The 72,089-nt window shown below is 33.5% G+C and overlaps 7 protein-coding genes across 14 annotated transcripts in view; 4 read left to right on the top strand and 3 right to left on the bottom strand.

Annotated features, from left to right (window-relative positions):
* Window positions 1-5,126, bottom strand: part of LOC105679272 (extracellular matrix-binding protein ebh-like) — a 7,965-nt gene extending 2,839 nt beyond the window's left edge. The window contains exons 1-3 of one of the 7 annotated variants that reach the window (XR_010890544.1): window positions 4,635-5,124; window positions 640-3,472; window positions 1-398 (exon numbers count right to left, since the gene is read on the bottom strand). The exon at window positions 1-398 is cut by the window's left edge and continues 58 nt beyond it. Coding sequence is in view for 6 of the 7 variants with exons in the window: in XM_067356390.1 (XP_067212491.1) it covers window positions 1-174; window positions 640-786 (321 nt within the window). In the remaining variant the exon portion in view is untranslated. Of the gene's footprint in view, window positions 399-639 lie in introns of all 7 variants that reach the window. The other 6 variants (XM_067356392.1, XM_067356393.1, XM_067356390.1 and 3 more) reach the window with 6 other exon arrangements.
* A 6,032-nt stretch (window positions 5,127-11,158) lies between these two features.
* Window positions 11,159-14,238, top strand: LOC137000264 (uncharacterized). The gene is made up of 2 exons (XM_067356387.1): window positions 11,159-12,668; window positions 12,776-14,238. The coding sequence occupies exons 1-2, from the start codon at window positions 11,621-11,623 to the stop codon at window positions 13,330-13,332; spliced, it is 1,605 nt and encodes a 534-aa protein (XP_067212488.1). The 5' UTR covers window positions 11,159-11,620; the 3' UTR covers window positions 13,333-14,238.
* LOC137000180 (uncharacterized) lies at window positions 13,938-18,944 on the bottom strand. Its single transcript, XM_067356135.1, has one exon. It carries the CDS (start codon window positions 18,942-18,944, stop codon window positions 13,938-13,940), a length of 5,007 nt encoding a protein of 1,668 aa, XP_067212236.1.
* A 12,401-nt stretch (window positions 18,945-31,345) lies between these two features.
* LOC137000179 (uncharacterized) lies at window positions 31,346-36,595 on the bottom strand. Its single transcript, XM_067356134.1, has one exon. The coding sequence runs from the start codon at window positions 36,593-36,595 to the stop codon at window positions 31,346-31,348; it is 5,250 nt and encodes a 1,749-aa protein (XP_067212235.1).
* A 4,668-nt stretch (window positions 36,596-41,263) lies between these two features.
* Window positions 41,264-45,041, top strand: LOC137000263 (proline-rich protein 27-like). Of its 2 annotated transcripts, XM_067356386.1 has the most exons (4): window positions 41,264-43,002; window positions 43,069-43,450; window positions 43,634-43,760; window positions 43,835-45,041. In XM_067356386.1, the coding sequence occupies exons 1-4, from the start codon at window positions 42,931-42,933 to the stop codon at window positions 43,842-43,844; spliced, it is 591 nt and encodes a 196-aa protein (XP_067212487.1). In that variant the 5' UTR covers window positions 41,264-42,930; the 3' UTR covers window positions 43,845-45,041. The 2 variants fall into 2 exon arrangements, with proteins under 2 accessions (XP_067212487.1, XP_067212486.1); XM_067356385.1 differs by having other exon boundaries at window positions 41,264-43,450.
* A 13,466-nt stretch (window positions 45,042-58,507) lies between these two features.
* On the top strand, window positions 58,508-64,054 carry LOC137000178 (golgin subfamily A member 6-like protein 6). The gene is made up of 5 exons (XM_067356132.1): window positions 58,508-58,555; window positions 58,622-58,961; window positions 59,152-59,268; window positions 62,182-63,147; window positions 63,687-64,054. The coding sequence occupies exons 1-5, from the start codon at window positions 58,508-58,510 to the stop codon at window positions 64,052-64,054; spliced, it is 1,839 nt and encodes a 612-aa protein (XP_067212233.1).
* A 1,278-nt stretch (window positions 64,055-65,332) lies between these two features.
* LOC105679279 (uncharacterized) lies at window positions 65,333-70,391 on the top strand. The gene is made up of 8 exons (XM_067356398.1): window positions 65,333-66,858; window positions 66,939-67,001; window positions 67,083-67,286; window positions 67,623-67,941; window positions 68,327-68,471; window positions 68,589-68,743; window positions 68,884-69,090; window positions 69,422-70,391. Exons 1-8 carry the CDS (start codon window positions 66,616-66,618, stop codon window positions 69,742-69,744), a joined length of 1,659 nt encoding a protein of 552 aa, XP_067212499.1. The 5' UTR covers window positions 65,333-66,615; the 3' UTR covers window positions 69,745-70,391.
* The last annotated feature ends 1,698 nt before the right edge of the window (window positions 70,392-72,089 follow it).

Raw genomic sequence — 72,089 nt, 5'->3', positions numbered from 1 at the left:
TTTCATTTTTTCAACTGCTTTATCATATTCTTTCTGATTTGTTACATTTGGCCAATATATTGCGGATTTTTTTTTACAAGTAAACCAATTGTTAGGTACAATTTGAAGACCATCTTCAAATTCGACAATGTAATACTTATTATTCATTTTGATTGTTGCCTGTATTTTAAGTATCTAAAAATAGTGAAGAAATTTATAACATTTAATATAAATTACGAATAATATTGCCAATTGTAAATGTATTACCCTGTACCACAGTGTCTGGTAATAATCACTCCAATGATGAAAGATAGATTATTTTGACAAATTTATAGACAATTTTTCTTCATGGAAAATGTCATAAAAGATTATTTTTTCAAACTTCTAGTTTTTATCATTACGTAACTTTGTATCTAAGCCTTAAATTCAAATTTTATTAAAGTAAATTTCACTTAAAATTAACTAAAGAATATAATGATGTTACTTTTTTAACTTCACAAAGTTTAGTTTACAAAAAAAATATTTTTTAAATTACTTATAACTTGAAAATTATTGATGTGTAAGGGAAATTGGTGAAAGGTTTCCCAATTAATATAAAATAAAATAATAATGTCAGGATAGATATATTAACACACGATAGTATATGTACAACTTGATTACCGATCTATTCCGTGGTAAACGACTTTCTGCTCTTCTCTGGCGATTCACGAGAGCTGCTCTCGCTCGCTCGTCTTGCCGGCCAACGGCCGCCGATGCCCGGACACGTCTTGACGTCGTGTTTTGGTCGATCGCTATTGTCTCGATCATCGCCACGAAAACACAACTCTCCTATACTTATTAGATTATGTTCTAACACTATATTCCTACATTATCTTCCTGCAGATGTATTATTGATGAACATTTTCAATTAAAAAAATCATCTTTAAATCAACCCTTAATCATTAGGCAATTATCATTTTATTAAAAACATTATTTTTTTATTTTCCTTATAAACACGCTTGAGAACGACTGCACTTCGCTCTCGTCGTTTTTTCTCCTTTATAATTTTGCCTTTATTATGTCCGGATGCTTCCCCGAGCCTTGTGTTTTCCTAATTGTTTATTTCTTTGTCGAAACGCCTCTCTTTCTCAACTTATCACAATTAATATATTACATGTAATATCCCTACAATATATGTACCAAGTAATATTATAATGCAATAGCATGCAATAGCATATACATATACATACTAACATAAGTAATATTAATATAATATCATATACAACACATATTTATGTACATTTAATATAAATTATCATTTATTAATTATTCAATATGCAATAATGGTACAACGACAAATGTATCGTTTAAGTGTGGGATTATTAACATTTTCTTGTTGATATCCGATATGGGCCATGTACATAATTCAGACAAATTACTAACTATATAAATTTGAAGTAATGATGATAAGCATGGAATATGAAACAAATCTTTCTTAATCATAAATTTTTTGCCGATAGCAACTAAGCATTTTCTTGTGTTACAATATGCAATATTTTCAATTTTTATGATACTTTTATCTTTCATAAAACAACAATTATTAGCATTGTCATCCACTTTTATTGTATACTGTGAAATACTGATAATTTTATACTGTGGATTTATGCAGTCGTGAATAAGTGGACCATTATAATGTTTATTGCGTAATTGTATATCAGAACTTTTTTCGTGTGCCAAAATTTTATTACATGTAGCATTATTTTTTTCCATGTATCTTCTATGTAATTGTTGTAATGGTTTATCAGCTTTGCGAATTTCTTTTTTTATTTTTTGTAAAAAATTCTCATATTTGAAAGCACTAAATGAATCTAAAGTGCCATGTATTCGAACATCATCGCATAAATGAATCAAACCATGAACATTATGAGAAACATTGTATTCTCCATACAAAATTTTAAAACTATTAACATAATGAATTAATAATTCTTCAGCATAATTCAAATAATCCTCACATAAACTTTTACAGCATAAAATTCTAATAGCTACATGAAGTGTTAAAAAGTGATGATATAAATCGTTTGGAAGTATTCCTTGAAAAACAACAGGGCCTGTATATAATAAAATTTGCCTATATTCAGTTGCTTTCCATTGTTTCAAAAAATCCAAAGATCTTGGTTTTCTACAAAATTCAACTGGTATAGTCCGTTTAAGAGTTTCTAAATTGTTTGATATTGTTTGACATTTGTGATGTTGTAAACGAATTTCTAAGTCACCAGCTGTCCACATATATAAGCATTTTCTCATAATTCCAAGGCAAAGTAAATGCATGTAATCTAAAGGAATATTTTCTATAAAATCTAATCCTGGTATCTGTTTTAAATTAGTAGAGCCTAAATGAAAATTCTCATCTGTTTCATTTAAGAAATCCTCATTTGTTCTTTTTGTAGCATGAATATCTGCAAAACAAATACGTCTGTTTCTATATTCACCTTCAACTCTACATTTTGTGCAACTAAAGTAACCATTGTGACCTTTTATATTTAATATAAAAGATTTTGCAGGAGCATCGCATAAAATTTGTTTAATTTTAATATTGTTAAATTTCTCACACAGAAAAATTCCATTATTTATTAAGTCTGATATTTCTTCAATAAAATTTTGTAAAAATTCATTACAGTTTGTTGGTTTCTTAGAGCCATAATATGCACCAATTATAAAAACTTCTTTATATGGTAAAACACATCCTAAGATTGGCCATAATGATGATGTTGAAGATTTTGATAGAGGTAACCCGATCGATATTAATTCCTCGATATCGATATTAATTCCCAAATCTATAGTATTTATATTATTAAATCTATGATAATAGTTTCTAAAATATATCTCTAATGCAATACGAGCTCCAAAATGAGAATATAAACCAGGTAAAACAGTTTTGATATCGGTGTTTTTTGGCGTATTCAATAAAGTTCTAGCATCAACTGGTAAATTAGAAAAGCATTCATGACTACGAAGAATTTTAATAAGTTCCTTTAATGCTACATGATTAACATTGTTAGTTACAGCCCAGTCACGTAATAAAGATTTAAAATTTTTCTTTTTTTCTACATTTTCAATATTTAAATTAATTAAATGATCTACATCATTTCTTATTTTATTTGATTCATTGGAGTTATTTGATTCATTTGAGTTATTTAATTCATTTGATTCATGTAACATGTCGAATATGTCAACATTGTCACTTAATTCATTTGATTCATGTAACATGTCGAATACGTCAAAATTGTCATTTCTAGTTCTATTGTATGCAATCTCTCTACGATGGTCAGATTCATTCACACAAGATGATGTATTAGCACTTGTACTTGGCAATGTACACATGTTAGATAGTCTTTCTTGATCTCCAAATTCTAGCAAATTAATTTCAGTTTGCACGAGTCTTCTCAAATGTCTACTTGACATTTCATCTAGCCGTTTGCGTTTATTTTTGTATCTTTCCATTTTTTGTAATTTTCTTGAAAAAAAAAAATTATTTTTTAGCTTCTTAATTAAACTATAAAATTGTAACTTTTAAATTCATAAAGAAAAAATGTATACCAGACAAATTATAAATTGCCTATCAATTTTATCTTTCTACAGAATAATTTAGTTATTTCATATATATGTATATTTTATAATGACATTATATAATCTTATTAATTATTAGACCTATCACAATGCCAGGCAACAAGAATAGAAACAAAAAATAATTTTGAAAAAAAGAGATCTTTTTTCTCTTTCTTTCTAAGATTATTTCCTGTTGCCTGGCATTGTGAAACAGGCCTTTATTTTTTTATTTTCCAATGTAATGCAATTAATCTTTCATATGCTATATTATTGTTTTATATTTATAAAGTAAGTAAAAAGTAAAATCGATTTTAAGAAAATTAGAAATATACATAAATCTTTAATAATGTAATATGTCACAATAATATATATGTACAATTCTTGCTAGTTTTACACGAATTAGTAATAGCTTAGTCCATGTAAAAACTAGCAAAAATTGTACATATTGCGCATATATGCGTATGTGTGTATATATATATATATATATATATATATATATATACAATATACGTAGTATATATTCAATTGTTCATAAGTTACACATTCACTAAATTTATTAACAAAACAAACGTTTATATTTCCTACATATACATAATTCTTGTTATTTTTCAAAGAACTAGTTATTCTTAAAGATTCATTATGTTACCTTGTTTATGCCATAAGTTAAGAATATTATATTACCTTGTTTACGCAATAATTAATGATGACTTAAATATTAGTACCTATAGTCCCTTTTTTACTGTAAATAAGCATACTCCTCCGGCAATATAATTTAAAACAATAATGTTGAATCCTATTTTCACAATACTATACATATACATAGTATTACATACGTAAAACTAACTTATTTGTAGAAATTATATATATTTATATATATATATTTTTGCAATTATATATATAATTGCTATAAATATATATATATATAGCACAAAAAGTAATATAAAATATATAAATAAAAATTGTAGTAGTGGTGTTTTACTAGCCAACTTCTCTCAAACATAACCTTATTTATGATATATATAGAAAGATGACCTGCGTTTGATATAATAATTTTAAATTTTAATAATTACCTGTCAATTTAATAATTCCTGATGTCTTATATGTTATCGCTTATGCGCCTTTTTCCGTTTTTTAAGGGAAAATTACAGCACAAAACTCACACTTCACTGCCTGCGTTAATCTCAATGTTCACCGATCTAGAATTCGATTCGAGTTGTCGATCCGAGAAAGGTTAGGTAATCAAAAAGCGGTAATCTTATACAGTGATGAGAGAAAGTTCGGTAACGGTCAAATATCATGGAAAATAATGATTATGGAAGAAAATGTTTAATACAAAAGTTTTAGTATATAAAGTGGTCTATTATATGGTTATATTGAAATGACCTTCATGTGACCTTGAAGGAGACCGCGAAGGTCAACTTTGAAATCTTAAATGGAAACTCCTATTTTCTATTACATATTCTTAAAGCTGGTGTCAAGACGTTTCCGAAACACTATAATGAAGTTATTTTTTATTAAATACTTTTCGAGTTATGAGGCTTGAAAGTTACAGCATTTTGACATAAAATACAAAATATCTTGTAAAACATTCAATTTTCGGGAATCTTACCTTAATACTTTTATGCATAAAATAATGAGACGAATCAATTGATATAAAAAAAACACATAGTTTAAAAAAAAATATGCAGCTGCATGTTGCAAATTACATATTTTTTTTTAAAAGCAACAATGTGTTTTCTTTATATCAATTGATTCGTCTCATTATTTTATGCATAAAAGTATTAAGGTAAGATTCCCGAAAATTGAATGTTTTACAAGATATTTTGTATTTTATGTCAAAATGCTGTAACTTTCAAGCCTCATAACTCGAAAAGTACTTAATAAAAAATAACTTCATTATATTGTTTCGGAAATGTCTTGACATCAGCTTTAACAATATGTAATAGAAAATAGGAGTTTCCATTTAAGATTTTAAAGTTGACCTTCGCGGTGTCCTTCAAGGTTACATGAAGGTTATTTCAATATAACCATATAATAAACCACTTAATATACTAAAACTTTTGTATTGAACATTTTCTTCCATAATCATTATTTTCTAAGATATTTGACCGTTACGGAACTTTCTCCCATCACTGTATATACTGGCTTCTCGAACCAAGAACTCGATGACCAAGTTCTAGTATCGTCATATAATAGAAATAAATACTTTCTCTATATATACTTGTACTTTGATCTTAACAAATGGACGGATTAAAATTATATTTGTATGTTATATGTGTGTCTACGCATGCACACAAAATTAAATTTGTTCTCTGTTCAAATTAAGAAAAAAAAATGTCTTACTAAAAAATATTTATGTAAGAAATCTTTTGCTAAATTTGAAAAAACAGCAATTTTAATGTACGTATATTTTTTGTACTAGAAATATCTTCAGGAAATCCTACGAATAACTATTTATTATCGATCTGTATTGTTCAGATCATTTTGATCAAAATGGGATGTCCTGCGGAGATCGTTCATAGATATCCACAGGACATGCTACACGGGATATCCTCAGGTAATCCTACGGATAAACGTTTTGCTCTGGATCAAACTGGGACCATTTCGATCAAATTGGGATGTCCTGGGGAGATCTTTGCTATGTGGGTTAGGAAACGATTTCTTTAAACAAACAGCTTCAACTATCGATTACGCACACAAACGACTAAATGTTTTTGGAAATTGCGTGACATTTTCTTCTCCGGAAACTATCGTAGCATCACCCAGATCAGAATCCTTGTTTTACGTGAGAATAGAAAATCCAGAAATAAAAATAGGTTATTTACCAAAAATCAAATTAGCGCACGGAATATATTTGGGAGATACTATCGTGGAAAACGTGTCGGGAAAAGCTTACTTGAATGTCATAAGCACTTTGGACGAAGAGGTTGAAATTCGAGTACCTACCCTTCGACTCAGGCCCCTGAGTGAACTGCTCGACGACCATAAAATTGATCTTAACCAGGATAGTTTAAGGAAAACGCAAGAGACAACGATACAACCTGAAAGCGACGAAACTCTTAAGATGCAAAATAAATTTAACAACGATGAATTCGACGATAGAAACATTAATAACGTTAACATTATTAATAATAATGAAAAATTCGAAGATGGTAATAAAAATAAAGCTAAGATCAAAGTGAACAAAAATGATAACGTGTCAAATAATAAAATTAAAGAAAAAATTAAAAATAAAGATAAAATCGAAGGTAAAGATAAAAATAACGCTGAAAAAAAGAATGATCCTGAAGGTAGAGAGGGAAGTTGTCAAACCCCTCCAAAATTATTAAACAATTCCAAAAACGGGGAGGAAAGCCGTCAAACCTCGTCAAAAGAAATGAGTGATTCTATATCCTTTGAAGGGAGAAGTTTCCGTACTTTTCCGAATCATCAAATCATTCCCGGAGAGGGAAGTTACCAAACCTCTCCAGACCCCGTCGGTTGCGAGGAGGGAAGTTACCAAACCTCGCTACGCAATTCCCTAACAGCACATGTAAATACTGAGAACCAGAGAGAAGACTGAGAGTGGACATGCCTGCATTTTTCGTGTTTCTGTGGGCTAGCGCCTCTATGTGCACAAAACGTGCACATTGAACTACGTAGCCAATGTCCACGAATCCCGTAGGTAATGTCCACGATCTTTTGGGTCTCTTCCGTGCTATGTCCACGACTTTTTGGTTCCGATATGTGCTATATCTACAAAGTGTCGGTAATGCATACTTGTAAAACATGATTATGTATATCAATCAGATTTGAAATATAAATACACACGTATTGTAAATACATGTATTGTAGCATTTATTTCTGCATTTACAGTTTATTTAGCAAAAGATCAGTTATTTTCAATAACCTGTGTAATTTGAAAATGTACATTTAAATTATTTTAATAAATTACTTCTATAATTTTGTGTGTGTGTGTGTGTGTGTGTGTGTGTGTATGTGTGTGCGTGCGCGTGTGTAAATAAAATGTTGCATTTTTATCAATATTTAAAAAGATGATAAACTCTTATAGATATTTCATACAGTAATGACCAATAACTTATTTTGAATAGTAAAAGCCAGGGTTGGGCGTTTACACGTAAACTATAATAAATGTAAAAATACATATTAAACACGAATGCAAGCTAGACAGTAAAAATAATCTTTTTATTTATAATTTGAGAGGACTATATAGTCATGAACCGCCGCAAGCAAGTGTGCACCGCACAAAGTTTCATTTAACAATTAAGTTTTAAAATCTAATTCTATATTCTTAACACTACACATACACAAAATTTTGTGTGCTTGTTCTGGAAGACTTTAATTTTTTCTAAAACAAATATTGTATATCAATTGAAAAAAACCGTGTCATAAAACTTGAAACTATACATATTGGTCGGATCGAATACTTGTTTATTTTTTAAAATATGACTACCCTAAAAATTGCTCTTTTTAAAAATTGTGTATATACCAATCCTTTATAAATCAGATATTGTCAAAAATTATTTTAAAAATGTTATTTATAAAAGATTGATAAATAAAAATATGCAACAAAAATGAATGAAATAATGAGACAACAAAGGACTTTTTGAAATTTTTTAATTTGGAAATTCATAATTTACAGTTTAATATAACAGAATCGTAAAAAAAATTTGAAACATTGTGGTTTATAATTACAGAAAAGCAGGTCATAACAATTCTTTACACGATTTCACGTCACAAAATTATTCGCTCACGCTATGAACCGACTAAAACAAATGCAGTCTACTAACTTCGATGGGTATTTGTTTCTGATTGTTGCTTAAGATAGTCAGTATAACATAGAAAAGCATTCAGTAAGCATCGATTTCAATTTTTAACTTCTCGTTTCAATAATTCATTATCATGGGCAGAAAAAGCAAAGAAACAAATCTTGAAGTTAGGAAATTAATTATTTTTTATTGAAAAAATAGTAAATCTTTAAGAGAAATTGGAAGTATTGTTTGTAAAAGTTATTTGACGGCGCGATACGTTATTAAACGATACGAAGAAGAAGGACGAATAGAAAATAAAACGGGCCGTGGTAGAAAGAAATTATTAAATTCCTCAGAAGAGCGTTTGTAGTTAGGAAAGTTAAAGAAAATCCGAAGATAAGTGCTCCCCGAATAAACTCACTTCTTCAAAATTTCTCTGAAAAAGAAGTTTCCCACGAAACAGTTCAAAGAGTACTACGGAAAAAATTCGCAAACATTTTATTACAAGCAAAACTGAGTTGCAAAATAGATTACAAAAGGAATGGCAAAAAATAGACAGCGATTATTTGAAAAAAATAGTGGGATCGATGCCAGAAAGACTTGCCGAAGCTATAAAACAAAAAGGGTATCCCACTAAGTATAAATTTTATTAAAATAATAATTTCTACAAAATAAGCGAATAATTTTGTGACGTGGAAACGTGTAAAGAATTGTTATAACCTGTTTTTCTGTAATTATAAACCACAATGTTCCAAATTTTTTTACAATTCTGTTATATTGAACTGTAAATTATGTATTTCCAAATTAAAAAATTTCAAAAAGTCCTTTGTTGTCTCATTATTTCATTCATCTTTGTTGCATTCTCGACTGAGCGAATAATTTTGTGACTCACAGTATATATATATCATAAATGATAAGATCAGGCCAAGTTCCAAAAAAGACACTCTAATAAGTTTATATTTTAATAATAATCTAAATTTTTAATATATTACCAACATGAAAAGTAACTGATATATTGTTCAAGGTGCAAATTCAAAATAAACATACATAAAATATACATAAAATGTATAAATAAAACTGATCATAATTTGATTCTAGAAAGTAAGTGATATATTATTCTTAGTGCACATACAAAATTTTTAAAAATTTAATTAAAATAACAAAATATTTATTAAAAAATACAAAAACACTTGGCGCTGCCACACCGAACAACATGTTAACTTACATAATGTCAATTAATTACATGATGTCAGTTAATCATGCTATTATTACATTATTACTCATTTTCGTTGTTTCATAATACTATAGGTGTAAAGATGTAAAGGGGTGGAGGGGTGGTGGAGCCTCTTGACGGGGGAGGGGGGGGAGGGAAGAAAGGGGGAAATGGCGTGAAGGGGTTGCGCTAGGGGGGAGGGGGGATGGTGAAGCCCGTTGGCAGCGCCAAGTGTTTTTGTATTTTTTAATAAATATTTTGTTATTTTAATTAAATTTTTAAAAATTTTGTATGTGCACTAAGAATAATATATCACTTACTTTCTAGAATCAAATTATGATCAGTTTTATTTATACATGTTATGTATGTTTATTTTGAATTTGCACCTTAAACAATATATCAGTTACTTTTCATGTTGGTAATATATTAAAAATTTAGATTATTATTAAAATATAAACATATTGGAGTGTCTTTTTTGGAACTTGGCCTGATCTTATCATTTATGAATTTTTGTGCTATATCACCTACTTTTTTACATTTTGTGCACAGAATTCTATCCCAGATTTTTCTAATTGACCGCCTAGGGCAAACCTGAATTCAACGCTATTGCAGCCGTAAACGCTATAATTGCGAAAATAATTTTTGTTTGGGGCCCAAAAATAATTTTTCTAATTTGGCACCTAGGACAAGTCTAAATTCAGCGCTATGGCAGCCGATGTTTTAGTTCAGCGCCTACGGCAGTTTTTATGAAGCGCCAGAGCAGCCGATTAATTGTTATAATTTTCCGGATCTAAAAAATTCACGTATATTTACTGCAAAGAAATTCCGACACTTACATTCGAGGAAAGTGTCATTAAATGCAGTTATTTCCAAAATCACTTAATCTGCTCCAAGAACAATATGTACGCCCCTTGTGCTCCTTTGGGCCAGTTTTTCTTAATGACTTTCATGTCATTAGAGCAATACCATTCTGATTTTTTTTCTGCTCTCAACATACACGTGTAGTGACCACTATTCATTTCTTCGCCTTCGTGAAATATAGCGCTTATTATCTTGTACTTTTTTTTATCTATCGTGATATTATTCGTCGGTACGGCGTTAATCCGATTGTTGATAATTTTTTTGCAAACACCGTTCACAAAAGTGTATAAATTGAGTTGTATCACTAACAAGGGAACGTTCACAAGTGTCCCCCCCCCCCGATTTGATTCTCCTTGAAATATGTTGTAAAACATACAATTTGAGGAGACACGTATTTTTTTATAGCTGCCCTATCTCAAATTTAAGGGGTAAAACACCCCTTTGAAAAAAAAACGGTTTTTTTCTTTGTGTGTAACTATCGCCAAAACCGTAGGAGATATAAAAAAATGTTTCAAATAGAAGTTGTAGGGCTTGTAATGGGCTATATAACTGTGTAGTTGGATTTTCAAAAAATGTTATTTTTTTTTATTTACCCCCACCCCTTGTTATTATTTTTTCGAATTTCAAAATTTTTGTAATGACAAAAGTTGTAGCATTTTTTACGCTGAATTCAACCATATATGATTTTATTATGTTCCGAAATCGCATCTTTCAAAAATGAGTCATCAAGTATCACATTATATGTGTCGCGCTGCATGACGCATCGTTTATATCGCACTTGTGTTGTGCAATAGTCGCAAAATGAATATAAAAATGACATACAATATGTTATCACATATTTGAGGAAGAAAAATTTACTAAAATTGTTGCTAAAACATCCCTTCCACATTACATTCTTATAGATAATCACTGCATTTCGTGCGCAGCGCGTTGTTATATGCAAGTTAGCTATACATGTGTATATAAAATGTGAATATTATTTAATCATAAATTAAGAAAAACAAGTATAAATATATTATTAATTTGAAAACATCACGTTTGAGAGACGTGATTTTACACGAAAGATTAGATTATGTAATCATAAGTTAATAATAAACAAGTGTGAATGGAAGCTATAAATGCGTACAAGAGGCCTACATTCATAGTCTGTGAAACGAACTTAGCGAAATCGTATCTGCAACTGTTTTTCTTTTCTTAAATTTAAGTTTCGGGAAAAGAATTATCAATTAAAATGATTATCAATCCACTCAACGTTGCTAGACTTTTACTAACATCAATAACTACTATGTATCTTATGGAAACGCCAGTAAATAAAGCCGAAATAGAATTAAAAGAAAATATTCAGAAGTTAATATTGGAGAATATTCATCAATTTAACGGATTAGAAGTGACAGAAGAAACATCGCTTGATTATGAAGAACCTGATAAATTGCATATTTTTGAAATTATTGAAGAAAATGAGGAAGCATGGAATGAAGATAATTTAAATTCTCACAATTGGCAATGCCATGATGACGACAATTTTGATGTTTCTTACAAAAGGCGAGCTGTTGAATATTGGCGGCAGTCGGACAAAGAAAATCGTCCTTTCAAGTCAGTACAACACACATTTAGAAGAATTTCATCTGTACGTCAATTGAGGCGATGGGAAGAACAGTTAGAGCACGGTGGAAATCGTCTTGAAAAATTATCTCATATTTCCAAAGCTACTCATGATAAATTTAATGTAGCTGTGCAGACAGGACTAATAATTCATGATGTTGATATAAAAAGATGGGCCTTGGAAGCTCAAAGAGAAATAGGAGATTTAGATCCTGTATTTCAAGCATCTCCTAGTTGGCTATTACGATTTAAAAAGTCTCATCGAATTGTGTCCAGAAAAATAACAAAATTCATTACAAGAAAAACGTTAGAAGATTCTCATAATATACAAAGAGAAGCCGAAAATTTTGTAACCGTAGTAAAACCTCTCATTGAACGATTTGGATTGGAAAATGTATATAATACAGATCAAAGTGGATTTCAATTAGAAATCCACTCTGGAAGATCACTATCTGACCAAGGAATGAAGACAATAGACCGTGTGGTGCAGTCAGTATCATCAACTACACATTCGTACACTATTCAACCAACAATTTCTTGTGATGGAAAATTACTGTCACCTTTGTTTATCGTATTACAAGAACATAGTGGTACTTTTGGGCCTAGAGTACAAGAAAATTTATTTAGAGCCTCAAATGTTATTGTAACTGCTTCGAAATCCGGTAAAATGACATCAGGTATGAGATAAATTTTAGCTTTTTATATCTTATAATATATTTTAATCTTATATAAAAATATTATTATAATTATAATTATTATTCACACTTTTCTTTCTATTTTATAGATCATTTTAAAAAATGGTTGGAAGAAGCTTATTTTCCAAATGTAGGCCGCGATAGTGTTCTTCTTATGGATTCATGGAACGGGCAATGTCCAGCAATTGTTACTGATTTAACACCAATGGAAAAACAAGTTACTACTATGGTAATACCGAAAGGAACTACAGGAAAAATACAGCCGTTGGATGTTTACGGGTTTAGAATCTGGAAAAACTTTGCAAGAAGATTTTCGGATACTGTTCTATTATTGAATTATGATATAAATTTACATCAGCGAAATAATATTATAAAATTGCAATCTTTAATACACAATCAGTTATCATCTCCTCGATATCAAAATTTATTTAAATATTCATGGTTTAAAAGTGGATATACGAATGAAAGACCAGAAACATTTAAAAATCCAGTAGAATTTAGTTTTGAACAAACATCAAGCACATGTGACATTGAAGATTGCAATGATATAGCTGTAATACAATGTTCTTGGTGCGGAAAATCATTATGTTTAAAACATTTTTTTATAGAGTATCATTATTGTAACATCTATAACGGATGTGACTAAATTTAATATATATAGCTTTAATAACAATTTTAGTAAACTTTTCTTCCTCAAATATGTGATAACATATTGTATTTCATTTTTATATTTATTTTGCGACTATTGCACAACACAAGTGCGATATAAACGATGCGTCATGCAGCGCGACACATATAATGTGATACTTGATGACTCATTTTTGAAAGATGCGATTTCGGAACATAATAAAATCATATATGGTTGAATTCAGCGTAAAAAATGCTACAACTTTTGTCATTACAAAAATTTTGAAATTCGAAAAAATAATAACAAGGGGTGGGGGTAAATTAAAAAAAATAACATTTTTTGAAAATCTAACTATACACAGTTATATAGCCCATTACAAGCCCTACAACTTCTATTTGAAACATTTTTTTATATCTCCTACGGTTTTGGCGATAGTTACACACAAAGAAAAAAACTGTTTTTTTTCAAAGGGGTGTTTCACCCCTTAAATTTGAGATAGGGCAGCTATAAAAAAATACGTGTCTCCTCAAATTGTATGTTTTACAACATATTTCAAGGAGAATCAAATCGGGGGGGGGGACACTTGTGAACGTTCCCTTGTAAGATGGATAAACTCGATTCGATTACGGTTTTCTTTTTAGAACGGAACCTTTACATGCGTTACAACTGCCGTCTATCGTTTTCCATTTGGAAAATTCCGAATCAATCAAAGTTTGTAGCGTGACACCTCTTTTCCTTTTTAATGTCGATTGTATAGGTAATATTAGCAAACAACTTTTTTCCAACGTAGTTACCGTGTAATTACATTTGGCATTTGAGCAACATGTTACGTGCTTCAATTCGTGTTCCAATATATCATTGATTTCAGAATACGTCGACATTAGAGCCATGAAAAATTGCGAAGCATCTTGTTGTATTCGTTCTTTGAAGCATTCTCCGACAGATCTTCTAACCGCTTGAACGTTGCAATATTTACGCTCAGTATACGCGCATATAGCATCAGTCAATGCGTTCGATGCTTTATATTTTAGTATATGTTGCCTGATACGCACGCAATGAAATACACACTGCAATATTACATTAGCGTAACACGAAACATTATCGTCATTAAGAAGGCCGTATATTTTCCACGTAATTACACTTTTTGATTCCTCGCAACCATGATTCTGTACATTATCAATGATATTAGGTATGGTCCATCGACGATCGTAAACTTTTATAGCCTTTTTCTTGGATAAATCGATTTGTGGCAGCTGAGATTTGAACAAAGATCTTAGTCGATTATATTCCGAAATGGCTCCTGAGTGTGCTTGAACTGATGCCGGATTGAAGTTTATCAAATGTAGGCCTTCCAATGTACTCACTCGAGACAAACCTACATAGGCTTGACCATCACTGAATACAGTCGTTCCCAGATCCATCATTGCATTTTTACACGTAACGCCTTGACTTTTGTGTATAGTTATTCCATAACTGAGGGACAATGGAAATTGTTTGCGATGTACCACTATTTTGTGAAATATCTCGAATTTAATGTCTACTCTCGTTATTGCGAATTCTTTGTTATCCGAAGTAACTAATGTGACGGAATAAATATTTCCATCAGCAGCACGATTAACCGCAACTACATTGCCTATTGTTCCGTTGACAAGTCCCAGAGTTACGTCAATGTTTCGTCGAATCATCACTTTAGCACCAATTTTAATCATTATTACTCTTTCAATGCCTGCCGTTTCTGAAACTTTGTCATCTTTATCTTCCAAGGTTTTTTGCACTTTTTTTCTCATTGCTGGAGCACAGTCGACATCATCTTCTGCTATTAGTAGAATTTCCTCGCCGTCGATTTTATTAAGCATTGCCGTGTTCAAAACCTTGCACAAATAACACGTAGGTAATAAACATATTGTATCGGTCGGTAATTGATTCATATAAGTGTAAAGTTCATTCAATCTTTCGTCGCAACTATTTTCTTTGAAAATGATTTTTCTTGATTCAAGTACATTGATGTCAGAATCCGTTATGAGACCTATTCGTATTCTAGAAAGTATATCGCGATATCTGTTGTCGCCTCTTTGTCGCATATTTATCAAGAGTTCGTCGTAATCAAACAATCTCCACAAGTCAAATCCACCCATGGTACCTAAATACTTCTGAACATCTGATCGAGACATTTTAACGAACGGAGGATGTCCTTTTACAGGAGGAAGCTGCAACAAGTCTCCAAACAAGAGAATGTGTTTTCTACCAAAGAAACCATCATTTGTATCTGTCGTATCAAAAATTTCACATAATCGTAGATTGATAAACATAAGTGTCACATTCGAAATCATGGATACTTCATCGATTATGAATAGTTCGACATTCTTCAATTTGTCTCTCAAAATTTTCAAGATTACGTCTGACAATTGCACGTACTTAGGCGTAGATTCATGAGTGACGGGTAGCTGAAACATTCTATGGATTGTCAGGCCATCGATATTGAATGCTGCAATACCCGTGGGAGCAGATATCGCAGTCGTTTTTTTCAAATTTATTTTGATCCAATGTTTGATCGTTTCAATAAGAAAACTTTTTCCTGTACCACCCTCACCGCTTACGTACAATCGTAGAATATGATTTTTATTTTGTAAAACTTGGCATACCCTGTCGAAGACTCTTTTCTGATCTTTGTTCAATTGCGACATCATTTGCGATAAATTAATCGGGGCGTCAATCTTACCAAAATCTTCCAGATTTTTCATCGCGTCGTCAGCTTGTACTGGATTGCAATCCAGTTCATCGTCATCAGATTTGTCTCCGTCTGCTATTTTTAAATCATTTTCACGCTTCTCGATCAATTCAGTAACATCCTCAAAAGCTTTCTGTATTTCTTCGAGCCTTTCGTGATATTTCATTGCCTTCGTCAATCCAGTCTCTGAATTCTTAAAGGCATCCGTGTAAGTTTCGTACGCACCTTTGAGTTCACTCGAATCTCTCCATGGTTTGAACAGAAGAAGCAGCGAGTAAAAGTACTTTTCGGGTTCAGTTTTTACATTGAATCGGTAATGGTTTATTAAACTACCCTTTTTTCGTTTCTTTACAAATAAACGCGATACCAGTTCGTAATATTCGACCTCGTCACTTTTTGGCATCTGTTTTACAATGTCCCAGAATCTAGTAAAATCGTACAAATTCAATGATTCTAGTTCTTTAGGTCTGTTTGGATAATGATCATCGATGAGCGACGGACAATAGATATTCGTAGAATTTTTATCGAGAGCTGTAATTTCATTGAATGTTTTAACTTTTCTGTTTCTCACTTCATTGACGTCGATCCATTTGATAATGGTATCACAATCCGTACCATACAAGGGATGCCCTAATAGTGTATCCGCAGCTTCTAAAGCACCGCATTCTCTGTTATTCAAACGACGCATCGCAAAATTCCACAATTTCGATGCCAAAGGCTTATTGGAATCTATCATTTCAAAGTCTATGTTACATTTTTCCGACTTTGTCGTGTATTTTGTTAAATACGAGTTTAAAAACTCTGATTTTTCTCCAACAAATTGTATGTCCATATTTCCCTCCCAAGCCAATTTGATAGCCGGATTATAATCATTAATAAACCTCTCCGACTTCTTGCGAGGAAGATCGTACAACCTGCTTCTACTGCGTAAATTTTTTCTACCCACTATTGAAGTGACAACGTCTCTTAAAACGAAATTTGTCGTAACTGATCGCGGAAACTCAAACCGACACTTTCTGTAAATATTTGTTTCGGTTTTCTTTGTACGCATGCAATACGAGTTATGTTTATGATTCTGATCACTTGTAACCGTTTCGTACAATGTTGGCGAAACGTTTTTATCTGGAATTTCGCACGTCACGTATTTTTGAATAAACGAAACAACTTCTTCATCCGGCGATTTTCCTAGCACAGGAGCATCTCTTATCCAAATCAAGCAATGCATGTGCTGGATACCTCTAGTTTGATATTCTAATCGCCAGAAGTAGTGGATTACTTCCCCTATTGGGTTATCAACTGAACGAATAAAATCAATCATGGCTTTGAATTTTATGCACATGAATCTAGACGTGCTAACAGGGTCATATGCGATTAGTTCGTTAATGCTTAACTTCTCTTTATCGGGATTCATGTCTCGTAAATATTCACCCAAATCGGACCATTTCCATTCACTAGGACTCAAAGTCAAAAACCACGTTGCTGGGCCGTAATGCAGAGTCATGCATTTCACATTATTGGATGGTTGTCGCCAAAATTGATCCGTATTTCTCAGTTTTCCGAAAATACTCATTAAATTCGATTCCAATTGTTCGTCTTTCAATTCGTTCAAGTATCTATCAGCAGTATATCTCTCTCGTGCGTTAGCAACCATCATCGTATAATATATACCGTTTTTCAATTGTCGGTTGTTAGTATCATGAAGAAGGAAAAACAAGTACTGCGGATTCAATCTGAATCTATTGTGTTTCGACATCAATCGCGTTCTGATGAATAAATATTCCGGTAATGCAAAATTTCTATCTTCTCGTTGTCCATTGATACCCTCTGGATATAAATCGGGGAAACACATGACATCCAGATATTTATAACGATTATCCATTGGAACATCTTCGATTTTTAACATTTGATAAAGTTTGAGTGCAGATTCGTTATCAATCCTTTTCACGCGCATTGGGTATATCGTATACTGATCATTAATACCCGAGTCTTTGGTAATTTGCGTCAGGAAAGCCTTACGTTTCAAAACGATTTGGTCATTATCTTTAATCTGCTGTACGGTGTCCTCAACCACCTCATCTATTTCGTCATTATTGCTCTCCTCGCCCCCATCATCGACGATCTGATATTCTGTTTCTTGCAACTTCTCATTTAATAAATCATCAGATGACGCTGGAAGACGAATTTCCGAATAGTGCGGATTATTTTCTTTTAACCATTGCAAAGCCTTAAACACTTTATTAATATCCACCAAATTTTCCCAAACAACTTTTGATTTTTTAGGCATACCTCGAACGAGAATGTGCAACTCGTGTTTCAAATTTATAGGATTTTCCGGAGGACATATCTTATCCAATGTTTCTTGTAAAGGAAGTGGCAAATGAAATGTTCTACCTTTTACTTTACGGATCATTTGTCTGTGCGGCAAATGTTTGTTCGAAACAGCGCCCATTGTTTGCACTACTTGGAAGCTGCTCATTCTCTTGATTAACATTTTTTCGTAATCATTGAAATCCGACAAAACATCCGGTAATGGTTTTACGGCAAGATTATTCAAAACGCAAGTAGAAGGCAACATGCCTTTCCGAAATTTGCCCAAACAAAACTTACAAATTAATCCAGTATCGCTATTGTGTTCTGTTACGTAAGTCATCAAGTTTTTCCAAAAAGGTCCCTCTACTGGTTTTTTCAGCTTTTTTAGCTCAGAAACGTCACTATTCACACATAGTTTTTCGCAAGAGACACAAGGGAAACGTGGTGTATCCAACAATCTCTTTTTCATAACTGTAAACGCTTCGTAATTTTGCGACAAAATTTTTTCCTCGTCCAAACTAACGGTCAAATTGTTTTTGTAAAATCTTGCTTTAACCTTTGCATCATTGGAAATTTCCAGCAATTTATCCATATTGACAAATCTCAAAGCTGAAAACAAATGATGAAATTTTTTATAATTGCCTATCAATTTGTAGACATTTATTCGAATATTTCTCACGAGAGGAAAATGAGGCGATAAAGTGCTTATCGTTGCAATGTATGATTCGCAAATATTTGGATTCGCATAACAGTCCGGAGGATGTCCCAATCTGCTACTCATATGTGAAACAGAACAATTTTTGAGCCGCGCCATGAATTTAGCATTCATTATCTTCTTTATAGTAGCTCCTTCAAACTCTTCCAACAATTTCACATACTTTTCCAAGGAAATATCACTTATGCGGCATCGTTTCTCGTCACAGTGCCATATTTTTGACTTTTTATCATTGTTATCCATTAACGGTAAAACATTTATCACTCCATGAGAAGAGGACTGTCCTATTATAAGTGGTTGCTCAAACTTTTTCCTTTGCTCGTAAGCAGTTTCAAAAAAGTATGCTTCGGAAGACGAAGTATGTTTGGATGAGCCACAAAGAGCTCTAATTCGATCGCTTTTTGGATATTTCAAAGTCTTACATTCATTGAATCGCAATAGTGCGGTTTCAGCAGCATTTTTCAAATACAAAAACACTTTTCTTGCTGCATTGACGTACGATTTTTTTGCTATCATGCACCACTTGAATATATATTCGGCTTCCAATCGAGCACATATCGCCGGTTTATTAATTTTCCTCGATATCCGTCGAATATAGAACTCTGACCATTTTGGAAAGTTAAAACACTTTTGCCAAGATCGGACAGTACTGAATTTTTCTTTTACTCTCTCGATCGTCTTTGATCTTTGTACGATAGACTTGTTACCACGTTTTGCATAATACTTTTTGTTGTACAGTTTTTTTGAGTCAGAATGTTTGTGTTTAAATTTTCTTCGGCGATCTCTTTCACGTGCAGCATTTTTAAAATAATTTTTTCTTTTGATTTGCCGATTGTACAGCAATTGGTGTGAGTAATTATGGCGTTTTTGAGCTCGTTTATTTTCTAAATCTTTTTGGTACTCGTCGCGTTTTCTTTTACATTGTTCCTCAGGATTTTTTTTGTACTGATTACGCACTCTCTGACGTTGTGTTTCGGGATCTTGTATGTACTGATCACACATTATCTGGCGTTTCGGTTTGGGGTTTTTTTTATATACCTCACACATTTTATAACATTTTATTTTAGGGTCCTGTTTATATTTATTGCGCTTTTGAGTGCATAAAAAATCAGCGTTTTTGGCATATTGTTGTTTGTGAGAAAAAGCATCTTTCTCGAGTCGTTTTGAACGCTGTTCTTCAGTTTCCTTGCTACGTGCAAGCCTTTTTCTCAGTGCATCCGCCTCTTGTATTTTCAATGTCTCCAACGGTAATAACATTAATGGAGCAGTTGAATTACAGAGGTACGGAAAATGAGTGATTGTTTGTCCTGCAAACATTGCAGACAAATGAGGTCTTAGCAAAGATCGATCGTACGTCACAATACAAGGATTTATGCCAAACAGAATCGATGTAGCAAACGCAATCGCCATAGGACCACAATTACAACCGTCGACTTGCAACTGGACTGTAGGAAAGACTATCGGATTGTTTTGAAAATCATGAAAAGGAAATAATCTCTCCACAAAAATTCGAATTTTTTTATTCAAATTTTGCTTATTAGCATTACGACTGCCTTCATGAGAATCATATATAATAACAGACTTTGCGTCGTAATGACAAGTAACCCAATGTCCGCCCGCGAAATTACTGTGCAGTATTTGCAAATGCTTCTTTTTTAGATTTTCGAGTGGAACAATCTGATCAGGAAATATCGTCAACCATACACTGAGAAAAATCTCTCGGAAAAAACTAATACAATGTTGTAGACTTTATTTTGTCAGATAAGTAACTTTAAATTGTAATGTAATGGAAAATAGAAAATACACAGATTAGTTACAATTTTGTAGCAAATTTATTTTGTCAAATGCAAACACAAAAATTGTGACTCTGTGAAACAAACGCGCAAATAAATTTTATTAATAAAAAATAAAACATTTTTTTGCAGCGTTTTGGATAATTATAATACATTAAGAGTGATTTGTTATATACTGGTTATGAAATTGTGCTATAAAATTCAGATAAAATTTATTGCGTTATTGTAGTGTTCTATAAAATAATATTCTTAATATTTAAAACAGCTAACATTAATTTATAATAACGTTTTACTTACTTTATCATATAGTTTATAGTCACTGTAAATATAATTTGTTCACTTTACTTTAAACATAAAAAATCAACTGCTTTACAATAATTGTTGATATTTTTTCTACAATTTGTCATAAAATATTCTGGCGTCTGCGTAATACGAAGCTACGCGCAAGCACGCGAGGCTTTTTCCGGTCTGTTTCTGTTCTTCAGAGTTTAGCTCATTGTGTGCGGTTATGATTGTGTACCGATTATCGAGTGTTAAGAACTATTTTATTGTGATCTTATCCTATAGGAATATAGGAATATAGGAATATATAACATTGTGGATATAGGAATATCCACAATGGATTCTTTTGTAATGAACACATTAAAAGAATGGGGACTAGAAGAATTGATTCCAACATTTGCAGGTAAGTTCTAAAATGAGGCAATCAAATAAGATTGACACGCGACATTATTTAGGTTATAATTTTTGATATCACGCTGGATATCACGTGGAAACTTTGCCGGTTCTGAATCATTTTATAATTTTTGTTCTAGCTCAAAAAATTGACACCGAGGTATTTAACACCCTTACCGACAATGATATTGAGAGCTTGATAAGTGAAGTGGGCACCAAAAGGAAATTTTTAAACAAGTATCAAAACTTAAAAAATTCTGTACTTCCTGTTACTGAAAAGGTAGGTTATAAGACATCAATGCGCATTTATCAACGCTCGCGTGTAGATGAAAATTGTGTACACCAAGTCACAGAAATGCCTTCCAACATGAATTGCTGCATATAGGGATATATATTGTTATAACAATATATATCCCTATATGCAGCAATTCATGTTGGAAGGCATTTCTGTGACCTGGTGTACATGCGTTAAGAAAAGTCCATCAAATATTTCGATCTTTCGAAAATCCTGAAATTTATATCCGCACGTTAATGAACGCGCAGAGATGACTTATCGTATGTGGGCAAGTCCGTAAAGCTACACGGAAATCCAGTGAAAAAATGAATGCACGTTGATAAATGCGCGTAGATATCTTAAGATATCTCTCTTCGTATGTGGTTTGGAAATATTTTTATAAATATATGTTATTACTATTTGGCTTGCTAAATACTTTTATAAGTATACTATTACAAATTTTATGAGATTTTGATACATTTTTTTTAAATTTATCTCCGTTAATCAACATTATATTATTTTTGTCGAAAATCTAATATCTATGATTTAATAAATTATTTATTGAACTATACGCAAAATTGTTTTCCTAAAAATAATTTCTTATTACATATATAAATACATTATTATTACTTTTTGTTACTTTGAAATTTCACTTTACTTCACTTTAATTCACTAAACATATGTTCAATTTCTATTAAATGATTAAGTTCACTATGATCATATTAAGAGAAATAATTAAAATAATCGAAGAACTCTCGAATATTTAATAATAAACACGTACTTTTATTATTTTTATTTTAAATACGCAAAGAAGATTGTCTGATTACGGTATATACTTAGAAACCTGAATTTAGTGTCATAATAAGAAAATTCAAAAATAAAATAACGGATTAAATTTATAAAAAATTGTTTAAATTGCATGAAAATTTATATCTGGGGGTTCTTGGTATCAATAATTTCAAATTCTATGTCCAAATTGTAAAAATAAAAAAGAAAGCTGATTTAAAAAGACGTTCGAATTTTGGAAAATTGTTCGAATTGCGCAAAAATTCATATTTGGGTTTGTGGTACCGCTGATTTTTAAATCAATTTCCAAAATTTAAAAATCAAGAACAAAATAGCGTTCTGATTCCTATATTCTAAAATTTTTTTTTACATTTATTTTTATTTTCAGATTTTTAATGAGATAATCTTTGATACTGACTGGGCCTCATCTAGCACGACAATTTCATCGTCGCTATCTGATATAAATCCAAGTCCATCAACTTCCAGTGTTCCATCAGAGGATGAAGAAATTCTGATTAATGAAAAGAAGTGTTTAAATAAGGCTACAGTGGGTTTACCACGTAAAATATATGCTAACCAAAACTGTAATTCTGTAAGTTATGCTCACATACACATACACGTAAAAATCGGTAAACTTATACACTTTTTCCCATTAGACTGTTCTGAGACTAATAAATACCACTGATGAAGGACAACTTATCAAGGCTAGTTACGGTAAAAACAGCGTTTTCCTGAGGAATAAACTGGCAGAGCTTATAGTTAAGCATGAACTAGTAGGAAATAAAGACGCTAGGTATGTAACTAATATATTTATCATTAATATGTTAACATTATATAACATATGTTATAATATAAATAATAATAAATTTTAATACATTTTGACATCTTATTTTTTTAGAATCTCGACTGAAAGATTTACTCAACTGGCAAAGGAAATAAGCGAAGTGTTTTTACATGAAAATCCAAGCATTTATTACGTACCATATGTAAATGTGAAAGGAAAACCTAAAGCAGCCCGAGGAAAATTATGGAGTACTTATACATACTTAAGAAAACTTTATAAAAAATTAGGCCTTATTCATACTACTACAGAAGGTAAAATAAATTAAAAGACTATTTATATACTAACGAAAAGTTTATAGGAATAATTATGGTCTCACTTTTTCAATATATTAGTAGATATTATATATACATTGAAATATATGCATCTAAACGCTAGCTAATAAAAATTTCGGTTTCTTTACTTATATAATAGAAAACGCATTTTATTTAATACGAATAGGTGCTTAAGTATTTGTATATTTTTAACTATTTTTATAAACGTAAAAAATGTTTTTATTTTACTTTTTAGATAAAGAAAAAGAAATCAACTTAGCAAATCTTTTAACAGACGTGGAAGCTGAAGATTGTTTGTTATGGCTACAAAATAATTCAGAACCATTCACAACAGTTCAACAATATTGGGGTAAAACTGTAGTACAACGAAAGGCAGTAAATAATGGGACTATACATGAGTATTTCAACAAATTTCCTTGCCTCAAATTACCTTTGGGATATACCTTGGTAAGAAAATTAAAGTTAGCGCTAAATATTTGTATTTACCTAAATTTTGTTTTTAGTTGGAACAAGATTTTGACTTTTACAACCCCGATAAAAAAAACTGTTTGCTTTCTAAATGGTCGCAGTTTGCTACAGCGCTGTTGAAGTTAGCAGAAAACAAGACGGATTCTTACTTAAAGGAGCTTGTTAAAGAATATAAAGAAAAGTTCCCAAATAATAATCCAGAAGATAGTAAGTTTAAATGTTGCGTAAGAAATATATTTTATTTTAATTGTGATTTGTATTTTAAAGGTCGCGCTAAAGAAATATTTGCCTTGAGCATCTTGCCCTTATTTTTTCCGTGCAGTTACTTAAAATGCAAGAAGGCAGGTACAAATAGATGGAGGCCTTCAAAAATTGAAATGAGAAAGGGATTTTTACTTCACGTGAAGGTATTCTTTTGTATACTATTTTAGTATTTACATTTTGTATATTTACTTGTACACTTTGTATACTTTTGTATATTTTTAGTTTTTATATAAAAACACATTTTCAGGTTGCTGGCGACTTACAAAGAGAACTACAGACACGACAGGACAAACTGGCCAGTTTTTTCATCTAACGGCACAGCCATTACCTATCATTGTTGGCTCTGATATTGGCACTATAGAAAGTTGCTACGTCAGTGTGAACGATATTTTATATAAAGTAGACACACCACTACGGGCCATAGATCTGTGCTTCAAAATTTTTCATGTTATGAATGCCAGTTATTCTCCGGAGGCTGAAACTGCATGGACATTTATTGAGCAAGTTGTGTACAACTTCCCGAAAACCAAAACGTATGTTTCTGTTACTTCTTTGATGTCAGATGTTTTGAAATTGAATAGTGAGAACTGAGTATTAATTTAGGGTTAACATTTTCAAGTGTTTTAATTTAAAAGTTTTAATTTAGAGTTACATTTTGATATTTTTAAGTTTTTTTGATGCGAAATTATTAGATATTAATGATGATTTGTTTTATTTGTGATCAAATGTTTTTATTGCCAAAAACATTGATATACCATTTGAAACATGAGCATGGGCGCCTGGATCAATTTAACTGTAAAGAAAACAACTGTAAAAGATCATTCAGCTCATTAAATTCATTTAGAAAACACATTGCCAGTGTGCATGAAAGTTCAGTTAATCTAAATAATTGTAATAAAAACAGAAAACAAGGCAATACAATTGAATTTCAGACAAGCTCCGAAGTATCTACGCAGTTGAATGCTAACAATTTTCAAGAAGTTCCTTCTCTTCTCGAGACGTTAACTACATTTCATGACGCATTGAGTAATAACCACAATAGCAGCATAATTCAATTTATTGCAAATTTATATAATAACTCATTGATTTCTAGAAGTTTTGTTCAAGAAGTTGTTGACTCAGTAAAAAATATATTCTGTTCTGGCGTTATATGTAATATAAAGCGAGTGGTTTCTGATAGGTTACAAAGTTTGAACGAAGATCCCGATATTATTAATGCTGTAATGAGTATGTTTTATATATAAACAATAGAAAATTCTTTTAATCATGTAAATACTGAATATAAGCGATTACAATACTTTAAGTCTTCGGGACAATATGTGCCCCCACGCAGCTTTGTAATTGGACAACGTACAATTGAAAAACGTATTAGTGGTAATGTAATTTTAGAACCTGCGCTAGTATTTGGTCAAATTATTGAAATAAGACAAGTCCTCACTTTATTATTTCAAAGACCAAATTTTTTACATTTAATGAAAAGTCACTATAATGAACTGATGTCAAATAATATTGTTTACAATAATTTTGTTCAAGGTCAGCTGTGGAAGTCGCAAGTTTTATATTTTGGTAATAAAACTGTATTTCCAATGTTCATTTATTTTGATGATTATGAAACCGGTAACGCACTTGGTTCTCATTCAGGCAAAAACAAATTAGGAGCTGTGTGTGTATTTTTCTCTACCTTTAATTCCACAAGAGTTAAAGTCATCCTTAACTAATATTTATTTATTTGCATTGTTTAAATCAGAGGATAGAAAAACTTTTGGAAATGCGGCAGTATTTGGTGAGCTTATATCAGAAATCAAAGTGCTAGAAGAAAAGGGCATTACCATTAATATAAATGGATCAGTGGAAAGAATTTACTTTAAGTTAAGTTTAATCATAGGCGACAATCTAGAAATGCATACGTTGTTAGGATTAACTGAAAGTTTTTCTTCTAACTTTAGATGCCGCTTCTGCAAGATCAAAAAAGTTGATTCATACCGTATGTGTACTGAAGACGAAACTTTACTTCGTACACATGAAAACTATGAACATGATCTAATTACAAATGACGTTTCAAAAACTGGTATAAAGGAACCGTGCATATGGCATCTCAGTAATTTTCATCTTACACGAAATTATTGTGTTGATATAATGCATGATCTCTTTGAAGGTGTGTGTAATTATAGCTTAACTTCTTTATTGCATAATTTAATTTTTGCTTTAAAATTGTTTTCGTTACGTACTTTAAATGAAAGAGTAAAATGTTTTGGTTATAATGACACTGAAATTTCTAACAAACCACCACCAATTACTTCTGACAATTTAAAAGAAGGAATACGAATGTCAGCAAGCGAAATGCTTTGTTTCTCTAGATATTTAGGTATTATGATTGGAGATCTAGTTCCTATTAATTTACCTATCTGGCAGGTATGGTGTACTCTAAGAGAAATTATTGACATAGTAACTGCTCCAAATCTCCATTTTTCGGAACATGTTCGTTTAAAAGTTGCAATTGAGGAACACAATAATTTATATGTACAATTTTTTGGACGACTGAAACCAAAACATCATCACCTTCTTCATTATCATACAGTATTAAAAATGTCGGGACCTTTAGTTCATCTTTGGAGCATGCGTTCAGAACAAAAACACCGCGAATCTAAAATGACTTCAAACGTTTCGTGTAATTTCAAAAATATTGCATACACATTGGCAATGAAAGCGCAACTAAAATTATGTCATCAATTATTATCCAGTTCAGCTTCTAATATGGTGTTTGGGGAATTGAAGCCATTAAATTTTGATTTATATATTAAATATTTCTCAAACCTTGATAGTGGTAAATTACATCTAGTAAAATGGGTTAATGTAAATGGTACAAAATACACTTTTGACACAATTCTGGCATTGGACTGTTCGGAAAATATGCCTCTTTTTGGTGCCATTAAATACATTGTTTTGTTTTCCGAAGTGGAAATATATTTTGTATGTAATACTCTTAGGTCTACGGCATTTGATAACCATACTCATGCATATGAAATTGCATGTTCAATAATAAATGAAACAGACTCCCTATTCGTTAAGAAATATTCAGAACTACACAATTATGTACCTTGTTTGTTAAGTAAAACTTCAAATAAATATTTAATTTGTACGAGGTGGGCCTTATAATAGACACCTATCTATATTTTTATATGTAATCCCAGTCTGTTATACGCAATTTTGTATGTTTATTTTATATTTTGTGTTTATATAAATTATTTTTTTACTTATATGTAAAGGTTATCAAAGTTTGTAATATGTAAAACTTTTGCGTAGGCATTTATATCTAAATATATTTTATTCATTAAAAATATATTTCTTATTACTTCCTCATACATTCCATAGTACAAATTGTAAAAATATCTTCTACAATTAAATGTAGAAACATATAAAATGCTAGATGATTATTACTATTAATTTTATTTAGTACTTTTACAATTTGTAGCAATCGATATTTTATTTTGCTACAATAGTTTTACATTATAATTTCTTTATAGAATTTTGTTTTATAAGTTGTAATAAATGCTCTACACAAAAGCATTTATAGACCTACAAGTTGAGTTAAATGTTGCTATAAATTATTATAGCACAAAAATTCATAAATGATAAGATCAGGCCAAGTTCCAAAAAAGACACTCCAATATGTTTATATTTTAATAATAATCTGAATTTTTAATATATTACCAACATGAAAAGTAACTGATATATTGTTCAAGGTGCAAATTCAAAATAAACATACATAAAATATACATAAAATGTATAAATAAAACTGATCATAATTTGATTCTAGAAAGTAAGTGATATATTATTCTTAGTGCACATACAAAATTTTTTAAAATTTAATTAAAATAACAAAATATTTATTAAAAAATACAAAAACACTTGGCGCTGCCAACGGGCTTCACCATCCCCCCTCCCCCTAGCGCAACCCCTTTACGCCATTTCCCCCTTTCCTCCCCTCCCCCCCCCCGTCAAGAGGCTCCACCACCCCTCCACCCCTTTACATCTTTACACCTATAGTATTATGAAACAACGAAAATGAGTAATAATGTAATAATAGCATGATTAACTGACATCATGTAATTAATTGACATTATGTAAGTTAACATGTTGTTCGGTGTGGCAGCGCCAAGTGTTTTTGTATTTTTTAATAAATATTTTGTTATTTTAATTAAATTTTAAAAAATTTTGTATGTGCACTAAGAATAATATATCACTTACTTTCTAGAATCAAATTATGATCAGTTTTATTTATACATTTTATGTATATTTTATGTATGTTTATTTTGAATTTGCACCTTGAACAATATATCAGTTACTTTTCATGTTGGTAATATATTAAAAATTCAGATTATTATTAAAATATAAACATATTGGAGTGTCTTTTTTGGAACTTGGCCTGATCTTATCATTTATGAATTTTTGTGCTATATCACCTACTTTTTTACATTTTGTGCACAGAATTCTATCCCAGATTTTTCTAATTGACCGCCTAGGGCAAGCCTGAATTCAACGCTATTGCAGCCGTAAACGCTATAATTGCGAAAATAATTTTTGTTTGGGGCCCAAAAATAATTTTTTTAATTTGGCACCTAGGACAAGTCTAAACTCAGCGCTATGGCAGCCGATGTTTTAGTTCAGCGCCTACGGCAGCTTTTATGAAGCGCCAGAGCAGCCGATTAATTGTTATAATTTTCCGGATCTAAAAAATTCACGTAAATTTACTACAAAGAAATTCCGACACTTACATTCGAGGAAAGTGTCATTAAATGCAGTTATTTCCAAAATCACTTAATCTGCTCCAAGAACAATATGTACGCCCCTTGTGCTCCTTTGGGCCAGTTTTTCTTAATGACTTTCATGTCATTAGAGCAATACCATTCTGATTTTTTTCTGCTCTCAACATACACGTGTAGTGACCACGATTCATTTCTTCGCCTTCGTGAAATATAGCGCTTATTACCTTGTACTTTTTTTTATCTATCGTGATATTATTCGTCGGTACGGCGTTAATCCGATTGTTGATAATTTTTTTGCAAACACCGTTCACAAAAGTGTATAAATTGAGCTGTATCACTAAGATGGATAAAGTCGATTCGATTACGGTTTTCTTTTTCAGAACGGAACCTTTACATGCGTTACAACTGCCGTCTATCGTTTCCCATTTGGAAAATTCCGAATCAATCAAAGTTTGTAGCGTGACACCTCTTTTCCTTTTTAATGTCGATTGTATAGAGTAATATTAGCAAACAACTTTTTTCCAACGTAGTTACCGTGTAATTACATTTGGCATTTGAGCAACATGTTACGTGCTTCAATTCGTGTTCCAATATATCATTGATTTCAGAATACGTCGACATTAGAGCCATGAAAAATTGCGAAGCATCTTGTTGTATTCGTTCTTCGAAGCATTCTCCGACAGATCTTCTAACCGCTTGAACGTTGCAATATTTACGCTCAGTATACGCGCATATAGCATCAGTCAATGCGTTCGATGCTTTATATTTTAGTATTTGTTGCCTGATACGCACGCAATGAAATACACACTGCAATATTACATTAGCGTAACACGAAACATTATCGTCATTAAGAAGGCCGTATATTTTCCACGTAATTACACTTTTTGATTCCTCGCAACCATGATTCTGTACATTATCAATGATACTAGGTATGGTCCATCGACGATCGTAAACTTTTATAGCCTTTTTCTTGGATAAATCGATTGTTCAAGGTGCAAATTCAAAATAAACATACATAAAATATACATAAAATGTATAAATAAAACTGATCATAATTTGATTCTAGAAAGTAAGTGATATATTATTCTTAGTGCACATACAAAATTTTTTAAAATTTAATTAAAATAACAAAATATTTATTAAAAAATACAAAAACACTTGGCGCTGCCAACGGGCTTCACCATCCCCCCTCCCCCTAGCGCAACCCCTTTACGCCATTTCCCCCTTTCCTCCCCTCCCCCCCCCGTCAAGAGGCTCCACCACCCCTCCACCCCTTTACATCTTTACACCTATAGTATTATGAAACAACGAAAATGAGTAATAATGTAATAATAGCATGATTAACTGACATCATGTAATTAATTGACATTATGTAAGTTAACATGTTGTTCGGTGTGGCAGCGCCAAGTGTTTTTGTATTTTTTAATAAATATTTTGTTATTTTAATTAAATTTTAAAAAATTTTGTATGTGCACTAAGAATAATATATCACTTACTTTCTAGAATCAAATTATGATCAGTTTTATTTATACATTTTATGTATATTTTATGTATGTTTATTTTGAATTTGCACAAGCTTGAACAATATATCAGTTACTTTTCATGTTGGTAATATATTAAAAATTCAGATTATTATTAAAATATAAACATATTGGAGTGTCTTTTTTGGAACTTGGCCTGATCTTATCATTTATGAATTTTTGTGCTATATCACCTACTTTTTTACATTTTGTGCACAGAATTCTATCCCAGATTTTTCTAATTGACCGCCTAGGGCAAGCCTGAATTCAACGCTATTGCAGCCGTAAACGCTATAATTGCGAAAATAATTTTTGTTTGGGGCCCAAAAATAATTTTTTTAATTTGGCACCTAGGACAAGTCTAAACTCAGCGCTATGGCAGCCGATGTTTTAGTTCAGCGCCTACGGCAGCTTTTATGAAGCGCCAGAGCAGCCGATTAATTGTTATAATTTTCCGGATCTAAAAAATTCACGTAAATTTACTACAAAGAAATTCCGACACTTACATTCGAGGAAAGTGTCATTAAATGCAGTTATTTCCAAAATCACTTAATCTGCTCCAAGAACAATATGTACGCCCCTTGTGCTCCTTTGGGCCAGTTTTTCTTAATGACTTTCATGTCATTAGAGCAATACCATTCTGATTTTTTTCTGCTCTCAACATACACGTGTAGTGACCACGATTCATTTCTTCGCCTTCGTGAAATATAGCGCTTATTACCTTGTACTTTTTTTTATCTATCGTGATATTATTCGTCGGTACGGCGTTAATCCGATTGTTGATAATTTTTTTGCAAACACCGTTCACAAAAGTGTATAAATTGAGCTGTATCACTAAGATGGATAAAGTCGATTCGATTACGGTTTTCTTTTTCAGAACGGAACCTTTACATGCGTTACAACTGCCGTCTATCGTTTCCCATTTGGAAAATTCCGAATCAATCAAAGTTTGTAGCGTGACACCTCTTTTCCTTTTTAATGTCGATTGTATAGGTAATATTAGCAAACAACTTTTTTCCAACGTAGTTACCGTGTAATTACATTTGGCATTTGAGCAACATGTTACGTGCTTCAATTCGTGTTCCAATATATCATTGATTTCAGAATACGTCGACATTAGAGCCATGAAAAATTGCGAAGCATCTTGTTGTATTCGTTCTTCGAAGCATTCTCCGACAGATCTTCTAACCGCTTGAACGTTGCAATATTTACGCTCAGTATACGCGCATATAGCATCAGTCAATGCGTTCGATGCTTTATATTTTAGTATTTGTTGCCTGATACGCACGCAATGAAATACACACTGCAATATTACATTAGCGTAACACGAAACATTATCGTCATTAAGAAGGCCGTATATTTTCCACGTAATTACACTTTTTGATTCCTCGCAACCATGATTCTGTACATTATCAATGATACTAGGTATGGTCCATCGACGATCGTAAACTTTTATAGCCTTTTTCTTGGATAAATCGATTTGTGGCAGCTGAGATTTGAACAAAGATCTTAGTCGATTATATTCCGAAATGGCTCCTGAGTGTGCTTGAACTGATGCCGGATTGAAGTTTATCAAATGTAGGCCTTCCAATGTACTCACTCGAGACAAACCTACATAGGCTTGACCATCACTGAATACAGTCGTTCCCAGATCCATCATTGCATTTTTACACGTAACGCCTTGACTTTTGTGTATAGTTATTCCATAACTGAGGGACAATGGAAATTGTTTGCGATGTACCACTATTTTGTGAAATATCTCGAATTTAATGTCTACTCTCGTTATTGCGAATTCTTTGTTATCCGAAGTAACTAATGTGACGGAATAAATATTTCCATCAGCAGCACGATTAACCGCAACTACATTGCCTATTGTTCCGTTGACAAGTCCCAGAGTTACGTCAATGTTTCGTCGAATCATCACTTTAGCACCAATTTTAATCATTATTACTCTTTCAATGCCTGCCGTTTCTGAAACTTTGTCATCTTTATCTTCCAAGGTTTTTTGCACTTTTTTTCTCATTGCTGGAGCACAGTCGACATCATCTTCTGCTATTAGTAGAATTTCCTCGCCGTCGATTTTATTAAGCATTGCCGTGTTCAAAACCTTGCACAAATAACACGTAGGTAATAAACATATTGTATCGGTCGGTAATTGATTCATATAAGTGTAAAGTTCATTCAATCTTTCGTCGCAACTATTTTCTTTGAAAATGATTTTTCTTGATTCAAGTACATTGATGTCAGAATCCGTTATGAGACCTATTCGTATTCTAGAAAGTATATCGCGATATCTGTTGTCGCCTCTTTGTCGCATATTTATCAAGAGTTCGTCGTAATCAAACAATCTCCACAAGTCAAATCCACCCATGGTACCTAAATACTTCTGAACATCTGATCGAGACATTTTAACGAACGGAGGATGTCCTTTTACAGGAGGAAGCTGCAACAAGTCTCCAAACAAGAGAATGTGTTTTCTACCAAAGAAACCATCATTTGTATCTGTCGTATCAAAAATTTCACATAATCGTAGATTGATAAACATAAGTGTCACATTCGAAATCATGGATACTTCATCGATTATGAATAGTTCGACATTCTTCAATTTGTCTCTCAAAATTTTCAAGATTACGTCTGACAATTGCACGTACTTAGGCGTAGATTCATGAGTGACGGGTAGCTGAAACATTCTATGGATTGTCAGGCCATCGATATTGAATGCTGCAATACCCGTGGGAGCAGATATCGCAGTCGTTTTTTTCAAATTTATTTTGATCCAATGTTTGATCGTTTCAATAAGAAAACTTTTTCCTGTACCACCCTCACCGCTTACGTACAATCGTAGAATATGATTTTTATTTTGTAAAACTTGGCATACCCTGTCGAAGACTCTTTTCTGATCTTTGTTCAATTGCGACATCATTTGCGATAAATTAATCGGGGCGTCAATCTTACCAAAATCTTCCAGATTTTTCATCGCGTCGTCAGCTTGTACTGGATTGCAATCCAGTTCATCGTCATCAGATTTGTCTCCGTCTGCTATTTTTAAATCATTTTCACGCTTCTCGATCAATTCAGTAACATCCTCAAAAGCTTTCTGTATTTCTTCGAGCCTTTCGTGATATTTCATTGCCTTCGTCAATCCAGTCTCTGAATTCTTAAAGGCATCCGTGTAAGTTTCGTACGCACCTTTGAGTTCACTCGAATCTCTCCATGGTTTGAACAGAAGAAGCAGCGAGTAAAAGTACTTTTCGGGTTCAGTTTTTACATTGAATCGGTAATGGTTTATTAAACTACCCTTTTTTCGTTTCTTTACAAATAAACGCGATACCAGTTCGTAATATTCGACCTCGTCACTTTTTGGCATCTGTTTTACAATGTCCCAGAATCTAGTAAAATCGTACAAATTCAATGATTCTAGTTCTTTAGGTCTGTTTGGATAATGATCATCGATGAGCGACGGACAATAGATATTCGTAGAATTTTTATCGAGAGCTGTAATTTCATTGAATGTTTTAACTTTTCTGTTTCTCACTTCATTGACGTCGATCCATTTGATAATGGTATCACAATCCGTACCATACAAGGGATGCCCTAATAGTGTATCCGCAGCTTCTAAAGCACCGCATTCTCTGTTATTCAAACGACGCATCGCAAAATTCCACAATTTCGATGCCAAAGGCTTATTGGAATCTATCATTTCAAAGTCTATGTTACATTTTTCCGACTTTGTCGTGTATTTTGTTAAATACGAGTTTAAAAACTCTGATTTTTCTCCAACAAATTGTATGTCCATATTTCCCTCCCAAGCCAATTTGATAGCCGGATTATAATCATTAATAAACCTCTCCGACTTCTTGCGAGGAAGATCGTACAACCTGCTTCTACTGCGTAAATTTTTTCTACCCACTATTGAAGTGACAACGTCTCTTAAAACGAAATTTGTCGTAACTGATCGCGGAAAATCAAACCGACACTTTCTGTAAATATTTGTTTCGGTTTTCTTTGTACGCATGCAATACGAGTTATGTTTATGATTCTGATCACTTGTAACCGTTTCGTACAATGTTGGCGAAACGTTTTTATCTGGAATTTCGCACGTCACGTATTTTTGAATAAACGAAACAACTTCTTCATCCGGCGATTTTCCTAGCACAGGAGCATCTCTTATCCAAATCAAGCAATGCATGTGCTGGATACCTCTAGTTTGATATTCTAATCGCCAGAAGTAGTGGATTACTTCCCCTATTGGGTTATCAACTGAACGAATAAAATCAATCATGGCTTTGAATTTTATGCACATGAATCTAGACGTGCTAACAGGGTCATATGCGATTAGTTCGTTAATGCTTAACTTCTCTTTATCGGGATTCATGTCTCGTAAATATTCACCCAAATCGGACCATTTCCATTCACTAGGACTCAAAGTCAAAAACCACGTTGCTGGGCCGTAATGCAGAGTCATGCATTTCACATTATTGGATGGTTGTCGCCAAAATTGATCCGTATTTCTCAGTTTTCCGAAAATACTCATTAAATTCGATTCCAATTGTTCGTCTTTCAATTCGTTCAAGTATCTATCAGCAGTATATCTCTCTCGTGCGTTAGCAACCATCATCGTATAATATATACCGTTTTTCAATTGTCGGTTGTTAGTATCATGAAGAAGGAAAAACAAGTACTGCGGATTCAATCTGAATCTATTGTGTTTCGACATCAATCGCGTTCTGATGAATAAATATTCCGGTAATGCAAAATTTCTATCTTCTCGTTGTCCATTGATACCCTCTGGATATAAATCGGGGAAACACATGACATCCAGATATTTATAACGATTATCCATTGGAACATCTTCGATTTTTAACATTTGATAAAGTTTGAGTGCAGATTCGTTATCAATCCTTTTCACGCGCATTGGGTATATCGTATACTGATCATTAATACCCGAGTCTTTGGTAATTTGCGTCAGGAAAGCCTTACGTTTCAAAACGATTTGGTCATTATCTTTAATCTGCTGTACGGTGTCCTCAACCACCTCATCTATTTCGTCATTATTGCTCTCCTCGCCCCCATCATCGACGATCTGATATTCTGTTTCTTGCAACTTCTCATTTAATAAATCATCAGATGACGCTGGAAGACGAATTTCCGAATAGTGCGGATTATTTTCTTTTAACCATTGCAAAGCCTTAAACACTTTATTAATATCCACCAAATTTTCCCAAACAACTTTTGATTTTTTAGGCATACCTCGAACGAGAATGTGCAACTCGTGTTTCAAATTTATAGGATTTTCCGGAGGACATATCTTATCCAATGTTTCTTGTAAAGGAAGTGGCAAATGAAATGTTCTACCTTTTACTTTACGGATCATTTGTCTGTGCGGCAAATGTTTGTTCGAAACAGCGCCCATTGTTTGCACTACTTGGAAGCTGCTCATTCTCTTGATTAACATTTTTTCGTAATCATTGAAATCCGACAAAACATCCGGTAATGGTTTTACGGCAAGATTATTCAAAACGCAAGTAGAAGGCAACATGCCTTTCCGAAATTTGCCCAAACAAAACTTACAAATTAATCCAGTATCGCTATTGTGTTCTGTTACGTAAGTCATCAAGTTTTTCCAAAAAGGTCCCTCTACTGGTTTTTTCAGCTTTTTTAGCTCAGAAACGTCACTATTCACACATAGTTTTTCGCAAGAGACACAAGGGAAACGTGGTGTATCCAACAATCTCTTTTTCATAACTGTAAACGCTTCGTAATTTTGCGACAAAATTTTTTCCTCGTCCAAACTAACGGTCAAATTGTTTTTGTAAAATCTTGCTTTAACCTTTGCATCATTGGAAATTTCCAGCAATTTATCCATATTGACAAATCTCAAAGCTGAAAACAAATGATGAAATTTTTTATAATTGCCTATCAATTTGTAGACATTTATTCGAATATTTCTCACGAGAGGAAAATGAGGCGATAAAGTGCTTATCGTTGCAATGTATGATTCGCAAATATTTGGATTCGCATAACAGTCCGGAGGATGTCCCAATCTGCTACTCATATGTGAAACAGAACAATTTTTGAGCCGCGCCATGAATTTAGCATTCATTATCTTCTTTATAGTAGCTCCTTCAAACTCTTCCAACAATTTCACATACTTTTCCAAGGAAATATCACTTATGCGGCATCGTTTCTCGTCACAGTGCCATATTTTTGACTTTTTATCATTGTTATCCATTAACGGTAAAACATTTATCACTCCATGAGAAGAGGACTGTCCTATTATAAGTGGTTGCTCAAACTTTTTCCTTTGCTCGTAAGCAGTTTCAAAAAAGTATGCTTCGGAAGACGAAGTATGTTTGGATGAGCCACAAAGAGCTCTAATTCGATCGCTTTTTGGATATTTCAAAGTCTTACATTCATTGAATCGCAATAGTGCGGTTTCAGCAGCATTTTTCAAATACAAAAACACTTTTCTTGCTGCATTGACGTACGATTTTTTTGCTATCATGCACCACTTGAATATATATTCGGCTTCCAATCGAGCACATATCGCCGGTTTATTAATTTTCCTCGATATCCGTCGAATATAGAACTCTGACCATTTTGGAAAGTTAAAACACTTTTGCCAAGATCGGACAGTACTGAATTTTTCTTTTACTCTCTCGATCGTCTTTGATCTTTGTACGATAGACTTGTTACCACGTTTTGCATAATACTTTTTGTTGTACAGTTTTTTTGAGTCAGAATGTTTGTGTTTAAATTTTCTTCGGCGATCTCTTTCACGTGCAGCATTTTTAAAATAATTTTTTCTTTTGATTTGCCGATTGTACAGCAATTGGTGTGAGTAATTATGGCGTTTTTGAGCTCGTTTATTTTCTAAATCTTTTTGGTACTCGTCGCGTTTTCTTTTACATTGTTCCTCAGGATTTTTTTTGTACTGATTACGCACTCTCTGACGTTGTGTTTCGGGATCTTGTATGTACTGATCACACATTATCTGGCGTTTCGGTTTGGGGTTTTTTTTATATACCTCACACATTTTATAACATTTTATTTTAGGGTCCTGTTTATATTTATTGCGCTTTTGAGTGCATAAAAAATCAGCGTTTTTGGCATATTGTTGTTTGTGAGAAAAAGCATCTTTCTCGAGTCGTTTTGAACGCTGTTCTTCAGTTTCCTTGCTACGTGCAAGCCTTTTTCTCAGTGCATCCGCCTCTCGTATTTTCAATGTCTCCAACGGTAATAACATTAATGGAGCAGTTGAATTACAGAGGTACGGAAAATGAGTGATTGTTTGTCCTGCAAACATTGCAGACAAATGAGGTCTTAGCAAAGATCGATCGTACGTCACAATACAAGGATTTATGCCAAACAGAATCGATGTAGCAAACGCAATCGCCATAGGACCACAATTACAACCGTCGACTTGCGACTGGACTGTAGGAAAGACTATCGGATTGTTTTGAAAATCATGAAAAGGAAATAATCTCTCCACAAAAATTCGAATTTCTCCATTCAAATTTTGCTTATTAGCATTACGACTGCCTTCATGAGAATCATATATAATAACAGACTTTGCGTCGTAATGACAAGTAACCCAATGTCCGCCCGCGAAATTACTGTGCAGTATTTGCAAATGCTTCTTTTTTAGATTTTCGAGTGGAACAATCTGATCAGGAAATATCGTCAACCATACAGGTCGAGGTGCATATTCAGAATTTCTTTCGAGTAACGCATGGAAACTATCTATCATCGTTTCTGTCAACCATTCTTTGGAAATCAAAATGTCTTTTTCCTTATTGCCATAATAGAACTTGTGACACTGATGATGCATTTTGAGCTGGCGCTCGGGGCAGCCTTATACAGATATATGGCGCTTAGGGCAGTCTTTTAGTCATGCAAGTGTCACAATCACCTTAAACGAATAATTAAAGTTACAGAATTCTATATCAGATTTTTTAATTTGGCGCCTAGGACAAGCCAGCCAGGGCCAAAACTCAGCGCTATTGCAGCCGATATTTTAATTCAGCGCTTACGGCAGCCGTTATACAGCGCCAGAGCAGCCGATTATTTTTTCTAATTTTTTTCTGGATCTGAAAAATAAAAAAAGTGTATTAATACATAAAACAAACAAGTTATAAATTTTAGATTAATAATTGTAAACTTTGTACAAGTTTTTTTGCAATAAGCAAGCGAACAGTTTAAAATAATTTTAATAAACATATGCAGAGATTTAAAATTATTATACTAAATAAAATATTGCAGAAAATTTGCTTATAAAGAAGTGAAGCTACATTTATCTTCTGTATAGTATTTCTGAATAGTTGAAAATCAAGTAATCACATTAACATTTAAAAATAGTATTTATTTATTATCACTAAATCATCAATGCAATCTCCTAAAAATTTTTGCTGCTTTCTATTCTATATAAATAAATCCTGTTTATAAACCTTGCTTATAAAAAAAAATTATTCCATAAATTCTACACTTATATTAAATATCTCGAAAATAAAACATTTTATAGGAAAATGTGTTAGACAAAAGATGTTTGGTTCGAAAAAGGAAAAAAGATGGACATATTAATTTGGATGAAAGCGCTTCGGAGATTTGAAAGTCAATCTAGTTTTTTTAAATGGAACTCTATCTTAATTTTTTTATAAATCGATTCCTCGCAATATTCGGTGTTAAAAGTTATATAGGTAGAATGGCCACAAATTAAATAGTTTATGAGATATTTTATACGTTGACATAATTTTACTAAAACAATAAAATATCTCATAAAATAGTCATTTTTCCATTACCTTATCTGCATACTTGTATGCACAAAATAATGAAAAGAATCAATTAGTGTAAAGAAATAAATAGTTGTTTAGAAAAAAAATATGTACCTGCTTGTTGCAAATTCATGCTTTTTCTTAAAAACAACTATATGTTTCCTTTACACCAATTTGTTCCTCTCATTATTTTGTGCTTATAAATATTCAGGTAGAAATATTATGTCAAATGAAAATAAACATATGCATATAATATATCTTGAAAACTATTCCATTTTTGACCATCCTACCCTTATAACTTTTAACAGCGTATATTGCAAGGAATCTATTTATATAAAAAAATTAGAGCGCTTCCATTTAAAAAAATGAGGTTTACCTTCAAATCGTCGAAGCGCCTTCACTCATAGTCAAACTAATATCCTTTTCCTTGCTTCCTCTTCAAAGCGAAAAAGTTTTTTCTAAAACATTTTCCTATAAATAAAAAAATGTTTTATTTTCGAGATATTTAACAGTTTTTGAACTTTTGGGACACACTGTATATACAACCTACAGGGTGCGGCATTTAAATTGAAACGTCTAAATGCCACCCTAATTTTTTTAAATAAATCGATTCCTCGCGATATTCGATGTAAAAAGTTATAACGATAGAATCTCGTTAAATATTCATTTTTCGATTATCTTATCTCAATACTTTTATGCACAAAATGATGAGAGGAATCAATGTTTAAAAAAAATATGTTACTGCTTGTTGCAAATTATCATACTTTTTCTTAAAAATAACTGTGTTTTTTATATACCAATTGATTCCTCTCATTATTTTGTGCAGAAGAGTATATAGATAAGATAATTGAAAAATGATTATATTACGAAATATTTCATACTTTATGTAAAATTATGTCAAATTAAAGTATAAAAATTCTCCTAAACTATTCAATTTTTGGCCATCCTATCATTACAACTTCTTACGTCGAATATGGTGAAGAATCGATTTATAAAAAAATTAGAAGAGTTCCATTTAAGAAAACTTGATTGATCTTTAAATCTTTGAAGCATCTCCACCCAAGGTGTAACTAATATCTCTATCTCTTTTTCTTTTATGAAGCAAACAACTTTTGTTTAAAACATTTCTTTTCATTTTTATTTTTTATACATGATTCTGAAAGGTTTCCTCAAACTTCAACGGCGTATTCTAGCGGTCCTGATGAAAACAATTCCTATAAACATATGTCCTGCAATGTTTCCTTTTCAAGATACAATCATTTTTTAATTTTTAATGAAATTTTTAATTTTATTGGAAAGTGCAGTATTAAATCCAAAAAACAATCAAAGTAAATGTTCGAAATGTTCGCCAGCCGCAATTCAGCGCCCAAGAACAGTATTGTCGAGAAAAAAGGTATCTCGAAAAGAAAGCGTTGTAGGACACGTTCATAAGAACTTTTTTCATCCTTATGACCGCTAGAATACGCCTTTGAAGTTTGAGAAGACCTTTCAGAAACACCTTGTATATTTTGGAGTCTGAATTAAAATGCCGCACCCTATATATGTATATATATTAATAATAAATAAAATTTTATTAACTAAACAACTGCAATAATTGTTCAATAATAAATTCAACAAATGAATAATAGAAATATGTTCCAAGAAATATGTTCCAAGAAATATGTAAGAAGGCAGTAGACCGTTATATTACAACGATCTCGTTTGTCTAATGCAGTGCTCGAAATTGGTTGAACATTTGAGCCGATTTCCGCGGTAAACGCCTCCTTTCCTCTCCTTACCGCGCGCGCCGCAGCCGCTAGGGCCAGCACCGCCGAGCGTTAGGAGCGGCACTATCTGATTATGAGTGGGTTCTTCTCCCTATTTATTAAAATTTTAAAAAATGTATTAAAATTTAAATATAAATTTAAAAATAAATTTTTTATTTTTAAATTTAATAAGTGGAAATATTTCAATAGATTTCTACGTCACTCATGAGGTACTAATGCTGACGCGTTTTTTTAAAAGTGGTTTCTATCTACATTATTGCATCAATTGTTCATTCTCATAAAAGGCCAAGAAAATCTAATTAAGAAAATCTCTTTTATATATTTTTTTTAAATTAAGAATTTGTTATTTTTATCTTTAGTGGAATAGGCCTACGGGGGAAACCACTTAAAAAAAAAAAGCGTCAGCATTAGTACCTCATAGGTGACATGGAAATCTATTGAAATATTTCCACTTAATAAATTTAAAAATAAAAAATTAATTTTTAATAAATTTTAATACATTTTTTTTAATTTTAATAAATAGGGAGAAGAACCCACTTATAATCAGATAGTGCTGCTCCTAACGCTCGGCGGCGCTGGCCCTAGCGGCTGCGGCGCGCGCGGTAAGAAGAGGAAAGGAGGCGTATCCCGCGGAAATCGGCTCAAATGTTCAACTAATTCCGAGCACTGGTCTAATGCATAATATATTACATGGTAACGTAAGCGCGAGAAAATCATATCTACTCAATAAATACCTGTGATAGCTAAGAAAGCATATGTATACAATAATTATACAAGATAATACATAAATAGAATAAATAGAAATGTTAATAATAGTAATTATTTCTTACCTGATTTTAAACTCCAGAAAGTATAGATAATATATAAGTAAGCTTCAGAAAGTCTGTACTATTACAGTTATTTGCGTAAAAATCTTCAAAGTAAAATAAAGCCGCAGATTTATTTTATTTTATAGCTCAGGCTTCTTCTATGTAACTCCCACAGAACAAATTCTAATGGATAGAAAAACAGAATATCAAAAATTGTTGCACATGTGTCTGTATATCTATAAATAAATCTAACTTTATTTATTGGTCAAGCAACGGTTTGTTGAATTTTTAAAGAAATATGTTTTCATCAATGATAAATAAATCGCAGAACTAATTTATTTCCTAAGACAATTGAATTGACTCGACGAACTGTATTTATGTAAGAAGGCAATAGACCATTATATTACAACGATTTCGTTTGTCTAATGTATAATATTAAATGGAAACGTAAGCGCAAGAAAATCATATCGACAAATACCTGTAAAAGTTAGGAAAACATATACAATAATTACAAGATAATACATAAAATAAATGGAAATGTAATGTAACAATAATAACTATGCATTACTTACTTATGTAGCCACTTCTTTATACCAAACACTACTTAAGCAGTTAACCTGGTACACTCTGTCGTCAATATTTACACTCACTGATCAATGAAGTACTGAACATTGACATCCCGAATTCATAGTCGCGACATATAGATCTACTTATATCGATAATCTCGATGATAACTAAATCCATAATGTACATTTACACGAACTTACTCCAAACTACATTACCAGCTGTCGAAGTGATGACAATATTATTGTGAAAGTTTCAAATCTGTACTAATTATCGATTCAATGATCTTCAATGATCTCTGCCCTGTGGGGACCTATGGCGGACCGCTTCGACATTTGTGAACGCATGAGGATGGAGGACGATGTAAGTAACTCCTTTAATATTGTTAATATTTTATTAACAAATAAAATTAATACAATAAAATTGCAGATACTAATGATGAACGAAGAATCGCTCCTCAACGGCGATGTCGACGTCGACGTCGATTTAATCACCGCCCATTCCGTCGCCGCCCGTTCCGTTGCCGCCCGTTCCGTTGCCGTCCGGGACGTGGCTGCTGGTTCCGTCGCCGCCGGTCCCGTCGCCGCCGGTCCCGTCGCCGCCGGTCCCGTCGCCGCCGGTTCCGTCGCCGCCCGTTCCGTCGCCGCCCGTTCCGTTGCCGTCCGGGACGTGGCCGCCGGTCTCGTCGCCGCCGGTCCCGTTGCCGCTGATTCCGTCGCCGCTGGTTCCGTCGCCGCCGGTTCCGTCGCCGCCGGTTCCGTCGCCGCCGGTCCCGTCGCCGCTGGTTCAATGTCGAAACAAAACAGACAAGGTAACATAATTTTAATCTATTAAAGATTGTACCATATATTAGTACTTACATAGTGTATAATTATTAGTACTTACGTACTGCATATTTTCCTACGCACTATTTTTTAGTAATTACGTAGAATATATTTTTCTTTGTACTATTATAAAAACACATATGTAATTAAATTAATTTTAATAATTACAGATTATAGACCGAGAGGTAGAGCCGCAGGAGCTCGCCGACAGCAGGAACGATTTATGAAATTTTTATATCAGCTATCCATGGCACCACATCACTGGGGCAGACACAGGGGAAGAGGCAGAGGAAGAAGGTAAGAAAGCATTAAAAAATTTCTAAAAATTACAAGTTATAGTTACATGTATAGTTATTACATTTATTTTACAGAAACAATTAAGTATTATCAAGTCATGGTGTTCAAGCGGCTCGTCGCATCGCTCAAGAAAAAATTTTTTTTAGTTATTTTCTAATATTACCAATAAAACATCTGTTTCACAGAATGTAAGTGTGATGTGACAAAATACTTGTGTTAGAATGCGAAATAATTTAGTTACTATGTAATTAAGTTAATATTAATGCACAAAATTAATTATGTGACAAAATTGAGATTATTTTTCAATTATTTTTGCACATTTTAGATGTAACATTTATATTAAGTCAGTTGTATATTAACTAAATTATCTTACATTCTAACACAAGTATTTTGTATCACACTTACATTTTGTGAAACAGATGTTTTATTTCGAATATTCAAACTAAACTATTTTTTGTTGTAACATGTCTTCGGTTTGACTGCCCCATTGATATAAAGCCGTGGATAGCTGATATAAAATATCTTTGGTTTGATATTACAGTTTTGTTAAAATTTTTACAAAATATACGAAATAAAACTATAATATCAAATCAAAGACATGTTAAACATAAAATAATTTAGTTAAAACATTCGAAACGACACTTATTATGTTTCATTTAGCGTAATTGTGATATCAAACGCAATACTTATGTTTTATTTCAAATATTCAAATTAAACTATTTTTAGTTGTAACATGTCTTTGATTTAACTGCCCCATTCATATAAAGTTATGGATAGCTGATATGAAATATATCTTTGGCTTCATATCACGGTTATGTTAAAATTTTTACAAAATATGCGAAAAAAACTATGATATGATATCAAAGACATGTTAAACATAAAATAATGTAGTTAGAACATTCAAATGACACTAATTATGTTTCATCTAGCGTAATTGTGATATATCAAACGCAATACTTATATTATTAGTTATTTTTTAATATTATCAATGAAACATCTGTTTCACATGACTTAAATGCTATATAAAACACAAGACGTGTTATAATGTAAAATAGTTTAGTTAATATGTAATTAAGTTAATATAAAAATGTACAGAAATGTACAAAATTAATTATGTGACAAAATTTAAATTATTTTTCTACATTTTGAATGTAACATTTATATTAACTTAATAACATATTAATTAAATTATTTAAATTATAAGTTTTGCGACTGGATCGATGTCAACGTCGATGAGATGTTCTTCGTTCATTAATACTAATAAAATTCTATTATATGGCAGTTTATTTGTTAATAAAATATTATTAACAAGATTAAAGAATATAATTTTTTTTTCATACTTTTCAGAAGTTTTTTTTAATACTTTTCGAGTTATTTTATATCTTAATCTGACATATTTTGATATAAAATTTAAATTAAAATATCTCTAAAAATATTAAGTTCTGGATAATCTTACCGTAATACTTTTATGATTAGAATAATGAGAATCAAGTGGTATAAAGAAAACGCATAATTGTTAAAAAAGTACATTGTAAATTGCATACTTTTTCTTCAAATAATGGGTTTTTTACACGTATTGATTTGTTTTATTATTCTGTGCATAAAAATATTACGGTAAGATTATCGATAACTAAATATTTTAAGAGATTTTAGATTTTATATCAAAATATGTCATATTTCTCTCTCTCTCTCTCTCTCTCTCTCTTTCGTGTTTGCGAAATTTTCGTAGTGCAACTTGGGGAAGTCGAATTTGTTGAACCTTGATACCTGGTGCAAGGAATTCCCGTAGCGCAACTCGGGGAAGTCGAATTCGTCGACTCTTTGCACCTAGTGCGAAAAATTCCTGTAGCGCAACTCACGAAAGTCAAATTCGTCGACCCTTGATACCTGGTGCGAGGAATTTTCGTAGCGCAACTCGGGGAAATTGAATTCGACGACCTTTGGCACCAGGTGCGAAAAATTCTCGTAGCGCAACTCGCAAAAGTCGAATTCGTCGACCCTTGACACCTGGTGCAAGGAATTCCCGTAGCGCAACTCGGGGAAGTCGAATTCGTCGACCCTTTGCACCTAGTGCGAAAAATTCCTGTAGCGCAACTCGCAAAAGTCGAATTCGTCGACCCTTGACACCTGGTGCGAGGAATTTTCGTAGCGCAACTCGGGGAAATTGAATTCGACGACCCTTGGCACCAGGTGCGAAAAATTCTCGTAGCGCAACTCGCAAAAGTCAAATTCGTCGAACCTTGACACCTGGTGCAAGGAATTCCCGTAGCGCAACTCGGGGAAGTCGAATTCGTCGACCCTTTGCACCTAGTGCGAAAAATTCCTGTAGCGCAACTCGCGAAAGTCGAATTCGTCGACCCTTGACACCTGGTGCGAGGAATTTTCGTAGCGCAACTCGGGGAAATTGAATTCGACGACCCTTGGCACCAGGTGCGAAAAATTCTCGTAGCGCAACTCGCAAAAGTCGAATTCGTCGAACCTTGACACCTGGTGCAAGGAATTCCCGTAGCGCAACTCGGGGAAATCGAATTCGTCGACCCTTTGCACCTAGTGCGAAAAATTCCTGTAGCGCAACTCGCGAAAGTCGAATTCGTCGACCCTTGACACCTGGTGCGAGGAATTTTCGTAGCGCAACTCGGGGAAATTGAATTCGACGACCCTTGGCACCAGGTGCGAAAAATTCTCGTAGCGCAACTCGCAAAAGTCGAATTCGTCGAACCTTGACACCTGGTGCAAGGAATTCCCGTAGCGCAACTCGGGGAAATCGAATTCGTCGACCCTTTGCACCTAGTGCGAAAAATTCCTGTAGCGCAACTCGCGAAAGTCGAATTCGTCGACCCTTGACACCTGGTGCGAGAAATTCCCGTAGCGCAACTCGGGGAAGTCGAAATCGTCGACTCTTGGCACCTGGTGCGAGAAATTCCCGTAAATTTTAATGATAATGATAATACTCTGGGCCCCGTAAATTCTTCATTCGTCCCTGCGGACAGAGGAGAAGAATAAGGAGACGACGTTTCTTAATTTTTTGCATTACCAACATCACTTTTTGACCGCTTGTATCTCTGAAACGGCTGGACCAATTTAAATTTTTTTTGGCTTAAATTAGTCGTGGCGATGCCGCCTTTAAGGATATACTATGTGTTTTTATAAAATTTTTTATATTTTAGTTGCTACAAACCCCCGAAAAGTCGACTTTGTGCGCGCAGGATAAGAGACTTAGTAGTGTCATTTTCCGAACTTTGCCAGAGATTCTTTTCCTGACTTAGTAGTGTCGTTTTTTGAACTTGGCCGGAGACACTACCGCGTCTCCTGATTATAGTTTACATACATGCCTATAAGTATTTACTACAACTTATTGCGCGAAGTTCTATTAAATGTGGTAGATTTTTCAAGTCAACCGCTACTATATTTTCACAACAAATACAATAAATTGCAATAAAATTATTTAAAATTACAACATTTTTTAGCTTTTGTTGATACTGGAATATTTTACAATCTTAAGCAGTTTGTCAATTGATTTAAGACAGGTTCTTTAGAACAATTTTTTAGACTCATTTATTACAATTTATCTCTGTCCCTATTTGTACTATTATTTGTAGAAGAGCATTTTACAATTGTACTATCTGGTGCTACATTTTTTTCTGAGTGTACAGGTCGAGGTGCATATTCAGAATTTCTTTCGAGTAACGCATGGAAACTATCTATCATCGTTTCTGTCAACCATTCTTTGGAAATCAAAATGTCTTTTTCCTTATTGCCATAATAGAACTTGTGACACTGATGATGCATTTTGAGCTGGCACTCGGGGCAGCCATATACAGATATATGTGGCGCTTAGGGCAGCCTTTTAGTCATGCAAGTATCACAATCACCTTAAACGAATAATTAAAGTTACAGAATTCTATATCAGATTTTTTAATTGGGCGCCTAGGACAAGCCAGCCAGGGCCAAAACTCAGCGCTATTGCAGCCGATATTTTAATTCAGCGCTTACGGCAGCCGTTATACAGCGCCAGAGCAGCCGATTATTTTTTCTTATTTTTTTCTGGATCTGAAAAATAAAAAAAGTGTATTAATACATAAAACGAACAAGTTATAAATTTTAGATTAATAATTGTAAACTTTGTACAAGTTTTTTTGCAATAAGCAAGCGAACAGTTTAAAATAATTTTAATATACATATGCAGAGATTTAAAATTATTATACTAAATAAAATATTGCAGAAAATTTGCTTATAAAGAAGTGAAGCTACATTTATCTTCTGTATAGTATTTCTGAATAGTTGAAAATCAAGTAATCACATTAACATTTAAAAATAGTATTTATTTATTATCACTAAATCATCAATGCAATCTCCTAAAAATTTTTGCTGTTTTCTATTCTATATAAATAAATCCTGTTTATAAACCTTGCTTATAAAAAAAAAATTATTCCATAAATTCTACACTTATATTAAATATCTCGAAAATAAAACATTTTATAGGAAAATGTGTTAGACAAAAGATGTTTGGTTCGAAAAAGAAAAAAAGATGGACATATTAATTTGGATAAAAGCGCTTCGGAGATTTAAAAGTCAATCTGGTTTTTTTAAATGGAACTCTATCTTAATTTTTTTATAAATCGATTCCTCGCAATATTCGATGTTAAAAGTTATATAGGTAGAATGGCCACAAATTAAATAGTTTATGAGATATTTTATACGTTGACATAATTTACTAAAACAATAAAATATCTCGTAAAATAATCATTTTTCTATTACCTTATCTGTATACTTGTATGCACAAAATAATGAGAAGAATCAATTAGTGTAAAGAAATAAATAGTTGTTTAAAAAAAAAATATGTACCTGCTTGTTGCAAATTCATGCTTTTTCTTAAAAACAACTATGTGTTTCCTTTACACCAATTTGTTCCTCTCATTATTTTGTGCTTATAAATATTCAGGTAAAAATATTATGTCAAATGAAAATAAACATATGCATATAATATATCTTGAAAACTATTCCATTTTTAACCATCCTACCCTTATAACTTTTAACAGCGTATATTGCAAGGAATCTATTTATATCAAAAAATTAGAGCGCTTCCATTTAAAAAAACGAGGTTTACCTTCAAATCGTCGAAGCGCCTTCACTCATAGTCAAACTAATATCCTTTTCCTTGCTTCCTCTTCAAAGCGAACAAGTTTTTTCTAAAACATTTTCCTATAAATAAAAAAATGTTTTATTTTCGAGATATTTAACAATTTTTGAACTTTTGGGACACATTGTATATACAACCTACAGGGTGCGGCATTTAAATTGAAACGTCTTGTTGGGAATGTGCAATCATCTATTTCTCTATATATATGTATGCCGGTTACTACCATGTAAGGCCTAGTATTTATGTGGGCCCTCCTACAGATGTCGCGCACTTCTGTACAAGCGTGGTGGTGACACTTACTTACGATTCATTTTTCTTTTCCGAACCACGTGTATTCTAGACTGTATTATTTCTCTTAATAAAAACCTCTATCTCAACAGGTTATGGGCCCAGGACAATTTCACTACGCTGGCTGGTTGATTTCACTGCGTTAGTTAGTTGTGACTGTGTACTGTACATTCACGTCGTGATTGTGAAACGAGCGAGCGTTGGTTCTTTCGTTTGAGCTGCTCGAAGAAGTCGTCACAGACGGTACACGTAAAAGCGTTCGTGCGATTAAGAGAATAACGACGATGATGGAAGATCGTCAACAGCTAGTGACACAGCTCACGCGAGCTTCATACACACGATGGAAATTCGAGATGATGGCACTTCTGGAATCGAAGTCAGTTGAAGGCTTGATTGATGGAACAAAGACGGAACCTGCAGAAACTGCCGACGAAACTACGAAAGCAACGTGGAAAAGGAACAATGCGTTGGCAAAATCGTTGATTTCAAAGACGCTTGATGAAGATCATTTTAAGGTTATCTCAACATGCAGTACAGCGAGAGATATGTGGACTCGTCTGACGGCATTATACGAAGATGTGTCGGCGACTACGAAGCTGTTAGTCAATGAAGATTTTTATGGCTATCATTGGTTAGAAGGTATGAACGTATCGACGTACACTGCGGGCCTAACCGAAATCGCGCAGCAATTGAGAAGTCTTGGTGAGACGGTAAGCAAGGAAACAATGATTGCAAAAATCGTTCGTGGATTGCCTGAACAGTTCAACAGTTTTCGAGAGGTATGGCGGATTGCACCAAATCCGAATTTAACAATTGCTGAATTACAGGGAAAGCTAATGGACGTCGAAAATGAGTCTGGCAAAGAGCAGATCGTCAAATGCAATCACGGGGATGCATTGATGTCCAAGAAAAAGCAAGAGAAAGACAAACCACAAGGTAAACAGCAAGGTCAGTTTAAAAATAAGAAAGTTTTCAGATACCACAATTGTGAAGGTATAGGACACTTTGCTAAAGATTGTCCATCAAAGAGATTCGGTAAAACTAAGAAGAAAGACAATAATAAAGGATCATCAGCTAGCCAAGAAGCTTTAGTATTCTCCCTAAGTGTCGATGACAACGAGTGTTGGATGGCTGATTCAGCCGCCTATCGTCATATCACAAAAAGAAAGGAATGGTTCTCAGAATTGAAGCCACTCAATCCACCTGAAAAGGTCAGAATCGGGGACGATGGATATCTATATGCAACGGCTAAGGGTACCATTGATATATGGGCATATGATGGCAAGAAATGGCAAGCAAAAATCCTAAAAGAGGTACGTTATTGTCCTAACTTTGGATCTGCTAACTTATTTAGTATAGGTGCTGCCGCAGAATTTGGACATGAGACAGTGTTTTCAAAGAAAGGTGTGGTCATTAAAGGACCAGATGGTGGCGTGCGAGTCGTCGGCGTCAAGAAAGATCCAACAACATACCAATTGATGATCAAACGGAGAATTAATGGTGAAGTTCATTCAGCTCTAAGTGGACAAGTTACCTGGCAACTATGGCATCAGCGTTTAGGCCATGCGTGCCTCAAACAAGTCAAGGCTGTACTGAGGTCAAAAGAAATTAAAGCCACAGGCAGTGAAAAATTCTTTTGCGAAGCCTGCGTTTATGGAAAAATGTCAAAAGGACCGTACAAAAGTATTCAGAGAGAAGAATGTAAACCTGGAACTTGAATCCATGCGGATACAAGTGGAAAAATCTCTACGCCATCTATGTCTGGATGTCAATACTTTGTGTCTTTTACAGATGAAAGCACTGGCTTTATGAAAGTCGCATTCACTAAAAGGAAGAGTGATGTGCTAAACGCATTCAAGAAAATTTTCCAGGAAGTCAAGATTGAAACGGGAAACCGAGTTGAAGTCTTGAGGACTGATCAAGGAAAAGAATTCATCAGTGAAGAATTCAAGAAATTTCTACGAGAAAATAGCATTACTCACGAAGTAAGTGTTGAGTATACTCCTCAGTCGAATGGTCTAGCAGAGAGATCGATTCGGACTCTGACAGAGAAAGCAAGAGCCATGATCTTAGACGCAAGATTACCTAAATCACTTTGGGCCGAATGTGTAAATACAAGCGCCTACTTGTCGAATAGATTACCTAGAGCCGATGGATCAGTGTCAAGTTTTGAACTATGGCACAAAGGGCCTGCTTCTATTGAACACTTGAAGTCTTTTGCATGTCAAGCGTACGTGCATGTGCCGAGACAGAAGAGGACCAAGTTTGATGCCAAGGCTTGGAAAGGAATCTTGATTGGCTACGGACCTAGTGATAAAATGTATCGTATCTATGATCCTCGACAACGAAGAGTTGAAGTAGTCCGTGACGTAAAATTTAACGAAGTAAATGAAAGGAAACTTCACGTGATCTACGATGAAGATGAGGTAAATGTTTACGATGAGAACATTGAAGAAAATACGTCAACGACTATCAACGAAGAGTCATTTGAAGATGGACAACAGGCACCAGTAGTAAGGAAGCCAGGTCGTCCAAAGGGATCAAAGACGAAGAAACACTCAGTAGCACCATTGTCAATGTCACTTCGAAATCGAGGTACATCTACGACTACTGAAGAATCGGACCAAGAGAATGACAACGTTATCTATATGGCAACGGACGGACCAACAACATTTAAAGATGCACTTGATAGTGATCAATGAATGGCTGTCTGCAATGCAAGATGAGCTAGATTCGCTGGTCAAAAATAAGGTATTTGAAGTGACCGAATTGCCAAAAGATAAGAAGCCGCTGGAAACTGGTTGGGTTCTAAAAACCAAGAGGAATCCTGATGGAACCATAAACCGGCTAAAGGCGAGAATTGTTGCCAAGGGCTATGCACAGAAGTCAGGACTGGACTACAATGAAACATATGTACCTGTAGTACGAGCTGCATCCGTTCGAGTATTCTTAAGAATTGTTGCATATGAAGATCTAGCCATGGTTCAATGTGACGTAATGACGGCATTTCTTTATGGAAATCTGGAAGAAGAAGTCTATGTTAGACCACCTGATGGCATCGAATTAGAAGACACAAAAGTCTGGAAACTTAAGAAGTCACTGTACGGATTGAAACAGTCACCGCGATGCTGGAATATCAAGTTTGATTACTTCCTGAAGAAATTTGGACTAATACGATCACTGGCAGATCCATGCATCTACCATTCTCACGATAAAAGGGGGAGAATGCTAGTTGCTCTTTATGTAGATGACTTACTGATAGCTGGCAGCAACAACAAGGTGATCGATGAAATGGTTGATCATCTAAGAAATGAATTCGAAATCAAAGTATTCGAACCGAATTGCTTTGTTGGGTTTGAGCTGGAGCGAGATCGGGCTAATAAGACGATAAGCTTAAGTCAAACTGGATACTTGAGAAAGATGTTGGAACGCTTCAACATGAGTAATTGTAATCCATCATCAACTCCAGGAGGAGAAGAAAAATCCTTAAAGAAGACTGAAGAAACTAAGAAACCAATAAATGGAGTCAATTTTCCTTATCAGCAAGCCATTGGGTCTTTATTGTACGCCGCTACGATGACTAGACCAGACATTGCATTTCAAGTTGGAAAGGCTGCAAGAAAAGTTCGAAATCCAAGTCATGAGGATGTAGTAGCTGTAAAACGTGTTATGCGCTACCTTAAAGGAACCCTGAACACACGTTTAAGAATAGGAGGTGGCAAGCTCATATTAGAAGGTTTCTGCGACTCTGACTACGCTGGCTGCTATGAAACTGCTAGAAGTACATATGGTAATGTCTTCTTGTTCAATAATGGAGCAGTTGCTTGGGAATCAAGGAAGAGCCACATCGTAGCAGACTCAACTACAGTAGCTGAATATCAGGCTGCTTTCGAAGCAACAAAACTATCAATCTGGTTACGAGATTTGATTGACGAGTTATCTGTTTTAGAAGGACCAACTACGATTTGGTGCGACAATCAGGCAGCAGTGAAGCTGTCAAACTCTGATGATCACAAGAAGCGCACCAAGCATGTAAACGTCAGATTCCATTTTCTCAGAGAATCTGTCAAGAATGGAACTGTGATGTTGAAACACGTTTCAGGACGGGAGAATCCTGCGGACATGTTCACCAAACCCCTTTCTAGTGTGAAACTCAGAGACTGTTGCGAACTTTTGAATCTGAAATAAGCTAATTGCAAAAGGGGGTGTTGAGAATGTGCAATCATTTATTTCTCTATATATATGTATGCCAGTTACTACCATGTAAGGCCTAGTATTTATGTGGGCCCTCCTACAGATGTCGCGCACTTCTGTACAAGCGTGGTGGTGACACTTATTTACGATTCATTTTTCTTTTCCGAACCACGTGTATTCTAGACTGTATTATTTCTCTTAATAAAAACCTCTATCTCAACACGTCTAAATGCCATCCTAATTTTTTTAAATAAATCGTTTCCTCGCGATATTCGGTGTAAAAAGTTATAACGATAGAATCTCATTAAATATTCATTTTTTGATTATCTTATCTCAATACTTTTATGCACAAAATGATGAGAGGAATCAATGTTTAAAAAAAAATATGTTACTATTTGTTGCAAATTATCATACTTTTTCTTAAAAATAACTGTGTTTTTTGATTCCTCCAATTGATTCCTCTCATTTTGTGCAGAAGAGTATATAGATAAGATAATTGAAAAATGATTATATTACGAAATATTTCATACTTTATGTAAAATTATGTCAAATTAAAGTATAAAAATTCTCCTAAACTATTCAATTTTTGGCCATCCTACCATTACAACTTCTTACGTCGAATATGGTGAAGAATCGATTTATAAAAAAATTAGAAGAGTTCCATTTAAGAAAACTTGATTGATCTTCAAATCTTTGAAGCATCTCCACCCAAGGTGTAACTAATATCTCTATCTCTTTTTCTTTTATGAAGCAAACAACTTTTATTTAAAACATTTCTTTTCATTTTTATTTTTTATACATGATTCTGAAAGGTTTCCTCAAACTTCAACGGCGTATTCTAGCGGTCCTGATGAAAACAATTCCTATAAACATATGTCCTGCAATGTTTCCTTTTCAAGATACAATCATTTTTTAATTTTTAATAAAATTTTTAATTTTATTGGAAAGTGCAGTATTAAATACAAAAAATAATCAAAGTAAATGTTCGAAATGTTCGCCAGCCGCAATCCAGCGCCCAAGAACAGTATTGTCGAGAAAAAAAAGTTGTATCTCGAAAAGAAAGCGTTGTAGGACACGTTCATAAGAACTTTTTTCATCCTTATGACCGCTAGAATACGCCTTTGAAGTTTGGGAAGACCTTTCAGAAACACCTTGTATATTTTGGAGTCTGAATTAAAATGCCGCACCCTATATATGTATATATATTAATAATAAATAAAATTTTATTAACTAAACAACTGCAATAATTGTTCAATAATAAATTCAACAAATCAATAATAGAAATATGTTCCAAGAAATATGTTCCAAGAAATATGTAAGAAGGCAGTAGACCGTTATATATTACAACGATCTCGTTTGTCTAATGCAGTGCTCGAAATTGGTTGAACATTTGAGCCGATTTCCACGATAAACGCCTCCTTTCCTCTCCTTACCGCGCGCGCCGCAGCCGCTAGGGCCAGCACCGCCGACCGTTAGGAGCGGCACTATCTGATTATGAGTGGGTTCTTCTCCCTATTTATTGAAATTTAAAAAAATGTATTAAAATTTATTAAAAATAAATTTTTTATTCATAAATTTATTAAGTAGAAATATTTCAATAGATTTCTACGTCACTCATGAGGTACTAATCACTCAAAAAAATGATCTTGCAATAATAGTGTAACGATGCAGCCCGCTGCATCGTTACGGCTACGGACCGTCCATCGTCCGTAGCCCACCAAGGGCGCATCGCGCGCCGATAAATTTCCTATCAAAAACAACGGCGGTCAACCGCCGAAAATCCCCCACACCCGACCGTTCCGAAATTCCGTATTGTGGGGGACTCGCCGCCGAAACCGCCGATGCTTGCCGATTCGAAATCATTCGGCCGCCAGCCGGGTATAAAAGAGGCCCGGCTGAACGTCTTCTCACCAGACTCCGTTCGCTGATCGACAGCGGACATCCCTCTACGAGTGTCCTCGTAGTCCTCAACCGAGCATACTCGGTTTTTCTTTATACCTGTTCCAGCACACGAGTATCCTCGTGTACCGCCGAGCGTCCTCGGTATGCTTGATTCCCGCATACGAATCTATTCGTATACCCGCTGAGCGTACTTGGCTCCTCTAGGCCACCGAACTTCGTATTGCGGGCATTCCCGCGTACCTAGCCAGGTCGCCGTTCTAAACTCCGCCTTCGTACGAGCATCCTCGTACTCCCGTTGAGCTTACTCGACGTCATGGTCCTAATTCCGCGTTGCAGCGCACCAGGGATTCATCCGCAGAATCCAGCGAGCAAACCGCGTCGACCAATCCGCGCCGTCAAGCGACCCGTCACGATCTACGATCGAACGGACTCGCGATACCGTCACGAACGCACTCACCGACGAGCGTTGCGTTGTACCAACCGTTGCGACCCGATCGCCCGCGCTTGCGCTCTCTCTGATCGCACCAAGACGCCTCACGTCAAACTCTAATGATCAATTCACCGCTGCTTAAACAATTGTCTCATTGTTGCCGGTACCCCAGACTTATTTTACGCCGCTTTAATAAGTATCTCGCCGTCCGTTTAAATAACTGTTACACCGTTACCGATTCTCCAGATTTATTTCACGCCGCTTTAACGAATTACTTCGCCGTTTTCTTAAACGACTGTTACACCGTTACCGATACTCCAGATTTATTTCACGCCGCTTCACCGAATTATTTCGCCGTTTGCTTAAACAATTGTTTCACCATTGCCGGTACCCCAGACTTATTTTACGCCGCTTTAATAAGTATCTCGCCGTCCGTTTAAATAACTGTTACACCGTTGCCGATACTCCAGATTTATTTTACGCCGCTTTAAAATAATTATTTCACCATTGCTTAAATAATTATTTCGCCTTTGCCGATATCTTGCATTTATTTTCACGTTGCTTTCACTTATATTTTGCGCCGCTTTAAAATAATTATTCCACCGTTGCTCAAATAATTATTTTACCAGTAACGATACTCCGCATTTATCTGCACGCTACTCTGTATTCATTTCACGCCGCTTTAAAGAACTATTTCGCTATGTTGTTAATTACTTCACCGATATTTGGCTAATTTGTATGCTATTTCAAATTCATCTTGCACACGCTTCGCATGTATGCACGAGCATTGTAGCAGATCATTCAAGGCAAATCGTATCAACATCTTTCTCAATAAACACTGTTTCATTATTTTTCTGATAAACGAGTATTTGGTTTATTTGATATACCCCCAACCGACCGAACCTGGATTCCGGCGAGCTAATCCGCGTCCGCCGAAGCTCACACGGTTTCAATAGCTAAAATTTTCTAGGTGTAAAAAATTAATTAAAACAGATAAATGATTAGCAACTGTTGTGATATTGCATATGTAATTACTCAATCAGTTTAGATGACAGAAACAGAATATATATCTGTATTGTTTGTGAACTTTAAAAAGAAAGTTTTTCTAAAGCGCCTATCTATATAAGATCAATCACGTGTTAGATCATGCAATGAATAACATTTAGCAATGGTACCTAAATTTTTCAGAAGCTATTGCTAGAACATTACTGCTATAAATTCTATATGTGACAAACAATGTTTTCACAGATACGAAAAATAGCGATACATTCTTGTGGCGATATCTAGAAATCTAACTACATCAGCGAAATATTTTTTTGAGTGATGTTGACGCGTTTTTTTAAAAGTGGTTTCTATCAACATTATTGCATCAATTGTTCATTCTCATAAAAGGCAAAGAAAATCTAATTAAGAAAATCTCTTTTATATATTTTTTTTAAATTAAGAATTTGTTATTTTTATCTTTAGTGGAATAGGCCTACGGGGGAAACCACTTAAAAAAAAAAAGCGTCAGCATTAGTACCTCATAGGTGACATGGAAATCTATTGAAATATTTTCACTTAATAAATTTAAAAATAAAAAATTAATTTTTAATAAATTTTAACATTTTTAAAAATTTTAATAAATAGAGAGAAGAACCCACTCATAATCAGATAGTGCTGCTCCTAACGCTCGGCGGCGCTGGCCCTAGCGGCTGCGGCGCGCGCGGTAAGAAGAGAAAAGGAGGCGTATACCGCGGAAATCGGCTCAAATGTTCAACTAATTCCGAGCACTGGTCTAATGCATAATATATTACATGGTAACGTAAGCGCGAGAAAATCATATCTACTCAATAAATACCTGTGATAGCTAAGAAAGCATATGTATACAATAATTATACAAGATAATACATAAATAGAATAAATGGAAATGTTAATAATAGTAATTATTTCTTACCTGATTTTAAACTCCAGAAAGTATAGATAATATATAAGCAAGCTTCAGAAAGTCTGTACTATTACAGTATTTGCGTAAAAATCTTCAAAGTAAAATAAAGCCGCAGATTTATTTTATTTTATAGCTCAGGCTTCTTCTATGTAACTCCCACAGAACAAATTCTAATGGATAGAAAAACAGAATATCAAAAATTGTTGCACATGTGTCTGTATATCTATAAATAAATCTAACTTTATTTATTGGTCAAGCAACGGTTTGCTGAATTTTTAAAGAAATATGTTTTCATCAATGATAAATAAATCGCAGAACTAATTTATTTCCTAAGACAATTGAATTGACTCGACGAACTGTATTTATGTAAGAAGGCAATAGACCATTATATTACAACGATTTCGTTTGTCTAATGTATAATATTAAATGGAAACGTAAGCGCAAGAAAATCATATCGACAAATATCTGTAAAAGTTAGGAAAGCATATACAATAATTACAAGATAATACATAAAATAAATGGAAATGTAATGTAACAATAATAACTATGCATTACTTACTTATGTAGCCACTTCTTTATACCAAACACTACTTAAGCAGGTAACCTGGTACACTCTGTCGTCAATATTTACATTTACTGATCAATGAAGTACTGAACATTGACATCCCGAATTCATAGTCGCGACATATAGATCTACTTATATCGATAATCTCGATGATAACTAAATCCATAATGTACATTTACACGAACTTACTGCAAACTACATTACCGGCTGTCGAAGTGACGACAATATTATTGTGAAAGTTTCAAATCTGTACTAATTATCGATTCAATGATCTTCAATGATCTCTGCCCTGTGGGGACCTATGGCGGACCGTTTCGACATTTGTGAACGCATGAGGATGGAGGACGATGTAAGTAACTCCTTTAATATTGTTAATATTTTATTAACAAATAAAATTAATACAATAAAATTGCAGATACTAATGATGAACGAAGAATCTCTCCTCAACGGCGATGTCGACGTCGACGTCGATTTAGTCGCCGTCCGTTCCGTCGCCGCCTGTTCCGTTGCCGCTCGTTCCGTTGCTGTCCGGGACGTGGCTGCTGATTCCGTCGCCGCCCGTTCCGTTGCCGTCCGGGACGTGGCTGCTGGTTCCGTCGCCGCCGGTCCCGTCGCCGCCGGTCCCGTTGCCGCCGGTCCCATCGCCGCCGGTTCCGTCGCCGCCCGTTCCGTTGCCGTCCGGGACGTGGCCGCCAGTTTCGTCGCCGCCGGTCCCGTTGCCGCTGATTCAATGTCATCAAAACAAAACAGACAAGGTAACATAATTTTAATCCATTAAAGATTGTACCATATATTAGTACTTACATAGTGTATAATTATTAGTACTTACGTACTGCATATTTTCCTACGCACTATTTTTTAGTACTTATGTAGAATATATTTTTCTTTGCACTATTATAAAAACACATATGTAATTAAATTAATTTTAATAATTACAGATTATAGACCGAGAGGTAGAGCCGCAGGAGCTCGCCGACAGCAGGAAAGATTTATGCAATTTTTATATCAGCTATCCATGGCACATCACTGGGGCAGACACAGGGGAAGAGGCAGAGGAAGAAGGTAAGAAAGCATTAAAAAATTTCTAAAAATTACAAGTTATAGTTACATGTATAGTTATTACATTTATTTTACAGAAACAATTAGGTATTATCAAGTATGGTGTTCAAGCGGCTCGTCGCATCGCTCAAGAAAAAATTTTTTTTAGTTATTTTCTAATATTACCAATAAAACATCTGTTTCACAGAATGTAAGTGTGATGTGACAAAATACTTGTGTTAGAATGCGAAATAATTTAGTTACTATGTAATTAAGTTAATATTAATGCACAAAATTAATTATGTAACAAAATTGAGATTATTTTTCAATTATTTTTGCACATTTTGGATGTAACATTTATATTAAGTCAGTTGTATATTAACTAAATTATCTTACATTCTAACACAAGTATTTTGTATCACACTTACATTCTGTGAAACAGATGTTTTATTTCGAATATTCAAACTAAACTATTTTTTGTTGTAACATGTCTTTGGTTTGACTGCCCCATTGATATAAAGCCGTGGATAGCTGATATAAAATATCTTTGGTTTGATATTACAGTTTTGTTAAAATTTTTACAAAATATACGAAATAAAACTATAATATCAAATCAACGACATGTTAAACATAAAATAATTTAGTTGAAACATTCGAAACGACACTTATTATGTTTCATTTAGCGTAATTGTGATATCAAACGCAATACTTATGTTTTATTTCAAATATTCAAATTAAAGTATTTTTAGTTGTAACATGTCTTTGATTTAACTGCCCCATTCATATGAAGTTATGGATAGCTGATATGAAATATCTTTGGCTTCATATCACGGTTATGTTAAAATTTTTACAAAATATGCGAAAAAAACTATGATATGATATCAAAGACATGTTAAATATAAAATAATGTAGTTAGAACATTCAAATGACACTAATTATGTTTCATCTAGCGTAATTGTGATATCAAACGCAATACTTATGTTATTAATTATTTTTTAATATTATCAATGAAACATTTGTTTCACATGACTTAAATGCTATATAAAACACAAGACGTGTTATAATGTAAAATAGTTTAGTTAATATGTAATTAAGTTAATATAAAAATGTACAGAGAAATGTACAAAATTAATTATGTGACAAAATTTAAATTATTTTTCTACATTTTAAATGTAATATTTATATTAACTTAATAACATATTAATTAAATTATTTAAATTATAAATTTTGCGACTGGATCGATGTCAACGTCGATGAGATGTTCTTCGTTCATTAATACTAATAAAATTCTATTATATGGCAGTTTATTTATTAATAAAATATTAACAAGATTAAAGGATATAATTTTTTTTTTCATATTTTTCAGAAGTTTTTTTTAATATTTTTCGAGTTATTTTAAATCTTAATCTGACATATTTTGATATAAAATTTAAATAAAAATATCTTTGAAAATATTAAGGTCTGGATAATCTTACCGTAATACTTTTATGATTAGAATAATGAGAATCAAGTGGTATAAAGAAAACGCATAATTGTTAAAAAAGTACATTGTAAATTGCATACTTTTTCTTCAAATAATGGGTTTTTTACACGTATTGATTTGTTTTATTATTCTGTGCATAAAAATATTACAGTAAGATTATTGATAACTAAATATTTTAAGAGATTTTAGATTTTATATCAAAATATGTCATATTTCTCTCTCTCTCTCTTTCTTTCGTGTTTGCGAAATTTTCGTAGTGCAACTTGGGGAAGTCGAATTCGTCGAACCTTGACACCTGGTGCAAGGAATTCCCGTAGCGCAACTCGGGGAAGTCGAATTCGTCGACTCTTTGCACCTAGTGCGAAAAATTCCTGTAGCGCAACTCGCAAAAGTCGAATTCGTCGAACTTTGACACCTGGTGCAAGGAATTCCCGTAGCGCAACTCGGGGAAATTGAATTCGACGACCCTTGGCACCAAGTGCAAAAAATTCTCGTAGCGCAACTCGCAAAAGTCAAATTTGTCGAACCTTGACACCTGGTGCAAGGAATTCCCGTAGCGCAACTCGGGGAAATCGAATTCGTCGACCCTTTGCACCTAGTGCGAAAAATTCCTGTAGCGCAACTCGCGAAAGTCGAATTCGTCGACCCTTGACACCTGGTGCGAGGAATTCCAGTAGCGCAACTCGGGGAAGTCGAATTCGTCGACTCTTGGCACCTGGTGCGAGAAATTCCCGTAAATTTTAATGATAATGATAATACTCTGGGCCCCGTAAATTCTTCATCCGTCCCTGCGGACAGAGGAGAAGAATAAGGAGACGACGTTTCTTAATTTTTTGCATTACCAACATCACTTTTTGACCGCTTGTATCTCTGAAACGGCTGGACCAATTTAAATTTTTTTTGGCTTAAATTAGTCGTGGCGATGCCGCCTTTAAGGATATACTATGTGTTTTTATAAAAATTTTTATATTTTAGTTGCTACAAACCTCCGAAAAGTCGACTTTGTGCGCGCAGGATAAGAGACTTAGTAGTGTCATTTTCTGAACTTTGCCAGAGATTCTTTTCCTGACTTAGTAGTGTCGTTTTTTTAACTTAGCCAGAGACACTACCGCGTCTCCTGATCATCGACAGTCCTGAGAGAGATTATAGTTTTATAAAACAATCTCCTAGCACAGTTCTCGGAATTTGTTGAACATTTCTGCCGATTTCCGCGGTATACGCCTTCTTTCTTCTCAACACCGCGCTCGCTGCAGTCGCTAGGATCAACGCCGCCGAGCGTTAGGAGCGGCACTATTTAATTATAAGTGGATTCTTCTCCCTATTTATTAAAATTTTAAAAAATTTATTAAAATTTATTAAAAATAAATTTATTATTAAATTTATTAAGTGAAAATCTTTCAATAGATTTCCACATCATCCATGAGGTACTAATGCTGACGCATTTTTATCTTCAGTGGAGCGGACCTACTGGAAAAATCACTTTAAAAAAAACGCGTCAGCATTAGTACCTCATGGATGGAGAATACTGAACGGATGCACAGAGGGTAAGGAGGAGGGGGAGTACACGTTCACAGGGAGAAAAGGGAATACGGTAATAGACTACGTGATAGCAGATGAGGATACGAGGGGGAAGATAAAAAGGCTAAGGATAGAAGACAACATAGAGTCAGACCACCAGCCAGTGGAGGTATGGGTTAAGGGAGAGGGACAAAGACAAAAAGGGAAGAGGAGCGGGAATAGGGGAAAAGGAAAAATATGGAGAGGGGTATGGAATGAGGAGGGGTGTAACAAGTTCAAACAAAGGATAGAAGGGTTAAAATCAGGGGAAGAAGAAATGAGAGTAGAATGGGAAGGGATAGAGAGGAAGATGAAAGAGGCAATAAAGGAAATGGAGCGGGACTTGGGGAAAGAGGAGGGGAAGAGGAGGGGATGGTGGGACAGAGAATGTGAGGAGAAGAAGAAGGAGGCAAGAAGGGAGCTAAGAGGGTGGAGAAGAAAAGGGGGAGAAGGGAAAGAGTATAAAGAGAAAAAGAAAGAATATAAGGAAATGTGTGAAAGGAAAAAGAAAGAGGAAAATGAAAGATGGGAAAAAAGAGCAAGGGAAGTAAAGAGGGAGAATGAGGTATGGGAAATAATAAATAGAGAAAGAAAAAGAAGGGTCAAGATAAATGATGGGATAGAAATGGAGGAATGGAAGGAGTACTTCATGAGGCTACTGGGGGGGACAGAAGGAAAAGTAGTAAAGGGGGGAGAAAGGAAGAAAGGAGAGGAGGGGGAGGAGGAAGAAAAGATCAGCAGAAAAGAAATAAAGGAGGCGATAAAGAAACTAAGAAATGGGAAGGCAATGGGGGTGGACGGGATACCAGGAAAAGCATGGAAATATGGAGAGGAAGAAGTGGAAGAGTGGGTCTGGAATTGGTGTAACAGGGTATGGAGGGGGGAAAGATAGCCGAAGAGATGGAAGGAGGGAGGAGTGGTGCCGATCAGAAAGAAAGGAGAGGGAGAGAAACTGGAAGATTACAGAGGGGTGACATTAATGGGTTCATGTTACAAGATATATACAATAACGTTGGCAGAGAAGCTAAGGAGGGAAGTGGAAGAAAAGGGAATAGTGCCACAGAGTCAGACAGGTTTCAGAGAAGGGATGGGGACATTAGATAATATATATGTATTAAATTATTTAGTGAACAGGCAGCTGGGAAAAAAAAAGAGGAAAATAACGGCGCTATTTGTAGATCTAAAGGCAGCATTCGACTCGGTGGATAGGGGAATATTAGTGGGGGCAATGAGAGAGAGAGAGGGGTAAGGGAAAGGTTGGTAGAAAGAGTGGAAGAGGTGTTGAAGGAGACGAAAAGTAAAGTAAGGGTAGGAGGGGAGGAGGGGGAGAACTTTTGGACGGCGAGAGGAGTGAGGCAGGGGTGTCCATTGAGCCCACTAATCTTTAATGTAATGTTAGCAGATATAGAGAAGGAAATGGGGCAGGTGAAATGGGGAGGAGTAAAGTTAAGAGGGCGCAAGGTATACTCCTTAGCATATGCAGACGATATGGTTTTGATAGCAGAGGAGGAGGAGGAGATGAAGGGCATGATGGAAAAATTGGAGAGATATTTGGACAGGAAGAATTTAGAGTTGAACACCGAAAAGACAAAGATCATGAGGTTTAGAAAGGGGGGAGGGAGATGGAAGAAAAAGGTATGGAGATGGAAAGGGAAGACAATTGAGGAGGTGAAGGAATTTAGATATCTGGGATACATAATACAGAGAAACGGAGGGCAGGGGGCACAGATCAGGGAGAGGGTGAGAAAAGCGACAACGGTGATGGGGTAGGTATGGGGGATAGGGAAAAGAAGATTCGAGAAGGATTGGGGGAGAAGGTTATGGTTATTCGACAAATTGGTATGGACGGTGATGGGGTATGGGGTAGAGATATGGGGATGGAAAGAGAGGGAGGAAATGGAAAGGACAGAGGAGAGATACCTAAGATGGGTACTGGGAGTAGAGGCAAGGACGCCAGGATATTTGGTGAGAGAGGAACTGCAAAGGGAGAAACTAAGGGGAAGAGTGGGAAAGAGGGCGTGGGGGTTTGAAAAAAGATTAGACGAGGGGAGGGGAAGTGAGATAGCGAGGGAATGTAGGGAGGAGATAAAAGAAAGATTCAAGAAAGGAAGAGTGAGATCGAAATGGGAGGAAAAAAGGAGGAAGTTCTTAGAGGAAAGGGAGATATCAATTGAGGAGATAGAGAGGAAGAAAGAGAAGGGAGAGGCGAGGTATGAGGAATTAGAGAGGAAGGACAAGGAGAAACAGAGAAAGGAAAGAAGTGAAAAGATAAATGAATCGAGATTTAGTAGATGGTACAAGGAAGTAAAAGGGGAAGGGATACCGGTATATTTAAAAAAAGGATGGGGTAAAAGCAGATGGAAGAGAGTGGCAAGATACAGGTTGGGGAATGAAGTAAGGGAGGGAAGGTGCTGGGAAGAAGAGGAAAAAAGAAGGTGCAGACTATATGGAGGGAAGCAAACGAATATTGTTTCTTCCCGATTGGTCAAATTCCCAATCTTCAATCTTTAATCTCAATCTTCAATGCGTAGTCTGATACGGGCTTAAGACTACGATGCGAGCAACTTTATTTGTGCATTATTTTGTTGTAGCGGTTTTTATTCCGTACTCTTAAAATCGTGATTCTACGTTTATAATTCTACGTTTCTTAAACGAGCGATTCCTCAAAGCTAATAATATATTATAATTAATGAAACTCTCAATCTTACTAAATTCTAAAACTAAAAGGATTGGCCTTCTTGGCATATTCTCGAGTTTTTTTTGTGACACGTTGTGACAAAAATCGCTGTGAACCAGTGAAATCTCTGAACATTCATGTCAATGGCAATTGGTAATTATTTTCTTTATTATGTCTTTGGCAATAAACATTGAAATTAGTATATGTAATATTGTGATTGAAAAAATTAGGCGTGAAATTGCTACTATTAAAATATCGGAGCGCGGCTGTTTGTTTCCATGCGGCAATTAAATTGGATTGCCATTATCAGAATATCCAAGATTGTGATTAAGATTTGGATGAATTTAAAGAAATCATTAGTTTTTGTTAATGTAATTATTAATTGCTAATAAAACTTTAATTTTAAATTAGAAAACAATCTTTATTTCATGCCTTACACATTGCACGCATGCACATGCTCGCACACGTATGCACGTTCATGCACGTGCATGCATGCAATGTGTGAGACATGAAATAAAGATTGTTTTTTAATTTAAAATTAAAGTTTTATTCGCGTGCTATAATTTATATATTTGAATAGAAAATTGGATAAATCAAGCAACGTTAGGATTTATTCATTTCAAATTTATACTAAAGAAAATTGTGCTATTGTAAAAGTCGAAATGTCGTAGATAAGGGCTTATCCAGACAAACTTGCATAACCGCATAAATACTTGCATAATGATATTGAGTGGTTTATAAGCAAATGCGTAAGAAAATGGATTAATCAATTTCTTTATGCATATATTTATGCAGTTATGTCATTTTGTGTGTGATGGCCTTTAGCAGCAATCGCACTTGATTTTGGCTTTTATTTTTCGATCCGACAAATCAACAGTTGACATTCAGTCAAAAATTCTACAACTGTGGAATCTTTTGAACGCGGCCATTGTTAGGCAAAGATTAAAAAAAGTCTGTTCTCGACTACGTTACGAGCAACATTGTTGTATCATTTCCTGTGGCTTAACTGTTTCTTTGTTCGCAGTTCTCTGCAAACTTGTGTGTGCCTGTCCTTTTTTGTTCTCATTTACGAACCATATGGCCGTAAGGAAGAGAATTACCCAGTGCCAATAAACATTTAACTAACTAACTTAAGCAAAGGTTGAGTTCCTCTTATTACATATTGATCTTATGAATATATATTGCAGAACTCTGTTCTGTTGCAACCTCTTGTTAATCGCGAATGTCATCATCAAGTCTTAAATATGGAAGAAATTGAAGGCAAATTAAAAAATAGTACCATTCACATCTATGAAGGTTATACTTATCACGTTGATAAGCGTTTAGAAGGTACATATAGATATTCAACTCGTCGCAACACTGGTTGTCAAGGATTAGCATTAATCAACGACGATGGCAAAGTAATTGTTTTCACTCCACATGACCATCCTCCTAATGACATGGTGTTACGTATGTTATACTTGAAGCGAGAAATGCTTCGCCTTTGCCAAGGAAGTGTACAGCCTATAAAAAAAATATTTGATGATGTTTGTGAAAGGTTGAGATCATATATATAATGACATTTTTTAAGTAATAATTTTAATTTTATAATTTTTCAGATTGTTAGGCATTGTTTCATATATCAAATTTTTGTTTCAGTGATCCTGAAGCAGCAATGCATATCAGTTATCCAAGTTTTAAAAGTACTTTGAATAGAAAACGAGCTGCATGCAAACCACCTGTGCCAGATTCTTTCGCATCTCTCAGTGTAGAACTTGAAAAGTATGATTCATGCAAAGATATTTACAAAGGAAGTGTAATCGCAGAAGATGGTAGCATGGGACTTTTATTTTCAAGCGATGAACTGCTCAATGCATTGAATGAAACGACAGAATTATATGTTGATGGAACATTTTCGGTAATTTTTGTAATTTTCTCATTTTTTTCATAAACAAGTTATTTTCTACTATATTTGTTTAATAATTTTTTTCATTACAGGTTGTTCCTCGGAAACCAAATATTGTGCAGTTATATACCATTCATATTCGTTATATGAATACGGTAAAAAAACTTAAAAAATTTGAGCATTTTTTGGTTTAAAAAATTTATTTGCAATTATGTATCATTATTTACATGTTACAGGGAATTGCAACAGTATTTATTTTATGTGAATCGCGAACTAAAAATCTTTATCGGGCAATTTGGAAAAAAGTAATTAAGCTTGCTCCAGCACTACAGAACAATGTAAAATTTATTATGCTAGATTATGAAAGAGCAGCGATATCTATATTACATGAATTTTTCCCCGCAGCTGCGATACATGGATGTTGGTTTCATTTTAATCAGGTATGTTAATAATGTAATTAAATTTTTTTTTTATATATATTATATTTAAATTAATAAAATATTGAGTATATGTAAATATATATATATATATATAGTATTATTTATATATTATTATATATATATATATTGTATATTTTATATTAAATTTATTAGATTATTATTTTACTTATTGAGATTAAGATTATAATATGTAAATAATATTATATAATATTATTTACATATTATAATCTTAATCTCAATAAGTAAAATAATAATCTAATAAATTTAATATAAAATATACAATACACATAAAACTCATTAACATTTCTAATAAAATTAAAATTAAACAATTTTCAGGCAATATTACGCAAGTGGCGACAATTAGGATTAACCAACGCTCCAAAAACCTTAATATTAATGGCAATGGCAATTCCATTAATACCGCATATCAGATTTCAAGAAGCGTTCATAATATTACAACGTATTGCTGATAACATATGTGATAATTATCCTGCTGTGTTGCGGTTTATGTCGTATATGCGTAATATATGGCTTGATATATCTACAAAAGTTTCAGTTTACAACTGTCCTGTGCGAACTAACAATTTCGTAGAAAGCTTCCATAATACAGCATCAAAACATTTCGGTAGACATACAAGCATCTGGATATTTATAGGTACGTTATTTCTTTTATCACTTTTATATCTAGTAAAACAAAGGATTTTATTCTTTACGATTGATTTTTCTATATTTGTTCACTTATCTTTTTTTCTTTAAAAACATATTTGTTTCATTTTCAGTGCAAAACAATTTAGTTATAAAGAACAAATTTATACAGTAATTATATATAAGTATTTTATAAATAAATGAATAAATAATATATCATAATAATAAATAATTTAATATGTATTTATATAATAATAAATAATGTAATATATAGAGCGACAGGTCTTTAACATTCATCAATGATAGATTAATATTTTTATTAGAGAATTAATTATTTATTAATAACATTTATACTTTTTAAGAGAACGTTAAAAGGCAGATTTATTTTTATATAGATAATTTGAAGAAACTGATCATTACTCAGCAAATTGATTTTGGTCGCGCAAAAAATAATCTTCAAGTACGACGCTCTAATCTTAAAATTAGCAAAAAAAGAAATGATTTTATACTCCAAAAACAAGAAGATCTGAGACAAAATAGGTATTATCTATTATACAATATATCTTATCATACATTGTTAGAAATATAAGTATGTAAACTTTAAAAATTTTTAGATATTGTTTAATTGTAATAAAAAAATTTATTCTTTTTTTTCAGGATTGCTCTGACGGAATTTTTAAAATCTTTTCATCAATTTACCGAGACTCAACAATATCTTATTGATGCAACTTCCTCATCTGTAATGCATAACAATGAAGTAGATGACATTTGCGGCGATTTGTTATCAGAATTATCTATTCAACATGATAAAGGTGAAAATATAGATTTATTTCTGTTTTAATACATTATACTGTTATACATTATACATACTTATTTTTTTTGTTTTAATACATTTATATTCCATTTTTATGACTCTATTTTCTTTGATTTCTTTCTCTTTTTCTCTATCTAGAATTTAACAAAAGTGATAATACTGATTCAAGCAATACACATAAAAATACACATCGTCGACCACGGCGAAGAAGGACGCGTTTTCCACCAGAAAACAGTACATTAGTTGAAACTGGGTCTGAAGGGGATCATAATCCCACGATTCGTGAGACTTCAATGCCTGAAAGTGAAGGCATGCCAACAAAAGTGACAGAATGTCATTTACACGGTAAATAGATGAAAATTTTTTGTTTTAAAATATATTTCGTATAAAATTAGATGATACAGTTGATAAATATTAATTATGATCATTTTTCAAAGTTATTATTATTTTTTAAATAAAATTAGTTTATTTTATATAATATTTTTAATATTTCCCAAAAGAGCACCGATACTTTATGTACTCCCTCCTGTGTGTACATTTTTACATAAATTATATATATATATATATATATATATATATATATATATATATATATGCGCGCGCGTATATATATATGTATGTCACGTATAGCACGTATTATTTTGTGTGTATATATTTTATGTATTATATATTTCAGATGTCGCCGATAATATACTCATAGTTCCGGAGGATGATAACGGATTTTGGAATATGACAAATGATTTAGATAATATTGTACAATATTACTCTATAGAGCAGCCTTCATCAAATTTCAACGATGATCACACAGCTTTAAGAAATGAAGTACCGCAGGGAATTTGCATTATATGCTTTGATTCGAAAGCAAATCAAGTAATCGTACCATGCGGTCACATGTGTATGTGTGCCCGTTGTATTAATACTTTAACAAATATGCATGAAAAAAAATGTCCAATTTGCAAGAAACAAATTGCAAGTGTCGTTAAAGTCATTTTGTCATAAATATTTTTTTTATTTACTTAAGAGCTAACCTAGCTCTTAAGTAAATGTCGCACACGCATTTCTTCTCAACTTTGTTATAAGTAACAAATTACTTTTTTTTGTGCAATTTTCATATTCTTTAATATGGAAAAAAAGATAATATATAAAGAATATTTTGTTTGGATTATATATTATATGATGTACGTTATACTCTGTATTGCAATAAAATAAGATGTAAGCTAAAATTGTGTTTCCACTGATTATTTTATGCATGTAGTTCCAATTATTCTTAATATTATATAAGCTGTTGTAATATATAATATTAAATAAAATACTAGTGTGTAAGCGTTTTATCTTGCAGTTACACTTTCTTTTCTTTATGTGGATAATTGATGTTCAATTCAGGCTGGATTATATTAATGTTATTTTGGCTTTAAGCTAAACTCGAATATGTCTATCTTTTTTTTATTTTGACAGAAAGGTAGAGATAAAGGAACATGGAAGATAAAGATATTTAGCCACACTTAAATCCAAGATAATGCAACTTGGTATTAATTCATAAACAAGTACAGCTAAAGGTTGTGCTTTTTTATACATTTTTATGCAATTTTTATACATTTTATTATCAATAAAAATTTATACATACTATATTCATAATTATATTTTTATTTTATCATAATTATATTTTTATTTTATCATATTCTGAACTAATAGTTTGAAACATTGTCATGTGAACTTTATGTTCACTAACAGATTGGGAACAAGATCTATTTTGACCAAATTATTTCATACAGTGCTGTGGTACGTGCTTCGCATAAAATTAACATTACCGCTATAACCTACAAAATATATAAATGTTTTAATCGTTTAGTTTTTTAATTAGAATTATTCTTACTCTTTAGAAAATACTTACTCTGTCCATATGATGACCATGTAGACAAGCCTTTATAGCATACCATTATACCAATATAATCATTTATACTATTATTTTAGTTCTGTCAATCAGTTCCAGGTCAGGACGGTCAGGTCAGCCTGTGTCTAATTGCGCCTGTGTCTGATTGCAACTGTGTCCGATTGCATCTGTGTCTGATTGCAACTGTGTCCGATTGCATCTGTGTCAGATTGCATCTGTGTCAGATTGCATCTGTGTCAGATTGCAACTGTGTCCGTTCTAACTTGTGTCCAATTGCCACTGTGTCCGATTGGGAAAAATTCCGGTGTCCGTTCGCTTATGTGCGCAAACGGGACACTCCCAATATGATAATGAAAATTGCTGACTAAATCATTTTCAAGGTCAAAACAAGGTCAGAAAAAGTGAAAAAATATTACTTTTTTGAGATTATTTCGAGAAATATTAATGTAACAAAAAAATGTTTCAAATAAAAGTTGTAGTTTTTGTAAAAATACATCATTTATGTCCTATGCATTTTTTGTGTAAAACTGATAAATTTCGAGAAAATTGACGTTAAAGATTAAAAACTTTGGTAAACAGGTAGGGGGGGTTCGGGGGGACGAAAAAAGGAGGGTTAGGGGGGGGGGCAGAAAGTGCAGGGGAGGAGGGTGCAGGGGGAGGGGCTCTGCTCCTCCCCCCGCCTATTACATGGCTAGTCACTATTATAGAAATTTAAAATAACTTTCAAACACAATATACTCTTCACCTTGCGTAGGGGTCTTGCTAATCTTTTCAGTATCTAATATTTTTAGTATATTGTAGACTCATACTTTTAGTAAGGCGAAGATTTAATTCATATAAACTTTCTGCGCGCACACACCTTGCATTGGAGTCTTGCTAATCTTTCCTGTATTTAAAATTTTTAGTATATAGTAGACTCATCATACTTTTAGTAAGGCAAAGATTTAATTTATATAAACTTTCTGCGCGCACACACCTTGCGTTGAGGTCTTGCTAATCTTTTCAGTATCTAGTAATTTTAGTATATTGTAGACTCATTAGATTTTTAGCAAGGCAAAGATTTAATAAATATACATAAATTGTATACGTACACACGCCGCTACATTCTAGAACGGCATGCGCATGCAAGCTAAGGCCTACCTGTTTACCAAAGTTTTTAATCTTTAACGTCAATTTTCTCGAAAATTATCAGTTTTACACAAAAAATGCATAGAAAATAAATAATGTATTTTTACAAGAACTACAACTTTTATTTAAAACATTTGTTTGTTACGTCAATATTTATTGAAATAATATTAAAAAAGTGATATTTTTTCAGTTTTTTAATGTTTTGACCTTGAAAATGACCTTGTCGGCGATTTTCATTATCATATTCGTAATCAACGTGCAAAAATACAAAAAATAGTGTAGTTTTAAAAAAATCGGAGGGTTCCGCTAATCGGAACTTTATCCT

This window comes from Linepithema humile, chromosome 5 (genome assembly GCF_040581485.1).
Source record: "Linepithema humile isolate Giens D197 chromosome 5, Lhum_UNIL_v1.0, whole genome shotgun sequence".
NCBI classification, from domain to species: Eukaryota; Metazoa; Arthropoda; class Insecta; order Hymenoptera; family Formicidae; genus Linepithema; species Linepithema humile.
The sequence above is the reverse complement of the archived record's forward strand: the minus strand, read 5'-3'. Positions and strand labels throughout refer to the sequence as shown.

What these genes read in the sequence shown, in the direction of transcription:
- LOC137000264 (XM_067356387.1), top strand. Translation starts at nt 11,621, where the DNA reads ATGATTATCAATCCACTCAACGTTGCTAGACTTTTACTAACATCAATA. An exon ending in ATCCGGTAAAATGACATCAG is followed by an intron (nt 12,669 to 12,775) that starts GTATGAGATAAA and finishes TCTATTTTATAG; the next exon opens with ATCATTTTAAAAAATGGTTG.
- LOC137000180 (XM_067356135.1), bottom strand. Translation starts at nt 18,944, where the DNA reads ATGGATAAATTGCTGGAAATTTCCAATGATGCAAAGGTTAAAGCAAGA.
- LOC137000179 (XM_067356134.1), bottom strand. Translation starts at nt 36,595, where the DNA reads ATGGATAAATTGCTGGAAATTTCCAATGATGCAAAGGTTAAAGCAAGA.
- LOC137000263 (XM_067356385.1), top strand. Translation starts at nt 42,931, where the DNA reads ATGATCTCTGCCCTGTGGGGACCTATGGCGGACCGCTTCGACATTTGT. An exon ending in GTCGAAACAAAACAGACAAG is followed by an intron (nt 43,451 to 43,633) that starts GTAACATAATTT and finishes TAATAATTACAG; the next exon opens with ATTATAGACCGAGAGGTAGA.
- LOC137000178 (XM_067356132.1), top strand. Translation starts at nt 58,508, where the DNA reads ATGGCGGACCGTTTCGACATTTGTGAACGCATGAGGATGGAGGACGAT. An exon ending in GCATGAGGATGGAGGACGAT is followed by an intron (nt 58,556 to 58,621) that starts GTAAGTAACTCC and finishes ATAAAATTGCAG; the next exon opens with ATACTAATGATGAACGAAGA. An exon ending in AGAGTGGGTCTGGAATTGGT is followed by an intron (nt 63,148 to 63,686) that starts GTAACAGGGTAT and finishes TAATGTTAGCAG; the next exon opens with ATATAGAGAAGGAAATGGGG.
- LOC105679279 (XM_067356398.1), top strand. Translation starts at nt 66,616, where the DNA reads ATGCATATCAGTTATCCAAGTTTTAAAAGTACTTTGAATAGAAAACGA. An exon ending in GAAGATCTGAGACAAAATAG is followed by an intron (nt 68,472 to 68,588) that starts GTATTATCTATT and finishes CTTTTTTTTCAG; the next exon opens with GATTGCTCTGACGGAATTTT. An exon ending in ATCTATTCAACATGATAAAG is followed by an intron (nt 68,744 to 68,883) that starts GTGAAAATATAG and finishes TTCTCTATCTAG; the next exon opens with AATTTAACAAAAGTGATAAT.